Below are 72,089 nucleotides of genomic sequence, written 5' to 3'. Positions count from 1 at the left end.
CAGTTTACTAAATCATTTTCATTGAAATATTTATGCAAACAGGATATCCACAGTTGTTTTTGTTTAAATTAGGTAACCTATTTGCGGTTATTTGACTGTACATGAATATTAATCACGTAAGAATCTGTCAGTTAAAATGGTATCACAAGCTTCTTATCCTTGGATAAACAGGTTCTAAGATAGAAAGAGCATGGTGTTACAATGTTGGTGTTAATGTGACTTTATATAAATGAAAGCATATGTTCACATAGCTTGCACACTTGCATGCATGGACTGCATTACCAAAGATGACATTCTAGAAAAGATATTAGCAGTAGTCAATTAGAACTACATTCTTACTGCTGAGAACACACACTCAGTGGTATTGTCTCCTTGGCCTCCTGCTGGAATGTTTTTTCTTATCCAGTTTCAAAAAAATCATTTCTGAATTGTACCTTGGTTTTTGAGCCTCCCCTTCTCTCTGTCTTTTTTTTAATTTATTTTCTACCATACAAGATACATTGCATTAACTTTCCCTAATTGGATAGCTTCACATTTGTGTCAGCAAATGTGCTTGATAGATCCTAGATAACTTCAAATTATGTGTCAAACTGAAATAATAGTCACATGTCCAACATTTTGAAATAACACATTTTAGTCTCTTAGTTTTCAAGAGTAAGGCTGATTGTGACACTCAGCTAGGTCTTATTAACTAAGGTTAATAAGGCAGAAAACATGTCGATAGAATGTAAACCTAAATGGGGTAAATTTATTTTCATCTTTAAATGTTGAAAAGTCCAGTGTGTTGCAGATGTACGACCTCTAGGCCAGACTGCTCTTAAGTCCCACAGAAGGCTCAAAATGCTTTTTTGCAGTGACTAACCTGCCCCATTGCACCTGCCTTTTATTCTTTTTTGTTTTTGTTTTTAATTTTTTATTACTTTATAAATAATACCATTCAAAATTTCCACTTTGTCCCCTCTTCCAACTTCCCTCCTGCTCCCACACTCACACAGCCCCCTCCTTCTCCAGTCCTAAGAGAGGGCAGGTTACCCTGCACTGTGGGAAGACCAAGGTCCCCCCCCACACATCCAGGCTTAGGAAGGTGTACATCCAAATAGACTAGGATCCCAAAAAGCCAGTACATGCAGTAGAGACAAATCCCAGTGACATTATCATTGGCTTCTCAGTGTGCCCAAATTGTCAGCCGTATTCAGAGGTTCCAGTTTGATCCCATGCTCATTCAGTTTCAGTCCAACTGACTTTGTTGAGCTCCCATTAGCCCAGGTACACTGTCTCAGTGGGTGGACCAACCCCTCGTGGTCCTGACTTCCTTGCTCATATTCTCCTTCCATTTGCTCTTCAACTGGACTTTGAAAGCTAAGTCCAGTGCTCTGATGTGGGTCTCTGTCTCTATCTCCATCTGTCACTGGACGAAGGTTCTATGGTAATAATCAAGATATTCATCAGTGTAGCTATGGGACAAAGCCAGTTCAGGCACCCCTCTCCTCCACTACCCAGGCTCCTAGCTGGGGACATCCCCATGGACACCAGGACTCCTCTGGAGCCAAGTCTCTTGCCAACCCCAAAATGGCTCTCTTAATTATAATATCTTCTTCCCTGTTCCCATATCTGTCCTTCCTCCACCTCAACCTTCCTACTCCCCCAAGCTCTCCCCAACCCTTCCCTGCCTTTTATGCTTTAAAGTTTTTATTCCACCATGAATCTGAACTCTTGATCTGTACAGGAAGAAGAAGGATTATGCAGGGAGTCACAGCAAGCGCCTTTTGTCATCCTCTCTCCCCCTCTCTCACTCAAACACACGCATACACACACACACACAAACACACACACACACACACACACACACACACACACAGTCAAATATTCTACAAGAGAAGTCTGGACTCTCAACCACTGAAACCGCTCCCTCACAAGCTGCTAAACATTTATAATTTAAAAGGAACTATTTCTATCAAGTCTACATTAAGATAATTGAAAGGAACTCTGTAAAGGAGTATAATGTTTTGTTGTAAACAAATATTAAGATATTCAATATAACACAAAAGCACTACAGCATGTGACTATTTTTTAATTCTCAGAGAAATATGTAAAGTCTAAGTAAATGAGACAAGTTAATAATATGTCACTAACTTGAAATTCTAAATTCTGTGTATATAATTAACCATGAATGAGAAATTTTAAAAACTTAAGAGTTTAATTCTGCTTACATAGGTAGATGTAATTTGCACTATACATATAAATAAGGTTCTGAATCAGCAAGTACACACACACACACACACACACACACACATATATATATGCAATTTTTAGTCAGGTTATATTAGTTACATAAGTGAGCAACATTTTATTCTCAATGTAACAAATTTAAAAATATTTGCTTCATCAGGCAAAAAGATATTTATGTGTAATTTACTGGAATACTTTGCATGTGATATAAACATAAAACATTTTATGAGCCAATTTCCATTAAAGAAGTAAATAGGCCAGGATATGAATTTAGGTGCCATTTATACTCCTGTCATTCAATGACACATATAAATATAAGTAAGAATTCCATTTCAACATTGCAAAGACATATGGTGAACAGCAGGTAAGAAGTTCATTATTGTAAAGGAATGCAGCATGAAAGGTAAAGCAATATCTATTCAAGAATTTCAGCAAAAACAGACAAAAGCTTTTTAAAGCAATATTCTAAATTAATGTAACTGTATAAGCCAATGACATTACTGCTCCAAGGTGGGCAGGAGACTTTTATTGCAGATATGAGGGAGAGTAAGCCAGAGGCATCTGGAAGAGTTCAGAGCAGGAAGAACAAGTAGTAAACTGAACATGGCTGGCAGACTGGATGTGGTTATGAGAGGAGAGAGTGGGAGAGTAACAGAGGAAGAGAAAGAGAGAGAGGGGCAAGAGAGCACCCACAGTCAGAGTAGCAGTGCTAGAATTAGAATGACACCAGAGAAAAGAAACTACTAAGTTGTAGAAGTTCGGGGTAAGCATGTGATGAGAAGAGCAGAAAGAGCCAGGATACCCACATGGACTCTGAAATGTATACCAGGTACATATGATACCTAGGGAGCCTGGAGGTCAGCATGTGCTTCAGTAAGCTAAGAGTCACCAGATACTAACTTGTCGCTTTGGCAACTGATAAGGGAAATGAGGGGAAGTGATTTCCCAAGGTCCTAAGTGTTTGGTCTCAAACCCCTAAACAGACTAATTAAGATGCTTATGAACACATCAGAGCATAATCTACCTTTCCATCAGTCTCAACCTGAGGAGTCCTGGCTTCTTCGCACTTCTCATCCCCGAGAGCTTCCCTGATCTCTCCACCAGGGTCTGGGCTAGGCTGCCCTTCCTCAAGCTTCTCTTCCCAATTGACCCAGGACTTTGGGATGCACTGACATCTTGGTCTTTTGGTCTCCTGGCCTCTTTATTTCTGGCTCTCTCCTCTCCCCCACTCCATCTCCTCACATTAAGTTTGCTGGTCACATTCAGTTGGAACTCTCCCAGGTATCTCTGCCTCTTCCGGTATTTTTTCATATCTATATCTCTATCTTTATATCTATATCTATCTATCTATCTGTCATCTATCTATCTATATCTATCTATCTATCTATCTATCTATCTGTCATCTATCTATCTATATCTATCTATCTATCTATCAACTATCTATATATCTATATATAAAACTCTGAGCGCTTTAGGAACAGTTATGTACTCCTTTTACTTTTATTTTTTCATTCACTAAGGAATGCTGGCTTTTGCCTAACCTTTAGATTTTTGTCTTGACAATAACAAGAGTAATTAAAGGTTCACAATAAATCATGTCTATAGTTTCTTAACTCTAGATTTGTAAGTTTTGAATGAACTTACAGTGCTTGTCATCTGTTAAAATTTTAATATTCAAAAAATATACATGGACTTTTTTTCATTTAATTATTTCCTTTAATTGTTGGTATGTTTATTCTTTTTTTTTCTTTTGAAAAACATGATTTTTTTTTATTGAGAAAAGGAGAAAAAAAACAAGTTTCCCCCTCCTCCCAGCCTCCCATTTCCCTCCCACTCCTCCCACCCTTCTCCCCCTCCTCCCACCCTTCTCCCATTCCCCCCACTCTTCTCCCCCTCCCTCTCTAGTCTAAAGAGCAGTCAGGATTCCCTGCCCTGTGGTAAGTCCTAGGTCCTCCCCACTCCGTCCATTTCTAGGAAGGTGAACATCCAAACTGGCTAGGCTCCCACAAAGCCAGCACATTATGTAGGTTCAAAACCCCGTGCCATTGTCCTTGACCTCCCATCAGCCCTCATTGTTCGCCATGCTCAGAGAGTCCAGTTTTATCCCATGCTTCTTCAGTCACAGTCCAGCTGGCCTTGGTGAGCTCCCAATAGATCAGCTCCACTGTCTCAGTGTGTGGGTGCACCCCTCGTGGTCCCGACTTCTCTGCTCATGTTCTCCCTCCTTCTGCTTGGGACCTTGGGAGCTCAGTCCAGTGCTCCAGTGTGGGTCTCTGTCTCAATCTCCATCCATCACCACATGAAGGCTCCATGATGATATGCAAGACACTCGCCAGCACCGCCATAGGATAGGGTCATCCCAGGTTCCCCATCCTCAGCTGCCCAAGGAACCAACCGGGGACCCGGGCCTGGGCATCTGGGAGCCAATCTAGGTTCAAGTCTCCCGCCAACCCTAAGGTGGCTCCCCAAATAAGAATTGTGCTTCCGTGCTCCCCCATCCAACCCTCCTCCATCCCAATCCTCCCTCCTCCCCAAGTTCCCCCCATCCTCCCCCTCTCACCCCTCTCTCCCCATATCCCCCCATCCCCATCCAACCCAACCCCCAAGATCTCAATTTTCTCCCAGGCAATTTTCTCTACCTCCCACAGCCAAGAGGACAACTATATGTTTTTCCTTTGGTTCACCTTCTTACTTAGCTTCTTTGGGATCACCAATTGTAGACTCCGTGACCCTTGTTCATGGCCAGAAACCAATTATGAATGAGTACATCCCATATTCATCTTTTTGCATCTGGGTTACCTCACTCAGGATAGTGTTTTCTATTTCCATCCATTTGCATGCAAAATTTGAGAAGTCATTGTTCCTCACCGCAGCGTAGTAATCTAATTTGTAGATATTCCACACTTTCTTCATCCATTCTTCCATTGAAGGGCATCCAGGTTGTTTCCAGGTTCTGGCTATTACAAATAATACTGCAATGAACATAGTTGAACAAATGCTCCTGTCATATGATAGGGCATCTCCTGGGTATATTCCCAGGAGTGGTATTGCTGGGTCCAGGGGTAGGTTGATCCCAAATTTCCAGAGAAACCGAAACACTGCTTTCCAAAGTGGTTGCACAAGTTTGCATTCCCACCAGCAATGGATGAGCGTACCCCTTCCTCCACAGCCTCTCCAGCAAAGGCTATCATTGGAGTTTTTGATTTTAGCCATTCTGACAGGTGTAAGATGATATCTCAAAGTTGTTTTGATTTGCATTTCCCTGATCGCTAAGGATGTTGAGCATGACCTTAAGTGTCTTTTGGCCATTTGAACTTATTCTGTTGAGAATTCTCTGTTCAGTTCAGTGCCTCATTTCTTAACTGGGTCAATTAGCATTTTAAAGTCTAGTTTCCTGAGCTATCCATATATTTTGGAGATCAGACCTCTGTCTGTTGCGGGGTTGGCGAAGATCTTCTCCCAGTCTATAGGCCACCCCCTTGTCCCGGTGACAGTGTCCTTTGCTCCACAGAAGCTTCTCAGTTTTAGTAAGTCCCATTTATTCAATGTTGCCCTTAATGTCTGTGCTGTTGGGGTTACACATAGGAAGCAATCTCCTGTGCCCATCTGCTGTAGGGTACTTCCCACTTTCTCCTCCATCAGGCTCAATGTGTTCTGACCGATAGTGAGGTCTTCAATCCACTTGGACTTTAGTCTTGTGCATGGCGATAGACATGGGTCTACCTTCATTCCTCTACAGGTTGACATCCAGCTATGCCAGCACCATTTGTTGAAGATGCTTTCTTTCTTACATTGTATACTTTTGGCTCCCTTATCAAAAATGAGGTGTTCATAGGTTTGTGGGTTAAAATTCGGGTCTTCCACACAATTCCATTGGTTGAATTCTCCGCCCTTCTGCCAGCACCACACTGTCTTCATCACTGCAGCTCTGTAATAGTGTTTGAAGTCAGGGATGGTAATGCCTCCAGACAATCCTTTATTGTATAGGATTGTTTTGGCCATCCTGGGTTCTTTGCCTTTCCATATAAAGTTGATTATTGTCCTCTCAAGATCTGTGAAGAATTTTGATGGGACCTTGATGGGGATTGCACTGAATCCACAAATTGCCTTTGGTAGAACTGCCATTCTCACTATATTGATCGTCCCAATCCAAGAGCAAGGGAGGTCCCTCCATTTTCCGGTATACTCCTCAGTTTCTTTCTTCAATGCCCTAAAGTTCCTGTTAAATAGATCCTTCACTTCCTTGGTCAGAGTTACCCCAATATATTTTATGCTGTTTGTGGCTATCGTGAAAGGTGAAGCCTCTCTGATCTTCCTCTCTGCCTCCATATCCTTTGTGTACAAGAGGGCGACCGATTCCTTGGAGTTTATCTTGTATCCTGCCACATTACCAAAGGTGTTCATCAGCTGTAAAAGTTCTTTGGTGGAGTCTTGGGGGTTGCCCATGTACACCATCATATCATCTGCAAATAAGGAAAGTTTCACTTCTTCCCCTCCAACTCGAATCCCCTTGATCCCCTTATGTTGTCCCATTGCTATTGCTAGAACTTCAAGCACCATATTGAAGAGGCATGGCGAGAGTGGACAGCCTTGACGTGTTCCTGAGTTTAGTGGGATGGCTTTAAGTTTCTCTCCATTTAATTTGATGTTAGCTGTCAGCTTGCTGCATATAGCCTTTATTATATTTAGGCATGACCCTTGTATCCCTAAACTCTCCAAGACTTTTATCATAAAGGGATGTTGAATTTTGTCAAATGCTTTTTCAGCATCTAATGAAATGATCATATGGTTTTTTTCTTTCAGTTTATTTATATGATGGATTACATTGATAGATTTTCATATGTTGAACCAGCCCTGCATCTCAGGAATGAAGCCTACTTGATCATAATGGATAATTTCTCTAATGTGTTCTTGGATTCAGTTTGCCAGTATTTTGTTGAGGATTTTTGCATCGATGTTCATGAGTGAGATTGGTCTATAATTTTCTTTCTTGGTTGAGTCTTTGTGCAGTTTTGGTATCAGAGTAACTGTAGCTTCATAAAAGGAATTTGACAATGCCTCTTCTGTTTCTATATTGTGAAATACATTAAGGAGTATAGGTATTAGGTCTTCTTGGATGTTCTGGTAGAATTCCGCATTGAAACCATCTGGTCCTGGGTTTTTTTTTGGTAGGGAGGTTTTTGATAACCTCTTCTAATTCTTCGCGACTAACAGGTCTATTTAGATTGTTCACCTGGTCCTGGTTTAACTTTGGTATATGGTATTTATCTAAAAAAGTGTCCATTCCTTTACATTTTCCAGTTTTGTGGCATATAGGCTTTTGTAGTAAGATCTAATGATTCTCTGAATTTCCTCTGTGTCTGTGGTTATGGTCCCCTTTTCATTTCTGATCTTATTAATTTGCAAATTCTCTCTCTGCCGTTTGATTAGTTTGGATAGGGGTTTATCAATCTTATTGATTTTCTCCAGGAACCAGCTTTTTGTTTCATTGATTCTTTGTATTGTTTTCTGTGTTTCTATTTTGTTGATTTCAGCCCTCAGTGATGGAGGAAGGTCATTGGTTAAAAAAATAAAGAAACTGCTTGGCTGACCCTCATAGGTTAAAACATAGGTGGGAGGAGTAAACAGAACAGAACGCTGGGAGGAAGAGGAAGTGAGCTCAGACTCCACAGCTCTCCTCTTGGGAGCAGACGCCTCAGAGAGACGCCATGCTCCGCTCTCCTGGGCAGACGCATGTGATGAAGCTCCAACCCAGGATGTACGTAGGCTAGAATCTTCCCGGTAAGCGCACCTTGGGGTGCTACAAACATTATAAGAAATGGGCTAGTCCAGGTGCGAGACTTTGCAGCTTTTAATATTCTTTCCTTATTCTGTATGCTTTGTGTTTTGATAATTATATGGAGAGGGAATGTTTTTTTTTTTTTTTTGATCAAGCCTATTCGGTGTTCTGTATGCTTCTTGAACCTTCATAGGTATATCTTTCTTTAGGTTGGGAAAATTTTCTTCTATAATTTTATTAAATATATTTTCTGGATCATTGAGCTGCACTTCTTCTCCTTCTTCTACTCCTATTATTCTTAGGTTTGGTCTTTTTATTGTGTCCCATATTTCCTGAATATTTTGTGATGAGAGTTTGTTGGACTTGCTGTTTTCTTTGATCAGTGTGTTTATTTTCTCTATGGTGTCTTCAGAATCTGAGATTCTTTCTTCTAACTCTTGTATTCTGTTGGTTATGGTTGTTTCTGTAGACTTTGTTTATTTACTTAAATTTTCCATGTCCAGCCGGCCCTCTGTTTGTGTTTTCTTCTTTGTCTCCATTTCAGTTTTCCAGTCTTGAACTGTTTCCATTATCTGTTTTATTGTTTTTCCTTGGTTTTCTAGGGTATCATTCACTGATTTATTCAATTCTTCAAACTTTCTGTTATATTTCTCATCCATTTCTATAAGGGCGTTTTTTACATGCTGTTTAAGGGCGTCAATCACTTTCATGAAGTCAATCTTTTCTACTTTTTCTTGATTAAGGTGTTCATGTCCTCCCGTTGGGAGGTCACTGGTTTCTGGTGGCTTCATGTTGTTTTTCAGCTTGTTGGGCAAATTCTTGCCTTGGCGTCTGCCCATTTCTTCTTCCAAATGCTCCCTTATGGATCTTCTTTTACTGGATCAGGTCTCCTTGCCTACCCAACGCTGGCTCTCCCCAACATTGGCTCTCCTGGCACCGAGAGATCAGGTCTCCGTGTTGGTTGGGTAGCTCGCAAACAAAGCATCTATCCTGCTTGGTGCAGGCAGGCCATAGAAATAAAGGGACTCTTGATGGAAGAAGGTCATTGGCTAATAAAGGAACTACTTTGGCCCATTTTATTGGTTAGAGGATAGGTGGGAGGAGTAAACAGAACAGAACGCTGGGAGGAAGAGGAAGTGAGCTCAGTCTCGACAGCTCTCCTCTCGGGAGCAGACGCCTGAGAGAGACGCCATGCCCCGCTCCCGGGATGAAGCTCCGACCCAGGATGGACATAGGCTAGAATCTTCCTGGTAAGCCCACCTTGGGGTGCCATACACAGATGATTAGAAATGGGCTAAATTAATATGTGAGAATTAGCCTAGAAGAGAATGGGCCAAGCAGTGTTTAAATGAATACAGTTTGTGTGTTGTTATTTAGGGGCATAAGCTAAGCTAGCCGTGCGGGCAGCTGGGGTGCTGGGGACGCAGCCCCACCGCCCTTATTACTACAGACTCCAGCTCGCTTGGGTGCCCCGAGGATTCGGACCCAGTGTCCAGACAGGCTGGGCTGGGTGATGTTATGTGCCAAAAGAGGGCGGTGGGGCCGAAGTGGGGAGAGTTCTGGATGGAAGCTGGGTGGGCTAGGAAGAAAGAGGCGGTATGCAGGGAGTAGACGCCCTGCAGAGAGCTCAAGAAGCGGTATATTTATTCCTAAATGAATTAATTTAAATTTCAAAGAGAACAAATGGGTGTATGGGAAGCACTAGGAGGAAATGGAATGTAAGTGACAAATGATGTAATGATACTATAATGTCTCAATTTAAAAATATCAATAAATGCATTATATGCACAGTACAATTTTAAAACAGTATTAAAAGAAGGATAATTTTGGCTGGCATCTAGTCTTTCCTTAAATCTCCATGATTTTTCAACACTCACAAAGAGTAATTTTCTGATACTATAAGCAAGTTTAGATGTAGATTGGGAATCTATGGAACATGTGCACTTGGTGTAACATAAATCTTAATATCCAGTGTAATGCTAGCCTGTGATTTCTATTTATTTGGTAAGCCAATAAACATGAACATTTATATTATATTATCAAAGATTGTGGAAACAAAAATAAAGCCATAGTTATAAAATATGAGCATTATCAACCAATGGAAAAAGAAAATAGACATTAGAGTATGGTCCAAACTAAGCAAATGAAAGCTCTGATGTTTTTGAAATCAAGAGAAGTGAATTTACAGACACTGAAGTAGTAAAGATTCACTGTAAAAGTTTTAAAACTGAATTTAAAGCTTTGGAAGAAAAATATACTTTTAATAATTCTAGGATTGAATTCAGAACCATATGCCTGGTAAGTAACTTCTCTACCACTGGGTTACAGTTCCACCTCTTAGGAAAATACTGATAATTTTTTTGATGTGAATATAAATGTTTGATATCAACGGAAAACTATCATCTTTCTTCAGTTGAAGAAACCCTGGGGCTATGAAGATGGTTCAGTTGGTAAAGCCCTTGTCATGCATTCATAAGGACTTTAGTACAAATTGAGATCTTATGTGAAAACATGGTAGTATACATCTATAACTCTAGAGTTCCTATGGTAAAAAGAGAGGAAAAGACAAGACAGTACTTAGAAACTTGTTAACCGTAGAGCCAAGCTTACACAGACATGTAAGCTGTATTCCTGACTCAAACTAGGTAAAAGATGAGGACTAGTTAATCTCTGTGAGGTTCACACACATAGACACACACACACACACACACACACACACACACACACATGCATGGACAAACAGGAGTATGCATTAATACTAACAGGAGTATGTAATTAGGGTTACTTACACGAGCAAAGGTAACACAAATCTAACTGAGCCACAAAGAATCTACCACCACATGGGTTAGTGTGCACAAACTTGCAACCCTGGAAGACTTTGCACAATGTAATGGCTTCTATACATGTCTAAGTATCTCCTCTCAACAACTCTCCTGCTCAGTCTTACCTCCCAGGAATTGTATACTATGTCTGTATGCCATGAAGGAATCCTAATGAATCTTAAAAGTTTCAGCTTTCCCATACATGTAAAATTTGTTACCTTCCTGCATCCTATGAGACCCCCCAACTCTTTCCGACTAGAAATACCTATATAACAACAAAGATGTCTTCTGTGTGTGGGATGTATGTGTGTGTGGTGTCTGTCTGTGTCTAATGCTTTGTCTTTCTCTGTCTCTGTCTCTCTCTCAGAAACACAAACATATATCATAGGTGCATACACACATATAATAATATAATATACAATTTATATAAACTGTAATATTAACCTAAGTGAGGCATATTCATTTCTCACCAGTCAGGGTAAAAATGTCCTTTGTCTTGATATAAAGCCAAACTATAGTCCCTGAATCTTATGTGTGTTTGCTTTTACAAATGTTTTCCTCCTTCATTCTATTCTTTATCAGTTGCTATGCAACCTAAAGTATTTATCATAAGTTGAGTGTTGTGTGGACCACCAAGCCGTAAAATTGAAAATGGGTAGAAACATTCATCATCATATGAGAACAGCATAAGTCAACTTCAGCATTTCAGTGTGTAGGAATTGATGCTCATATAGACTAAAACTTTTCATGGGAAAGACATGAATTCTGTTAGGAAAGAAACCACTATTTGCATTTGAAAACAGGTCATTAAACTCATACTCTATTTCAACCAACTAAGGAAAATCAATAGCAGATTTTCACTATATGAGATTTTGGCAAATTTTGAAATTACAATTTATATTTATTTTTTTATTAAGGGGTAAGTAATGCATTTTAAAGGTTTGTTTGTATACTTAAATTTTAAATGGATTTTTCTCTTTACACAACAAACATAGGATTATAATCTTTCATCTCCAATGATTGTTTTCATAGCCTAAATATATTTAAAAGGGTATATTTAATAATTGATAAACATTTGTAGTGTATAATTATGAAACCAAACATACAGAAAAGGTAATTTGGGGGGAGAATAGCCCACATTTTAAGAATTTCTGTGATACAGTTGTTAGTTGAAAAACATTCCTGGAGTACCAGTGATATCTGATACTTAAAAATCTGGAAGACAAAGCTTATGAATAAGGAAAACACTGTTTGCAACTTAGGAAAATCCGTGGATAGATGCCTTAGCTAGATTTTAAAATATCTTCAAAGTTGTGCATATTATTATACAGTAAAGAATCTAGGGAAAGCTCATCTCTCAATGTCATGTGTGTAGGAACTGATGCTCATATAGACTAAAATTTTTCGTGGGAATGGCCTGAATTCTGTTAGGAAAGAAGCCACTATTTGCATTTGAAAACAAATCATTAAACTCATATCCACTTTCAACTAATTAAGGAAAATCAAATTTGAAAGCAGCCTTTTAGTATATACTTCAGGAGAGTAGCATGTGTTGGCCTGCCTTGCTTCCTACGTGTTTTGATGTTTTAATATATTAGTAGCATTAATAATTATTAAAAATTTTTAACTTTGTCCAATTTTCTTTTTCTTTTAACAAGCACTCTTTCTCAAGACATTTATTTTTTCCTTTTAAATCCTCCCTAAATTAACTTAATAGATTCTAAACACTTGTGTGTGTGTGTGTGTGTGTGTGTGTGTGTGTACTCATTTAAAGAAGTCATTAATTTGAGATGGAAAAATACTCAGGAAAATTTGGATTTGTGGCAGAGGTAGGAGTGATGTAGATTCACTGCTCACGAAGTTCTTCTGTTTGTTTGTTTTTAAGACAAAGTTTCCTGGGACTCACTCTGTAGGCTAGGCTGACTTAAATGCACAAAGATTTGGCTGCCTCTGCCTTGCAAGTGCTGGGATTAAATGCAGGCATGTATCCCCAATGTTCTGCTATGTCTGATATGTATGAATTTTTTTCTTTTTGTCATTCTGCATGTAAAATGGATTCTTTCAGGGAAAGAGATAGGTGTATAGGTGAGTAATAGGACAGGGCACAGACTGCTCTCACAATATGTTAATGGGGTAATATAAGATTAACTAAAAAAATCAGTAGCCTTCCTGTACTCAAAAGATAAAAGGGCTGAGAAAGAAATCAGAGAAACATCACCCTTCACAATAGACACAAATAGCATAAAACATCTCAGAGTAACTCTAACCGAACAAGTGGAAGACTTGTATGACAATAACTTTAAATATTTGAAGAAAGAAATTTAAGAAGACACCAGAAAGTGGAACAATCTCCCATGCTCTTGGATAGGTAAAATTAACATAGTAGAAATGCCAATCTTACCAAAAGCAATCTATATATTCAATGCAATGCCTTTCAAAATTCCAGCAAAATTCTTTACAGACCTTGAAAGAATGGTACTCAACTTATATGGAAAAGCAAAAAGCCCAGGATAGCCCAAACAATCCTGTACAATAAAAGAACTCCTGGAGGCATCACAATCCCTGACTTCAAACTCTACTACAGAACTACAGTACTGAAAACAGCCTTATACTTGCATAAAAACAGATAGGAAAACCAGTGGAACCAAATCAAGGATCCAGACATTATCCATACACCTTCAAACACCTGATTTTTGATAAAAAAGCAAAAAATATCAAATGAAAAAAAAAAGAAAGCAATTTAACAAAAGGTGCTGGCATAAATGGATATCCTCATGTAAAAGAATGAAAATAGATCCATATGTATCACCATGCATAAAACTCAAGTTCAAATGGATCAAATACCTCAACAGAAAGCCAACCACACCGAACCGTATAAAAGAGAAAGTGGGAAGTACACTTGATGCATTGGCACAGGAGACCACTTTCTAAATATAACACCAGACACTGAGAGAAACAAATAATAAATGGGACCTCTTGAAACGGAAAAGCTTCTGTTAAGAAAAGAACGTGGTCAACAAGACAAAATGACAGCCTACAAAATGGGAAAAAAATCTTCACTAATCCCACATCAGACAGTGGTCTGATCTCCAAAATATACAAAGAACTCAAGAAATTGGTCATCAAAAGAACACAGAATCCAATAAAAAAAAAATTGAGCACAGACCAAAAAAGAGAACTCTCAACAGAGGAATCTAAAATGCCTGAAAAACATTTAAGGAAATGTTCAACATCCCTAGTCATCAGAGAAATGCAAATCAAGGCAACTCTGAGATTCCATCTACACCTGTGAGAATAGCCAAGACCAAAAACACTGATAACAACTTATGCTAGAGAGGTTGAGGGGTAAAGGGAACACCCCTTATTGCTGATGGGAATGCAAGCTTGTACAGTAACTTCGGATGTCACTGTGGTGATTTCTCAGAAAATTAGAAAACAACCTTCCTCAAGACTAAGTAATATCACTTTTGGGTATATATCCAAAGGATGCTCAACTGTGAAACAAACACATGTGCTCAACTATGTTCATAGCAACATTGTTTGTCATAGCCAGAAACTAGAAACAACCTAACTGCCCTTCACCTGAAGAATGGATAAGGAAAATGTGGTACATTTACATAATTAAGTACTACACAGAAGGCAAAAATAATGACATCTTGAATTTTACAGGCAAATGGAAGGGGCTAGAAAACATCATTTTGAGTGAGGTAACCCAGATACAGAAAGACAATTATCATATGTACTCACTCATAAGTGGTTTTTAAACATAAAGCAAAGAAAACCAGCCCACAAATCACAGTCCCAGAGAACCTAGACAACAATGAGGAGCCTAAAAGAGACATACATAGATCCACTCTACATGGGAAGTAGAAAAAGACAAGATCTCCTGAGTAAATTGGGAGCATGGGGACCTTGAAAGATGGTTGAAGGGGAAGGGAAAGGTAGGGATGGGAGCACAGAAAAATGTAGAGCTCAATTAAAAAAAATACTTTAAAAATAGTTAAATTAAAAAAAACTTATTTGTCTTAAATTACTTTGAAATATAATGTGTATTCTTCAAGGATAACTTGGATACATTATTGCTATTTCTTAGAAAGGGTACCTTTTGTTTCCCTATTTCTTTGCATACTTTGCATTACTTTTGTCAAAGTAACCAATCTACCTAATCTTTGCAGCCTGGCATAGCAAATTAGGGGAAACCTGGTCTTTGTTAACTTCCCAAAGAACAAAGGCATAAATAAAGTATATTCAGATATTTTGTGACATGTATCTTATTTATACCTCTGTGGACCCCTGTATGCTTTAATACTTTCAACCATTTTTCTTTAAAATGATGTGATTTCTTAGATTTTCATCACAGTGCCAAGGGTCTTAGTTGTCTTCTAGAATTTTTCTACTTAAAAATGCTATACTACTTTCCAGTCACTCTGTCATTTCATGTGCAACACTTCCCTCTGCCTTCAAAAGTTTCTACTAGATTTCATTCCAAACGAGGACATCATTGTCTGTTTGAGTTCCATGTCAGATGAGCCTTAAGTCACAGAGAAGTTCAGATTGCTGCAAACATAGCCTTTCCTGATCCCTCAGAAAGGAAGAAATGATTAACAAATTAGAGTTATTCAGTCCAAGGTGAGGAAGAAAAGAGTGAAATGTCATAAATTTCCCTACCAAGTTACAAATGGGGTTTCTTTTATTTGGTATGACCTTTTGACTGTATATTTTTCATTGGTACCTATAGCTCTTATTTAAATTAATCTAGTTGAGATTTAACACTTCTGTGGGAATCAGTGTCTACATTGTATTTGTCCACACTCTTCCTAATGCTCTTCTCTGCAATAAGTTTTCCACAATGCTACTGATACTGCATTTTCTACACAGGTCACATTACATTATTTTTTTTTTTAAATTTGAAGCTAAGGCTATATTTAGATATATAATGAAAAATATTATTCTACAGTATAGAAAATATACACATGAGATTGAAAGGACATCTTGTGTGTTTCCTGAAACCCGATACAGACCCAGAATACCAAAAATGATCCAATGAAAACATTGAATTTTAATAGTCAATGGAAAAAATTTGCAAATTTTTACTCCATTTTTATGAATGGCATATTGCACACTGAGTCTAATGTTGAACCAGACATTAATGTTCCTAAATATGAAGAGAATATGAAACCGCATTGATCATTTTCATCTTTCAGTACAAAAAATCAACATATTGATGTACATAAATACTTTAAGATAAATATATCTGTGTCTTTTAATTTGATTGTTGTTAGCTACAAAAAGGTTTGGACTAGTTCAAACTCTCCTGGTCTTTCTCTATTAACTGGGCATGCCTGTGTATGCCTGTGCTTGGACACATACTCCTGTACACATTCAGTAATGGCAATATCAACAGCAACCACACAATGGAAACCAAAAATGGAGCTCTGTCACACAGACATCATCTCTTTTTTTTTAATTTATTTATTTATTTATTTATTTATTTTAATTTATTTATTTATTAAGGATTTCTGCCTCGTCCCCGCAACCGCTTCCCATTTCCCTCCCCCTCCCCCGATCAAGTCCCCCTCCCTCATCTGCTCGAAGAGCAATCAGGGTTCCCTGACCTGTGGAAGGCCAAGGACTGCCCACCTCTATCCAGGTCTCCTAAGGTGAGCATCCAAACTGCCTAGGCTCCCCCAAAGCCAGTACGTGCAGTAGGATCAAAAAACCACTGCGATTGTTCTTGAATTCTCAGTATTCCTCATTGTCCGCTATGTTCAGCTAGTCCGGATTTATCCCATGCTTTTTCAGACCTAGGCCAGCTGGCCTTGGTGAGTTCCCAATAGAACATCCCCATTGTCTTAGTGTGTGGGTGCACCCCTCGTGGTCCTGAGTTCCTTGCTTGTGCTCCGTCTCCTTCTGCTCCTGATTTGAGTGAGGTAAGCCAGACCCAAAAAGAGGAACATGGGATGTACTCACTCATATTTGGTTTCTAGCCATAAATAAAGGACATTGAGCTTATAATTCATGTTCCTAGAGAAGCTAAATAAGACGGTGAATCCAAAGACAAACACATAGGCAACCTCATGAATATTAACCTTCATCAGGCGATGAAAGGAGACAGAGACAGAGACCCACATGGGAGCACCGGACAGAAATCTCAAGGTCCAAATCAGACATCATATCTTAACATAGAAACATAGATGTATAGTAATTAATCTAATTTTGCAAGTGGAATACCCAGAGCAGCATGTCTTATAATAAAGATACAAAACTGGTATCTGTAGCACTAGAAGAGAGTGGTTCTCAACCCTCCTAACACTGTGACCCTTTAATACAGCTCCTCATGCCATGGTGACTCCAACCATAACAGTATTTGGTTGTTAGTTCATAATTATAGTTTTGCTACTCTTGTGATTTGTAGTGTAAATATCTGATATGCAGGATGTCTGATATGACCCCAAAGGGGTCACAGTCTAGAAGTTGAGAACCACTGTTCTAGATGGTATCTGCCTGCTCTTCAAGGAGTAAGTCATAAACAATGCCACACCAGTTTGGAATTATGATTAATAGGGTGGTATTTATTTAAAGGGGAAAAAACTTACAGAACCCGGCGGAGCAGGAAGTGAAGAGAGAGAGGAGAGGGAAGTGGCCGCTTTTTTAAAGGGAGAGAGACCACGCCGCAATGGGCTGGTATCTCAGTTGCGATAGGCTGGAGGAGTGGGAGGACCTCCCGTAACATGCTCTTGTTTCCTGTAGTCCACAAAACAGAACACTTCCCCAACAGGATGCTGCTCCACTGGAAGGTGTCTCATTGGAAGACAGATTAATAAATCAGAAAGGGGACTTTTGTATTCTCAATGGCCAGCACCATGAGCCAAAAATTTCACTAAGTATTAATGGTGGTTACTCTGGGTCAGAGTCATTGGAAGGCAGCTGAAATATGTTCATAGTCTTCATTTATTTTCACATAGAGGGAACCAAACACTGCTCATTCTCTGCTATCTGATTTGCCACACTGGAAGGATTCTTTGATAATATCAGTACCAGCATGTGATGATGTCATCATTTTAATCCTGGAACATTTACTGTGTTTATTCACTAGTAGAACATTGCTTATTTACCTAGGTGTAATTACTTTACTTGAAAATTTTCCTTCATTTTAAATGTCATGCCCACATGGGATTTTGACAAACTTACTTAGGAACAATAATATGGGATACAAAAATAGTGCCAATTCATTTCTCCCAACAGACCAGAAAAGGAACAAACTAATTAATCAAAAGAGTAGTGGTCTCAGGACAAATATAAGGGATATTTCAAAGAGTAGATGGTACCTGGTACAAGATCTCACCTTTTGTCTTTTTCGTCCTGAGGCCCAAGAAAAACAGAACAGTTCTGCCCAGACCAAATCATTAGCTTTGTAGCCAAAGCAGTACCATAACCTCAGATACCATGGAAAATAACATAATAAATCATTTGGATTGACAGAGAAAAGCTCCATTTTTTTAAAAAAATAAATATAACCTTAATTTTTTATTCATTTTCTTCTCTCAAGGCATTGAATTAAGAAAAAATAAAATATGTACTCTGTCTGAAAGAAAAATGTCCCCATACTGATCTCAACATTGTAGGTTTTTTTTCTTCTTTCAAATCTTGGGTCTAAAAGTTTCATAGTAAGGCATTACTTTCAAATATATTTACTAATAGTGAAGAGTTAAAAATTTCACACTTAAAAGTTGCCAAGTTCTGTCTTTTTTTATTATTTTTTTTTTAAAATACCAATCCAAATTCTCACTCCCTCTTTCCTCCCATTCCCTCCACACATCCTCCCACCCCATCCTCTTCTAATCCTAAGAGAAGGTAAGGCACTTTGCTTTGTGAAAAGTCCAAGGTCCTCCCTACTAAATCTTGGTTGAGTAAAGTATTCATCCAAAGAGAATAGGATCCCAAAAAGCCAGTACATGCAGTCGGGATAAATCCCAGCATTTACATTTTATTGGTCCACACTCTTTCTAATGCTATTCTCTGCAATAACTCTTCTACAATGCTACTGATACTGCATTTTCTAGACAGGTCACATTATACTATTTTTTAAATTTTATTATTTTATTTAAATAACATTTTCGCTTTGTTTTACATACCAACAATAGTTTCCCCTCCCTCCTTTCCTCTCAGACACCCAAACCCTTACTTCCCATGTTTCTTCCTCTTCTATTCCTCCTCCATCTACACTCAAAAAGGGGCATGGCATATCAGTTTAAGTCAGGAGCTTCTCCCATTTCTTTGAGGCTGGGCAAGATAGTCCAGCATGAGGAACAGGTTCCAAAAAATCAGCTAAGTTTTCATTCCTAGGAAAAAAGAGGCCAAGCCACACAACTTTCTCACACATGCAGAGGGCCTAGATGGGTTCCCATGGAGGTTCCTCAACTGTTGGTCTAGAGTCCATTAGATCCCACAAACTCAGGTCGGTTGCTTCTGTGGGTTCCCAGGGTCATGCTCCCCTGACTCATACACTCCATTCTCCCTTTCTTCAGCAAGACTCATGGAGCTCAGCCCAGTGTTTGGCTGTGAATCTATACACCTACTTCCATCAGATACTGAACAGAATATCTCTGATGACAATGAGGGTAGTCACCAATCTGATTCAGGTAGGCTCTCCACTATTGCTAGAAGTCTTAGCTGAGATTATCCTTGTGGATTCCTGTGGGTATCCTTGGTGGCAGGTTTTTCCCTAATCCCCAAATGAGGCCTGCCACCAAGAAGTCTTTTTCTTTTTTCTTATCTACTATATCCTGCCCCCATTCTGCCTCCATCACCCAGCCTGCCCAATCCATTCCCTGTAGTTCTCATTCCTACATTCCCCATCCTCCACACGCTGTTTGCCCAGGAGCTCTTTTCTGTTTTCCCACTCCAGAGAAATCCATTCATCTTTCCTTGGGCCCTCCTTTTCTCTAGCCTCTCTGGGGCTGTGGATTGTAGGCTAGTTACCCTATACATTACTTAGTATCCACTTATAATGTTTGTATTTCTGAATCTGGGTTACCTCACTCTGAATGATTTTGTCTAGTTCCGTCCATTTGTCTGAAAATTTCACGAGGTCATTGGTTTTTATAGTTTAGTGGTAATCCATTGTGTAAATGCACCACATTTTCCTTATCGATTCTTCAGTAGAGGGGCATCTGGGTTGCTTCCAGGTACTGGCAATTATGACTAATGCTGTTATGAACATAATCAAGCATGCATCCTTTTAGTATGCTTGTGCATCCTTTAGGTATAGGCACAAGATTGGTATAGTTGGGCCGTGAGGCAGATTGATTAAAGTTCTTGTCATACAGGTTTTTCACTTGTTTGGTTGGTGTTACTCAAAGATATTTTATATTATTTATGGTTATTATAAAGGGTTACATTTCTCTGATTTCTTTCTCAGCCTGTTACTGACATTTTTGAGTTAATTTTGTATTCTACCATACTGCTGAAGGTGTTTATCAGCTTTAGGAGTACTCTATTGGAAGTTTTCTGGTCACTTATGCATACTATTATATCATCTGCAAAGAGCCAAAGATTTCCTTTCCAATTTGTATTCCCTTGATCTCCTTCTGTTGTCTTATTGCTCTAGCTAGAATATGAGTACTATATTCAATAGATATGGAGAGAGTGGACAGCCTTATCTTATTCCTTATTTTAATGGAATCACTTTCAGTTTCTCCCCATTTAATTTTATGTTAGCTTCTCAAATTTTGCATGCAAATGGATGGAAATAGAAAATACTATCTTGAGTGAGGTAACCCAGACCCAAAAAGATGAACATGGGATGTACTCACTCATAATTGATTTCTAGCCATAAATAAAGGTCAGTGAGTCTATAATTTGATATCCTAAAGAAGCTAAATAAGAAGGTGAACCCAAAGAAAAACATATAGCTATCCTCCTGGTTAGGGGAAAGAGACAAGATTGCCAGGCAAAAAATCGGGATCTTAAGGGTGGGGTGGGAGGGGGGTAAGGGGAGATAGGGAGAGAAATGTGAGAAGGGTAGGATGGGGAGAACTTGGGGCAACGGGGTGATTGGGATAAAGGAAGGTTGGATCGGGGAGCAGGGAAGCACATATCTTAATTAAGGGAGCCATCTTAGGGTTGGGAAGAGACTTGGACTTAGAGGGGCTTCCAGGTGCCCAAGGCGAGGTCCCCAGTTAGTTCCTGGGGCAGCTGAAGATAGGGAACCTGAAATGATCCTATTCTATAGCCATACTGACGAATATTTTGCATATCACCATAGAGCCTTCATCTGGCGATGGATGGAGATAGAGACAGAGACCCACACTGGAGCACTGGACTGAGCTCCCAAAGTCCCAATGAGGAAGAGAAGGAGGGAGAAGATGAGCAAGGAAGTCAGGACCAAGAGGGGTGCACCCACCGACGGAGACAGGGGGGCTGATCTATTGGGAGCTCACCAAGGCCAGCTGGACTGTGACTAAAAAAGCAGGGGATGAAACCGGACTCTCTGAATATGGCGGACAATGAGGGCTGCTGAGAAGCCAAGGACAATGGCACTGGGTTTTGTTCCTACTACATGTTCTGGCTTTATGGGAGCCTAGCCAGTTTGGATGTTCACCTTCCTAGACCAGGACGGAGGGGGAAGGACTTTGGACTTTCCACAGGGCAGGGAACCCTGACTGCTCTTCAGACTTGAGAGGGAGGGGGAGAGGAATGGGGGGAAGGGGAGAGGAGTGGGGGGAAGGGGAGAGGGTGGGGGAAGGGGGGAGGAGTGGAGGGAGGGGGGAGGAGGCAGAAATATTTTTTCTCATTAAAAATATAAATAAAAAATAAAAATAAATAAAAATTAAAAAAAAAGACTTCAGACAAAAACTGGGAAGGGGTGATTTCAATAGATGTCATGAAGGAATTTGTTAAAGCTCCATACCCTTTCATGATAAACACAGAGAAATGAGGGTTATAATATTTTGAAAAGTATATACATATATATGTATGTATACAAATATATTTCTACATACTATATATAATATATACATGCTATACTTATTTTTGTGTACAAAAGTTAATTTTTATGAAAATACTTTAATAATATATTCTCTCTTCATCTGCTGTTTTTGCATATGTTTTACATAAATATTCTCTTGAAGTATCTCCTTTCATATTTATTTCATAGACATAGCTGGAATAAGCTGTCTTAATTTGTTACACACTGTAAACATTTGATATAACTTTCAATATTTTTAATATGACCTTGCCCACTACCATTTTTGGACACTGTATAAGGATTTGTAGGCATAAGGAAAAAAACAAACCATTTCTTTTTAATGAATAAATTTTTCTGCCACACTTGATTCTTTGTCCAGATTTCAAATTTTAATTCAATTCTGTGTTCACTTCCTGGAATACAGTAGATTCCAGAGGTTAAAGGCTCAGCTTATTTATTTATTTATTTATTTATTTATTTATTTATTTATTAAAAACTTCTTTTCTTATTTTACATGCCAAATCCATTTAGTACTCCTCAAAGATGTTAAGGCTTCCCATGAGGAATCAACAAAGTCTAGAACATTGCTTTGAGGAGAATGAAGGCCCTCCCCACTATATCTAGGTGATATAAGGTATCCCTCCAAATATAATGGGTTCCACAAAGCCAGAACAAGCAGTAAGGATAAATCCTGGTTCTACTGCCAGTGGCCACACAGTCTGTCTCAGCCATATAACTGTCACCCACATTCAATTAAAAGGGCCTAGTTTGGTCCTATACTGTTTCCCTTACAGTCAAACCAGAGTTGGTGGGCTCCCATTAGCTCAGGTAAGCTGTTTTAGTTGCTATCTCCATCATGTGAATGTGAAAAGAACTTCACCAACCCCACATAATTCGGAGAACTGACCTCTAAAATATATAAAGAACTCAAGAAATTAGACATCAAAAGATCAAATAATCCAATTAAAAATTAGAAACAGTTCTAAACAGATTCTCAACAGAAGAATGTCAAATGGTTGAAAGACACTTAAGGAAATTTTCAGCATCCTTAACCATCAGGGAAACACAAATCAAAATGACACTGATATAACATCTTACACCTGTGAGGATGGCTAAGATCAAAAACACCAATGATAGATTATGCTGGAGAGGATGTGGAGTAAGGGGACACATCTCTATTGCTGGTGAAAATGCAAACTTGTATAACAACTCTGGAAATCATAATTGTGGTTATCAGAAAATTGAAAATGAACTTACTGCAAGACCCAGCAATGCTACTCTTGGGCATATACCCAAATGATGCTCAATCATACTACAAGGACATTTGTTCAGCTTTGGTCATAGCAGCATTATTTGTAACAGCCAGAATCCCTAAATAACCTAGATGCCCCTCAACCAAAGAATGGATAAAGGAAATGTTGTACATTTACACAATGTAGTACTACTCAACAGTGAAAGAAAGCAATGACATCTTGAAATTTGCATACAATGGATAGAGCTAGAAGAAAAACATCCTGAATAAGGTCACCCAGACCCAGAAATATGAGCACTCATTTTTCTCATAAGTGAATCTCTCATAAGTGAATACTAACTGTGAAACAAATGATAAGGAGCTAAGATCCCCGAGAAGCTAAATACCCAGTCTTATGGAGTGGCTTCCATGTTCCATCCTTGCAGGATATTGATCCTTAGGCCTTTGAAATGGTTGCAAGTTGAAGGCCTTCATGAGCCTCAGGTTAAGTAAGTTGCTATAACAGCTTGAAGAGCCCAGGGAATGCTTAATTTTGCTAGCTTGTTATAATGAAAGTTATGTATATCTGAATGGATAGATTAAGAACTGAGTAGGGTGGTGTACAGAGTAGTAATGAGTAGGGGAATTCTGCCCCTGTGAAGGAATCCTGAGCTACATCCTGCCATGTATCAGCCAATATGTGACAGCCAGTTTGGAAATTCATTTTACCTGTTTTCTCTGGGTCCTTCTGGTGGCTTCTCCTTCCAAAACATGTTTGAGTAAAAGATCTATGATGAACAAATCATTCTCAGCCTCTGTCTGAGAGATTTCCCATGTGCTAATCCTTTGTTAAAGTGATGCTTTCAAGTTTAAGCTGTTTAGTTAACTTATCTATCAGTGATCTTTTTAAGTAAGACAAAAGTAAAAACCAAACAAACTCTAACAATACCAAAAAAATAAAAACACTCTTTTAAGACTTATAAGTTCTTCTGTCAGGGATAAGGAACAAAGATTTAATGTAGTCAACTATCACCTACTTCTTGAAGGTTTTCCAGGGTTCCAGAAGTTCTGTGTCAGGGGAGAGAGGTTGAGGTTGCATATAAATGTCTTATTACATCAATCTTCAATCAAATACTATACTGTCAAGATAAATAATATCCATTGAGGATAATTAGCCACATGCCTTTCAGTTGTTACTATTTTCACATGTGTTACTATTTTCACATGTTGAATGTCTCAGTGTATGTTTTCACATACACTGATTTATTTTTTCACATACACATAGATTTATTTTTTCTCTCTAACACATTGAGTAAACAGAAGCCGAACTTATTTTGTCCTTTATTTGATAATCCTTTCATATATTTAAGTTTTACAGATTTTTCCAATGCTATTTATACTGACATGATGCATCCTAATATTAATATGTTTCGATTTTTATATCACCTTTGTATATTAAATTTAGTGTTTTGCCAATATTTTCGAGGTCAGCTTCCAAATTGTGGTGTGCTACATTGTGATGAACTCTTAACAGTTTATTAATTATTTCTTCTTTGTGGAATGTTTAGATGTGCCCGATGTTTACTTTTCTACTTTTAATTGTATCTACATGATTCCATTATTTATAACTGCTTATGTTAACACTTCTAAGATTTTATGATTAGTGTATCTCTACCTTCATTTGTTATATGTTTTTATATTGTTTATAGATATCACACTTCCTTCATCTGTATAAATACTGTATGTATTTTGTCAAAACCTTTATTCTATATAGTAGCATTTTTATGTAATGAAAGCAAAGCTCTTTGTTTAAGTGATTGTCTTTTTGAAATTCTTAACCTTTTCATTTTTAGATATTTATTGTATATGGAGACAATTCTGTGCATACATTTGGTAACTATCATGCTTCTCTGTTTTTTCCATCTAATGTCTTTTCCATCTGCCTTGACCCATTGTACTGTACAGGTCAGGACAAGGTCAAATATTGAAGGTTCAAGTACACAGATGTCTTAACTTCACTCTTAACTTCATCGTTATCTCTGATTAATCTTTTCCTGCTCTATGCCAGCCACAACCTGCTACTTGCTGTAGATTATTTTCTGGGCATTCTACAATTTATGATGGGATTTAATTGCATTTTCCTTTAAATTTTGAATTTCTGTATACATCTCTAGCCCTTTGACTAGAGATTAGTATAACATGGTGTTTTAGCCGTTTTTGTTTTGGTCTAGAAAAATGCCCAGGGTTTCAACGTAGTAGGAGAACTTTACAGTTTAGAGGGTAATTTCTAATTGTGGGGAGTATTGAAGTTTACCTAAAATTTGAAGTTGGTTTCCCTTAAGGATGACATGTTTGCTACAGCTATTTTTTTTTTATCTTGAAAGAATTTTCATCACCGAGGATAAAAGCATATGGGTGTATGTGAGGCTGTTTCCAAAAACACCTAATTGAGGAGCAAGGTAATAAGCACCTAATATAAGCATCTCCAGTCCTTGGGTTTGTTTTACAGAGAGAGGAGGGGGGGAAAGGGAGGGAGACAGGGAAGGAGAGAAAAAAGAAGGAAGGAAGGAAGGAAGGAAGGAAGGAAGGAAGGAAGGAAGGAAGGGTGGACTTAGGAAACAATGTGCCTAGTGCCAGATGCCTGACACATCAGCCATACCTTCCCTGCCATGATAGACTACACTCTCAAACCGTGAGCCTAAGCCAACCCATCCTTCCTTAAGTTGCTTTGTCAGTTTTTTTGCTTGTTTGTTTGTCACAGCAGTAAGAAAAGTATCTAACACAAGATGTAGAGACGTGTTCCTAACCAAACAATATCAGCATTTCAAGTGATTAGAAACAAAACCATATTTAGCACATTGACTCTCATGGTGAACTCAATAGTTATTGTCATAGAGGATGTAAACAAACACTGTAACCCTTCAAGTCAAAGGCAAAAATATTCTTTACTATCTGAAAGAATTTGTTCAAATTATTGATTGTAATTGACCACGTAAACATAGGTATTTGTCCAATAAATGCAGTAACAACATATAGAGAATAAGTTGCTTTAACATAAACAGTTTTTCACATATTAAATATTATCTAGTATGCAAACTGCATGAGTCTAACATTATTACTTTGCCAGGATCATTATAATAAAATAGCACAGATATCATGGCATAAAAAGCATTTTTTTTTCTAGAAGTTCTTAAGGATGCAGATTAAGATGCTAGCTGAGTTGAACTTCATAAGACATGTCTTCATGGTTTTTCAGACAGAAACTTCTGATTTTTTTTCCACATGAAATTATTTGTTTGAGAGGCTCTCCTAGCCCTGCAAGGAATTCCTTATATGGGCAATGTTCCTGTTGTACTAGGACACTACTCTCAATATGTCATTTAACCTTGGTTATCTGTTACCTTCTATAAACACAAGTTGAGACTTTAATTTACAACTTAAAGGAGTTATAAAAAGTTTTCAATTAACATGAGAAAATTCTTCATGAGTGGTTTCTGGAGAAAACAGTTTAATTGCTTTGGTTATCTTATATATAGTTCAATAAGATAGTTAGCTACACTACACAGTGAGCTTGCTTTTGTTAAATAGTGAGACAAAACAACAACAGTCGACCTGAATTATTTGACTCTAAAATAGAAGTGAATTATTTAAAATTGGGTTTCAGCATAGGGTGTCAGTTGTATTAACTTTTGGGGTTATAGCAAAGAGCCACAATCTGCATTCATAGAGTATATTCACTTTAGAAATTTCATCCAATGAGAAGTCATCAATGAGATCTTGCAGAGAACTGAAAGGGTCATTTCTAGAAGAACATTTGCATCAACTTACGCCAACTGTAATTCAAAGCAATATCTTAAGGAAGAAAGGAAAAAACCATATAAGCCCAAATACATCGATAACATAAATTTGGATAAGGAATTTAAAACAATATGCTTTGATATCTTCACAGTTTCAGCCATAAGAAATAAATGAGAAAGGAAGAAAGAAACCCTCCCAATCCAGCTCATTTTCTATCCAGAAATATATAAAATGTACTGGGGACTATGACAGAGTATTTATATTTAACAGAGTATAAGTTTCTTCTCTCATAAAATAATTTTCTTTGCATGTATTGATTCACTAGCATCATATTGAGTAGAGACATGTTTTGTTGGGTGTTTTCAGAATCTAACAGATTTTCTGAAAGTTGAAATGCTAGGAGCAGAAAAGTTATTTTTATTTTATTTTTCATTGCAAGGCAGTTCTGATGAAACTCAAAATTTCCACTTGTCATCTATTAAAAGTTTGTCTTCTGAAACATTTTTCTCCGATGAAGAAAAGAAGCAAGTTAGGTTTGAAGCTTTGTTAGTAAGGAGAAATAAAGATTATTGACTTTTAACTCAATATAGTGAAGGAAAACTTTTAAAAATTGAACAAAATCTGCTAATATAATACAATAATGTGAAAAATATTGAGGGAGTAGGGGAACTTTGTGTTGTAGCACTTTGTTTATGTATGATTAGTATCTTCATACATTTAAATGATATTGATGTAGCCTAACCACTCCCTCAGAGGAGGGGGTTAGAAAACATAGTATCAACAACATAGACATTAGATGTCAGGTAAAGGCAAAGAGAAGACTCCTTTAATTAGCAATAGGGAGAACTTTATATGCCCTTTTCACAGCACTCAGGCTGCATTCCAATCTAGTGACATTGTATGGTTGCCCCCCATTGAGTAGGCATGATCAGGAGCTCTGACAGCACCGGCTCCCAGACAGGAAGCATTGCATGCTCACTCCTCTTTGACTGGGCATGATCAGGAACTCAGACAGTTCCAAGCAATCTCCCCCCCCCCCCCCCCCGCCACACACACACACACACATTGGCTCATCTCTTGACCTTGTAAGCCTTATCTTCCTTTATTTCCACCCTCTTTTATTTATTACGTGGGTACTCAGCAGGAACCAGAATCTTTGCTCAAGCCTTGATGATCCCACCTCAGGAGAGCCAGTAACTGGATTGTGCCTGTCTTAGACTGTCCTGGGGCAAAAGCTCTTATCCGTCTTTGACTACTAGCCTTCAAAGAGCATTCATTACTGGAGAGCTGCCAGTGTAGTGGGACTAGGCAGTAGGCTTTTGAATTTTTGATTTCCAGCTAAGAAAGGTGTCCAGATCCAGCTCAGCTTTGAGCAGACTGCACCAGTCACACAAAGTTTGTAATTGTATTGCCCATTGAGTGAGGACCTATTTAAAGTAAGGTGAATCTGAACCAGACTCATAAGCCACCTTCTGTATAAGGGAGAGATGAGCTATGGAGGTGGAATCCATGGCTGATTAGCAGCATTATTTAGTGGCTCCCTTGGAGGAGGGGGTGAGAATGTGTAGCATCAAGAAAACAGACACAGGGAGTCAGCAATAAGGGCAAACAATAAGCTGGTTTATTCAGCAACTTAGAGAGCCTTGTACCCCCTCCTCCAAGCACCCAAGTTGTGTCCTGATCTGGTGACAATGTGTGGTCACCACTCATTAGCAAGTCACAATCAGGACCCACTGACAACAGCTGTTAGGCCCTCAGGCAGACTCCATGTTGGCTCATCTTGTGTCCTCGTAGTCCTTAGTTTCCTGCAGCTATGTAAAATATAAACACTCCACTATAAATAAAAACATTAAGTCAGTTATTTAGATTCCCTTGTGTAAAGGGTTATTTTATATAACAATGTCTCAGCATGTCAGGAATGCGAATATATTCAGGAGAGGTTAAGTTCATTGAATAGAATGCCAAATTGATTTCCAAAAGTCCTGAGTCTGCTCATTTCACGTTAAACAGATTTTAATCTCATCAATGGATTTACTAGCTTTATAGTGTGTTTTAAATGTTTTTATTATTTGAGAAAGAAAAATGTTTCCATCAAGAAGTTATGTGCATAATTGCCTTTTACTTTGCCCATATCAAGATTAAGTTATCTATATCAGAATATGTGACTCCAGAAAGCATGAAGACAACAACAGTGTTCATCTCTTGTGACTAAGGCCCTATTTTGATGCACCAGCATTCATACTACAGTCAACTATAAAGTCCTCCCTTCTTCAGTGTTATTCCCTAACTTTCCTATTTTAAGGGCTTGAGCTTTTCCTATGGCCCTTTATTCATAGGAGGCACTATTATTAATTCTGTTTCATTATTCTTGTTAAGTAATCACAGGAGCAAATGTAATCATGAAGAGTTCTTGACAGATGGTGGTTATTAAATTGGCATTAATCATAATAAATAACAATGAATTCCTCATTAGTATATATCAGATGCTATGCTAACAATACATGGTTTAGGTAACTTTATAATACTACAACTGTATTAATTACTAATTTGCTTTCTGTGGCTGAGAAAAAGACACAAACTAAAAGCAACTTGAGGTAAAAGTTTTTGTTTCTGTTTTTTGCATCTTAGAGTCTGCCATGAAGTAAAGTCAAAGCAGAAACTAAAGATTATAACTGAGCAGCAAGTATAGAAGCAGAAGCCATGGGGAAAGGCTGTTTGCTGGATGGCTCCTCTTGACTCCTTTAGTTTATGTTCTTACATATGTCCGTATCACATGCCTATGATGTCTATAAACAACACCATCCAAAGTTGGTTAGATGCATTCCCCCCAGTGATCAAGAAAATTCTCCTTAAATCTGTGTAGGCAATATGATGATGCAATTTTATCAACTAAAGTCTCCTCTTCTTAAATGAGACTAGATTACCGCAAGTTGAAAACATACAAACAAAAAAGCAACCAACACAACAAGCCTATATAATCAAACAAGTTCTTTTGTTTCTTTTTTTTAATGCACTAAAACTTAAATCTAACATCCAAAGGTGACATCTCTTTTAAATGAAGAACTAGGCAGTATGTGGCTTCATGTCTTTTGAATGCTAGAGTTATGTTTTTAATGCTCTCATCTACTTTTGACAAGTGCTACATGTAATGAAGCCCTTATAAGTAAATGAATGAATAATAAATAAACAAGGATCAACATTAATAGTTTCTTTCAGCAAACACTTACAGTTTATAATAATAAGCATCAGGTTTAATAAAAAATCCATGTTTAGAGTTCTTTGAACTGCCACTAATATAAAAGAAAAGTATTTATGTTTTCCAAGAATTGTAACAGGTCAAAGTCTTATTTAAAATCGGCTTTTGTGAAATTTCTATAATTCCATAATTATATGTGAATAATTATGTTTGTTTCTGTGTTTATATGGATTTCCTGAGCTTTTTCTTTAGCTCTTTTCTTGTTTTGTCATTTTTCTTTTTGTTTGTTTTTGATCTATCTTATTTTATAATCATTTCTTATATGCCGATTTGCTTTCCAAGAGAGACACAAAGAATGTTTATCCAATGAGAGGTGAAGTCAAAAGGAACTGGAATAAGGAAGGGAAATTATATGGAAAAAAGTACTTTTTTTTTGATTTTTCGAGACAAATTCTGGTATACCCATATTTTTCTTTAATTGTTTGATTTTGTATTTTTATTTTAACAATTGAACCCCCTATTCATTTATACTACCTACTGTTAAGTAGATGGCCCTGAGCCCCAATTTGGTCTGAACTCCAACTCCGACTACACAAAGCAAAATTTCTGAAGAAGGAGACTAAATTTGTCTTTTGAAAATTAGTCAATATCTTCACATCTACTTTCTATATTCCTACTTGATGTACATCTAGTCTTTTCAAAGATTCAATAACATTCAAAACTTCTAGAAATATAAAAAGTGACACTCCAGCCAGGGAAGCAGATATGCTAACTGTCCATCTCCATCTCTCCCTTGGTTTCTCCAAATTCCATCCCCCAGTCTCATGCCAGCTCTGGAACAGAACATCTGCTACTGCCCCTTCCTCCCCCATGCACCATCTCCAGTGGATAACACAGATCTTTTCCTCAAAATTTATTGCTTTCTTCATTAGTTCCCATCGAAACCTGACCACATATTACTTTGTCCCAGCCTCCATAAACATCACCCGGGAACTCACTGGAAAGAAATGAGCCATTCTGTCAAGAGAATCAAGTAGGTTAATTTCAGATCTTTCCTTCTACGTCTATTCTTTCAAATCTAATCTACCTACCAGTCTCATCATCAGCTCCGTAGCAAGCCTTTTGCTGTGCCTTTATCTCACTCTCTACATTCATTTCCAGGGGACTAAATAAGCAAGTCTTAGTGGAATACCCTGGTTTTCTCAATCATGTAAACCACGTCCCCCTATCCCATGCATATTCATATGAGTGTCAACTCCAAATAAGCAGAAACACATTTTGTCTGGTACCAGCATTGGCAATATCAATCATGACTCCAAAAGAATGGGCTTGGGGTGGGTTGGGGGTAAGGGGAGATGGGGAGAGAAAAGTGAGAAGGGGAGGATGGGGGGAATTTGGGGAAACAGGTTGATTAGGATAAAGGAAGGCTGGATAGGGGAGCACGGAAGCACAATTCTTAGTTAAGGGAGCCACCTTAGGGATGGCAAGAGACTTGAACCTAGAGTGGCTCCCAGGAGCCCAAGGTGATGTCCCCCGTTAGTTCCTTGGGCAGATAAGTATAGGGAACCTGAAACGACCCTATCCTAGAGCAATACTGACGAATATCTTGCATATCACCATAGAACCTTCATCTGGAGATGGATGGAGATAGAGACAGAGACCCACACTGGAGCACTGGACTGAGCTCCCAAGGTCCCAATGAGGAGCAGAAGGAGGGAGAACATGAGCAAGGAAGTCAGGACCACGAGGGGTGCACCCACCAACTGAGACAGTTGGGCTGATCTATTAGGAGCTCACCAAGGCCAGCTGGACTATGACTGAAAAAGCATGGGATAAAACCGGACTCTCTGAACATGGCGAATAATGAGGGCTGCTGAGAAGCCAAGGACAATGGCACGGGGTTTTGATCCTACTTCATGTTCTGGCTGTGTGGGAGCCTAGCCAGTTTGGATGTTCACCTCCCTAGACATGGACCAAGGGGGGAGGACCTTGGACTTTCCACAGGGCAGGGAACCCTGACTGCTCTTTGGACTGGAGAGGGAGGGGGAGACGAGTAGGGGGAGAGGAAGAAGGGTGGGAGGAGGGGGAGGGAAATGGGAGGCTGGGAGGAGGGGGAAACTTTTTTTTTCCTTTTCTCATTAAAAAAAAAACAACAAAAAAAAAGAATCAAGCATATCTGTCAACAGGAAGAAAAAAAAAAGAATTTCTTACTAGGTGAAACACAATCAGTGTAAACTCCTAAGAATCAGAGAGAAAACAGAAACAGGAATAAAACATCTCTTCAATGAAGAAAAGACTAGAGATCAGTGCCCAAAATTAAAATCTTTGCAATCCCAGATGCCTCGATGCCAGTTTGAAAACACAATCAATAGAAGTCAGAACAATATGTTTCTACTAGAAACAAACAACTATATTACAGCAGATTCTGAATATATCAACATAATTGAAATACACACATACAAAAAACAGTAAAATATCTTTGATTAATATGTTATGTCCTCAAAAAGGAAACAAACAAATCCCTAAGAGAAATCTATTAAAATACAAAGAAATGGGAAAGTGGATAGAAATAAAAGAGTTCAAGACCTAAAAGTGGAAATAGAACCCATAAAGGAAACCCAATCTGAAGGAAATCTAAAAATGAAAAAATTAGGAGCTAGAACACTGAGGCAAACATTACAATGAAGAACACATAGCAATTGTTAACATCTTCACATTATTATTCACAAGAGTGCTCATATTAATAAAAGAAACACTGCTATGGTTTATATCACTTATTAACCCTCACAAACTAATAATGGTATCTTTAATACCCCAATATTTCCAATAGACATCAAGATAAAAACTAAACAGAAATGATGGATCTAAGCAAAGTTTTAAACCTAAATGATCCAAGAGACAATTGCAGAATATTTCACTCAAACACAAAAGAATGTACCTTCTTCTCAGCTTCTCAAAACTCAACAGATACAAGAAAACAGGCGATGAAAGGAGACAGAGACAGAGACCCTCACTGGAGCATGGGACAGAAATCTCAAGGTCCAAATCAGGCGCAGAAGGAGACGGAGCACGAGCAAGGAACTCAGGACCACGATGGGTGCACCCACACACTGAGACAATGGGGATGTTCTACTGGGAACTCACCAAGGCCAGCTGGCCTAGGTCTGAAAAAGCATGGGATAAATCCTGACTAGCTGAACATAGCGGACAATGAGGAATACTGAGAACTCAAGAACAATCGCAGTGGGTTTTTGATCCTACTGCACGTACTGGCTTTGGGGGAGCCTAGGCAGTTTGGATGCTCACCTTAGGAGACCTGGATAGAGGTGGGCGGTCCTTGGGCTTCCCACAGGTCAGGGAAGCCTGATTGCTCTTCGAGCAGATGAGGGAGGGGGACTTGATCGGGGGAGGGGGAGGGAAATGGGAAGCGGTTGCGGGGAGGAGGCAGAAATCCTTAATAAATAAATAAATTAAAAAAAAAAAGAAAACTGAAATAACATTCTGCATCCTGTCTGACCACGATGTATTAAAGCTGAATATCAACTAAAACAGAAGCAAAAGAAAACATAAATCATGGAAACTAAATAACGCTCCTGAGTGATCAGCGGATCAAAACAGAAATTTAAGAAAGAAATTAAAGACTTTCTAGAATTGAATAAAATACACAGCCTATCCAATCTTAAAGGAAACGATAAGACAATTCTAAAAGACAAATTCACAACACTAAGTGCCTATATAAAAAAAAAACTGGAGAGAACCCATGCTGATAAATTAGTATAATGCCTAAAAGATGTAGATCAAAAAGATAAAATCATATACAAAATGCCTAGAGAGCAAGAAATAATAAAGTTTAGGGATGAAATGTGTGTGTGTGTGTGTGTGTGTGTGTGTAAATGAAGATCTAAACTGAATTGCTAGGGCAATTGTTCCACAAAGTTGTGATATTAACCAACCAAAACTGATCTGATTTAAGGTCAACATGGTGAAATGGAATCCATACTAGACACTGATTAGGTGACCATGAGCCAGAGACTAAATAATCCAACAAACTATACTAAAACCAAATTCTTAAGAAAGAAAGGAGAGAAAGAAAGAAAGTAGGAAGGAAGGAAAGAAGGAAGGAAGGAAAAAAGAAAGAAAACACGTATGTATAAAACGAGTTCTAAATATATTCTGCTTTATTCATCAATCAGTGTCTTGTTCAGCCATCATCAGAAAAGCATATTCCTTCAAAAATTAAAAAAAAAAAAAAACCTTCCGAGACCTATAACTAAATATTACACAAAAGTGAAAAACTTCACTACACAAAGTTCTAAATGTGATGTTTTCACCAAATCCTTCCCCACAATGCTCAGGGAACCTAGCAGAAGAGAAGACAGAAAGAATGGAAAAGCCACAAAGAATGGAGACACCAAGAGAAAAAGGCCCTCTAAATCAACCAGAAGAAAGTTCATATGAACTCATGGAGACTGAAATAGCACACATATTGCTTGCACAGTTCTGCACTGGGTCCTCTCTGCACATACTATAGCTTCCAGTTTTGTGTTTTTATGAGATTTCTGAGTGTGAGAAGGAGTATGTCTCTAATTTTGTGCTTTCTCTTGGTCTCTTTACCTGGTCTTAATTTCTTTTTCTCAACTTTGATATGACGGGTTTTGGTTCATCTATTTTAATTTGTTATATTTTATTATTATCTCTTAGAAGCCTGTTCTATTTCCATGGGATACAGAAAGGGAGTGGAACTGCATGGGAAGGGAGCTGGGGAAGAACTGAGAGGACAGTAGAGGGGAGGAAAGCCATAATTAGGATATATTATATGTGAAACAAATCTACTTTCCAAAGAAGAAAAAAGTAAAAAGAAAAGAAAAAAGAAATACACAGTAATTTTATATTGCAAAACGTGAAATAATACTTTATTTCTCTGAGGAACACATGGATAAGGATTTATTTAGCTGTTATCCTGATGGTTCATTTTCTTTTACAATTTTATTTCTTTTATATTCCAGAAATGATGGTATCTGTTGGCTAAGTTTTTTGGCTTCTTTTGTTTCTGCTGTTGCTTCCTCTTTGTTAGAGGTGCCGAGACAGTCCTCTGCTGACTCTATTCTTTCTCTTGATAAGGTAGGTCTCCTGAGTTCAGAAATTAAAGCCATGGCACACCACACCCTGCCTTAAGCATAAACTACTGGGAATAAATATATTATAGAAATATATATTAAAAGCCATCATAGCTTAGTTATGCTTTCATATGCAAAGGCAACTCCACTATGAAGAACAATCAAATGAGACATGTAATTACTTTTTCTAAGGCTAAAGGTATGCCATTATTTTTACCTCTATTTATTCAAAATAGCATTAGTTAAATTTGAAATATAAGTGTTTCCATTCAAATAATAAAGAAACATAAAAATCAAATGCTAGTATTTTAATATCTTCTATTTCCAATTCCCACTCTAAATTCTAGATGTGAATAACAGTGTAACCAGAGACTGTTCATTCATATCCAGCTTTGCCTGTTGGTTCCACCCAGTCCAACATGGCAGAGGTACATTCACTTCATCTACAAGTCATGTCCAGAACTCCAGTTCCAGGGATGCCGTGGGTCTTTGTAGCCACACTATTAAGCAACTTGCCACTTGCTGCTCACAAACCCCATAAGTGCTCTGTATTGGGACCTCCAAAAGAGCAAGAACTATTCAAGCTGCCCGCATGAACCAGAAAGCTGTATCTTAAAAGTTTTGTACAGTTTTTGTCGCTAACACTGAATCACCAAGTCTTCTTTTAAAATAGTAGCACCTCTGCTAGCTGCCAGCAAATAGAGTCTGAAACAAAAAGCTCCAAATGACTTCTGTTTTTGTGGATCTAGAAGCTCTCTCTTAAAGCTTCCTTAGGCTTTATGTAGATGCACATGGCCAGATGTTTGGGTGCCATTTGTAAGCAGAAACTGTAATTTTGTTTCCCATCCATGCAGACACAAATAATTACACAGAAACTGTCTTATTTACAACATTTCTTGGCCAACACCTTAGGCACATTCTTGCCTAGTTCTTATGTCTTTAATTAAACCATTTCTACTAATGTGTGTATCAGCACAAGGCTGTGACTTACCACTAAGGTTACAGCTTCTGCCTGACTCCACCCACAATCTCTATATAAGTTCAGATTTCCTATCAGGCTTTATTCTGCCCAGCCATTGGCCAAATCAGCTTCTTTATTAACCAATGGTAATAAAACTTATTCACAGAATACAGAGGGGAATCCACATCATAACAGAAATCCAAAGAACCCAAGACAGGCAAGAGTAGATGAATTTCTAGACTATAGCTGCCAGAAAGGGGAAAAAAATGTCATAGAGTTGTTGTGATGTAACTTTTACTAAACTCTGAAGTTTCAGTAAATTTTAAGCAATTAGAAGAAAATATTTTAAGACAATACAGCCACAAATTGTCATGTTTTATGGAAGCAACCAATAATACAGATATTATAACATTTTAACTTTCACAAATTCCAGTTGACATTCACTTAGGAAATAGTGTTGTCTCATACTATGTTGTTAAATTAACAATCTACACCAAGCAACCAGATTAGTTTTCTTTGAAAAATTAAAATTATCTGTTTTTTATGCTTAGTTTGGTGAGTCATAGCTCTAAGGCAGAGACTATACAACTTACTCTAATTATGGATGTGATAGGGGATGAAAACATAGGGGCATTTTATCTTCTGAGAAACTGTGTAGTAGGAAGCTGCTAGTTCATTTTCTGACTTGAAATAATCACACAGAAACTTCTTTATTTGCAATACTGTTTGGCCATGCTAAGCATATTGTTAGCTAGCTCTTAAATCATAAAACAACCCAGTTCTATTAATCTGCATAGCACCAGGTGACCGGCATGGTTCTGAAACATCTGTCTTTGGAGGTGACAACATGTCTTCTTTTTAACTCAGCCTATTTTCTCCATATATCTCTTTCAACATGACTTTACTCTGTTAAGCCATTGGCCAAAAGTAGCTTCTTTATTAACCAATGGCAAAATACCATATTCACAGTATACATCACCTCCCACATCATACTTGTAAAGATTTGATGTTTAAAGACAGTTGTAAATTCTAGAGAAAATTAAAAGATTATACTAATTAATACAATAAAGGAAACTTTTAAAAAATGTCTTAGAAAATGTTTTATAGAACTTCTAAATTTCACCTAACAGGAAAAACCTAAATGCCACATAGATATATGAGATAATTGATGTGTGCACATTTGCACAGAGGTGCATCTCCTAATATGTTTGTTTTGTGTTTTGTTTTTCTTTTTCAATAGCTTTTTCATTAGGGTGAGGGAATTGATCACTAGATTCTTTCTGATTATTTTTTTGGGTTTTTTTTTTTTTTTTTTTTTTTTTTTTTTTTGGTTTTCACAACAGGGTTTCTCTGTAGCTTTGGAGCTGGTTCCAGGACAGGATCAGTAGATTTTTTTAAACTATTTTTTTATTGAGAAAAGGAAAAAAAAAACAAATTTCCTCCTCCTCCCAGCCTCCCATTTCCCTCCCCCTCCTCCCACCCTTCTCCCCCTCCCCCCACTCCTCTCCCCCTCCCTCTCCAGCCCAAAGAGCAGTCAGGGTTCCCTGCCCTGTGGTAAGTCCTAGGTCCTCCCCCCTCCGTCCATTTCTAGGAAGGTGAACATCCAAACTGGCTAGGCTCCCACAAAGCCAGCACATTACGTAGGTTCAAAACCCCGTGCCATTGTCCTTGGGTTCTCATCAGCCCTCATTGTTCGCCATGCTCAGAGAGTCCAGTTTTATCCCATGCTTTTTCAGTCATAGTCCAGCTGGCCTTGGTGAGCTCCCAATAGATCAGCTCCACTGTCTCAGTGGATGGGTGCTCCCCTCGTGGTCCTGACTTCTTTGCTCATGTTCTCCCTCCTTCTGCTCCTCATTGGGACCTTGGGAGCTCAGTCCAGTGCTCCAGTGTGGGTCTCTGTCTCTATCTTCATCCATCACCAGATGAAGGTTCTATGGTGATATGCAAGATATTCGTCAGTATTGCTCTAGGATAGGGTCATTTCAGGTTCCCTATCCTCAGCTGCCCAAGGAACTAACTGGGGACCTCGCCTTGGGCATCTGGGAGCCACTCTAGGTTCAAGTTTCTTGCCATCCCTAAGGTGGCTCCCTTAACTAAGAATTGTGCTTCCGTGCTCCCCTATCCAATCTTCCTTTATCCCAATCCTCCTTTTTCCCCAAGTTCCCCCCATTCTCCCCTTCTCCCTTTTCTCTCCCCATCTTCCCTTACCCCCATCCCACCCCACCCCCAAGATCTCAATTTTCTCCCCGGTAATTTTGTCTACTTCCCATAGCCAAGAGGACAACTATATGCTTTTCCTTTGGTTCACTTTCTTACTTAGCTTCTTTGGGATCACCAATTGTAGACTCCGTGACCCTTGTTTATGGCTAGAAACCAGATTTTTAATGGAGGAAAGTCTACGCCACTCACAGATCAGATCAAGCACAAAAGTCCACAGCTGTGAGGAGAAAAGGCCACGATCTTGCTGCTCCAGCACCGTGGAGATGTCCTCACGAAGAATAAACACTGCATTAAATGTCTAAGGTTAGATCACTCTGTCTCTCAAGTTTTGATTATTGCCTTCACATTAAGAAGTGAGGGTTTTGTTGTTTTCTTATTCAGTCAATGAAATAAAATCTTAAATCATTCAAAACTCAAATTTAAATTACATTACATTGTCAACTAACAATTTCCAATGGGCTATCTATAAGTTGCAATTTTAAATTTTATGTGAGAATATGAATCATCACTCTAAAGTAGATGTTTCAGAAAATGTGGAGCACAGATAGACAGTCACTCTCAAGGGAAGAAATTGAACAAATTTAATCTTCTTGCTATTAAAAAAGGATTTTTAGACTGTCTTAAAATCCAAAGAGGAGCACATAAGATTAACAAAGAATTTGAAACATTAAAAATGGGAAAATGCATTGGAACCGTGTCCTCCTTTAGTTCTTAAATCATTCCAAATCTATGTTTTTAGGATTTTCCTATTAGTGTAACAAAGACTGGCCTGAAATGAATGTAATTTAGAAAAGCATCTGCAGGCTTCTTTTCTGCATTTCCTGGCATGGGCCTTTAAAACACAAACAGTTCACAGAGCTGTAAAGGCAAGACCACAGTGTGCTCATCTCTAAGTTCTAAGATTCTGTCCTAGCTAGGCTTATTATTTGCTGCAATGAAATAACATGACTTAAACAACTTGGGAAAGAAAGGATTCATTTGGCTTCCACTGCCATATTGATGTTCTCACTGAAGGAAGTCAGAACAGGAACTCAAACAGACAGAATTTTGGAACTGATGCAGAGACCATGGAGGGTGCTGCTTAGTGGCTTTTCCCCAATAGCTTGCACAGCCTACTTTCTTTTTTTTGTTAAATATATTTTTTATTGTTTTTATTGAGTTAAACATTTTCACCCCTCCACTCCTTTCCGCCCTCCCTTCTACTGTCTTCTGTGACCCACATGCTCCCAATTTATCCCAGAGATCTTGTCTTTTTCTCCTTCCTATGAAGATCCATGTATGTCTTTTTTTGTTGTTGTTGATTTTTATTGACCTCTACATTTTTCTGTGCTCCCCCTTTTGCCTCTCCCCTCTCCTTCAACCCTTTCCCAAGGTCCACACACTCCCAGTTTATTAAGGAGATCATGTCTTTTTTCTACCACCTATGTAGATTAGATCTATGTACATCTTTCTCTTAGGGTCCTTATTGTTTTCTAGGTTCTCTGGGATTGTGATCTGTGGGTTGGTTTTCTTTGCTTTATGTTTAAAACCACCTATGAGTGAGTATATATGATAATTGTCTTTCTGAGTCTGGGTTATCTCAATCAAAAGAATGCTTTCTAGTTCCATCGATTTGCCTGCAAAATTCAAGGTCTCATTTTATTTTTTGCTTCTGTGTAGTACTCCACTGCATAAATGTACTACATTTTCCTTATACATTCTTCTGTCAAGAGACATTTAAGTTGTTCCCAGGTCTGGCTATTACAAACAATGTTGCTATGAACATAGTTGAGTGATGTGGGAGGGTCTTCTGTTTTGAGTTGATTTCATTGGTTAATAAAGAAATTGCCTTGGCCCTTGATAAGACAGAAAATTAGGTAGGCAGAGTAAACAGAACAGAATGCTGGGAGGAAGTGAGGCAATCGCCGTGCCTCTCCTCTCTGAGCCAGATGCGATGAAGCTCTGGCCCAAGATGGACCTTATTAGAAATGGGTTAGTCAAGATATGAGAGTTAGCCAAAAAGAGGCTAGATATAATGGGCCAGGCAGTGTTTAAAAGAATACAGTTTCTGTGTTATTATTTGGGGGCATTAGTTAGCCAGGCGGCTGGGAGGCAGGCAGGAACGAAGCCCGTAGCTCCTTCTACAGTTGAGCACATGTCCTTGTGGCACAATTGAGCATCCTTTGGATATATATCCAAAAGTAATATTACTGGGTCTTGAGGAAGGTTGTTTCTGAAATTTCTGAGAAATTACCACACTGACATCTAAAGGGGTTGTGCCAGCTTGCATTACAACCAGCAATGCAGGAGTGTTCCTTTTACCCCACAACCTCTCCAGCATAAGTTGTCATCAGTGTTTTTGATCTTGGCCATTCTTATAGGTGTGAGATGGAATCTCAGAATTGTTTTGATTTACATTTCTCTGATGACTAAGGATGTTGACCATTTCCTTAAGTTTAGATTCCTCTGTTCAGAGTTCTCTGTTTAAGTCTGTCCTCCATTTTTATTGGATTATTTGTTCTTTTGATGACAAATTTCTTGAGTTCTTTGTATATTTTGGAGACCTCTATATGATGTGAGGATAGTGAAGATATTTTTCCATTCTCTAGGCTGCCATTTTATCTTTTTAACTGTGTCTTTTGCTTTACAGAAGTTTTTCATTTCAGGAAGTTCCATTTATTAATTGTTTCTCTCAGTGTCTTTTGAAGTCTGTGAAAAATTTTGGTGGCTATTTAATTTTGAATCTGTAGATTGCTTTTGGTAAGATTGCCATTTTTACTATGTTAACCCAAGAGCATGGAAGATCTTTCCACTTTCTGGTGTCTTCTTCAATTTCTTTCTTCAAAGATTTAAAGATCTTGTCATATAAGTCTTCCACTTGTTTGGTTAGAGTTACTCTGAGATATTTCGTGATATTTGTGGCTATTGTTAAGGGTGATGTTTCTCTGATTTCTTTCTCAGCCATTTTATCATCTGTGTATAGGAGGGCTACTGATTTTATTTTTAGTTTATCTTATATCCTGCTACATTATTGAAAGTGTTTATGAGTTATAGAAGTTTCTTGGCAGAAGTTTTGGGGTTGTTTATGTAAACTATTATATCATCAGCAAATAGTGAAAGTTTGACTTCTTTTCCAATTTGTATCCCCTTAATCTCCTTTTGGTATGTTATTGCTCTAGCTAGGACCTCAAAAACTATATTGAAAAGAATTAGAGAAAGTGGAAAACCTTGTCTTGTTCCTGATTTCAGTGGAATCGCTGGGAGTTTCTCTCCATTTAGTTTGATTTTTGGCTGTTGGCTTGCTGTATATTGCCTTATTATGTTTTTGTATGTTCCTTGTATCCCTGTTCTCTCCAAAACCTTTATCATGAAGGGATGTTGTATATTGTTGAAAGCTTTTTCAGCATCTAATGAAATTATCATGTGGTTTTTGTTTTTCACTGCATTTACATGTCAGATTTTCATATGTTGAGCCATCCCTGCATCTCTGGGATGAAGGCAACTTGATCATGGTGGATGATGGTTCTGATGTGTTCTTGGATTCGATTTGCCAGTATTTTATTTAGTATTTTTGCATAAATGTTCATGTGAGATTGGTCTGTAATTCTCTTTCTTAGTAATGTCTTTCCGTGGTTTGCATATCAGGGTAAGTGTAATCACATAAAATGAGTTTGGGAAAGTTTCTTTGTGTGAAATAATTTGAGGGTATTGGTATTAGTTCTTCTTTGAAAATATTGTTGAATTCTGAACTGAAACCATCTGGTCGAGGGATTTTTTTTGGATGAGAGACTTTTGATGACTGTTTCTATTTCTTCAGCAGTTATGGGTCTGTTTAATTTGCTTATCTGGTCTTGATTTAATTTTAGTGATAGTTATCCATAGAGCTGTCCATTTCCTTTAAGTTTTCCAATTTTGTAGAGTACAGGTTTTCGAAATATGACCCGATGATTCTCTATTTCCTCCATGTCTGTTGTTATGTTCCCCTTTTCATTTCTGATTTTGTTAGTTTGTGTATTTTCTTTCTGCCTTTTGGTTAGTTTAAATAAAGTTTTGTCTATTTTGTTGATTTTCTTGAAAAACCAACTCTTTCTTTCATTGATTATTTGTATTTTTTTTGTTTCTGTTTTGTTGATTTCAGCTCTCAATTTGATTATTTCCTGTCGTCTAGTTCTCTTCGGTGAGTTTGGTTCTTTTTGTTCAAAAGTTTTCAAATGTTCTATTAATTCACTAGTGTGAGATTTTTCCAGGTTCTTTATACAGGCATTCAGTGCTATGAAGTTTCCTCTTAACACTGCTTTCATTGTTTTCCAGAAATTTGGGTATGTTGTGTGGTCATTTTCATTGAACGTTAGGAAGTCTTCAATTTCTCCCTCTTTTCTTCCTTGATCCATTGATTATTCAGGTGAGCACTGACAAATTTCTATGTGTTTGTGAGCTTTCTATAATTAGTATTGCTGTTGACTTCCAGTTTTAAACCATGGTGATGTGATAAGATACATGGGATTATTATTTTTTCTGTATTTGTTGAGGTTTGCTTTGTTACTGAGTATGTGGTCAGTTTTTGAGAAGGTTCCATTTCCATGAGGTGCTGAGAAGAAAGTATATTCTTTTATGTTTCGGTGTGATATTATATATATATATATATGTGTGTGTGTGTGTGTGTGTGTGTGTGTGTGTGTGTGTTAAATCCATTGAATCATCTCATTTGTTAATTCCCTTATTTCTCTGTTCACTTTTTGTCTGATTGAGACGTCTAGTGGTGAGAGCAGAGTGTGAGTGTTGAAGTCTCCCCTTATTAGTGTGTGTGTGGTTTAATGTATGACTTAACCTTTAAAAGTGTTTATTTTACATACTAGGGTGCCCTTTTATTTGGGTTGGAAAAGTTTCCTTCTATGATTTTGTTAAATATATTTTCTGTGCTTTTTAATTGAACTTCTTCTCCTTCTTCTATACCTATTATTCTTAGATTTGGCCTTTTTATGGTGTCCCATATTTCCTGGATATTTTTGGTTAAGCTTTTGTTAGATTTAATGTTTTCTTTGACTAATGAGTCTATTTCCTCTATTGTATCTTCAGTGCTTGAGATTCTCTCTTCCATCTTTTGTATTCTGCTGTTTATGCTTGTGCGTGTGGTTCCTAATCATTCTCTCATGATTTCTGTTTCTATAATTCTCTTGGCTTGTGTTTTATTTATTTCTCTATTTCAGTTTTCAAGTCTTGAATAGTTTCTAGCATATGTTTGATGGCTTTTTCTTAGTTTTCTTTAAGGAATTTGCTGATGTCTTCCAATTTTTGTTTGTCTTTTCTTCCATTTCTTTGAAGGAATTTCTCATTTCCTCTTTAAGAGTTTCAAACATTCCCCTGAACCAAATTTTAGGTCATTTTCTTCTGCTTTATCTGTATTTGGTTGTTCAAGTCTTGCTGTTTTAGGGTCTTAAGGTTTTACTGGTGCTGTGTTGCTCTTTGTGGTGGTGTGTGTGTGTTCTTACCTTCTCTACTCATCTTTTCCTCTAATGGCTGTGGTCATGGCTGTCTGTGATTCTGTTGATTAATCTTCTAAGTGCCAGTGAATCCAAGGCTCAGATGGTTGTTTCTCACAGTACAGTCAGTGCCACAGTTATAGTTACCCCATTGGTCACTCCATGATCTTGGAGGTAGCTCAGTGCTCCTTGGCTTTGCTCCACTCCTGTGGAGTTTGCTGTCTCAGACTTGCTCTGGCCTAGGTTTTTGGCTCAGACCTGTTTCTGTAAATGTCCCTGGTCTGGATCCATTCCTGCAGAGGTCCCTGACATGGGTTTCATCCTGTAAAGAATTCTGGCTTCGGTCTATTCCCACAGAGTTTCCAGGCTTCGGTGCACCCAGATGGGCAGAGGATCTGGCTCAGGCTTAATCCCTCAGAGGTCCCAGACTCACTCTCATACCCACAGAGCTTTCCAGTTTCTGCCTATTCCCTTTGATGTCCCAGACCATTGTCTAGACCCATAGATCATGTCTCAGACCTCCCTCTGATTCCCCAGACTCAGGCCTGGACCCTGCAGAGCTCTCTGGTTCCTGCCTACTCCCTTGAAGGTCCCAGATTCATGCCCAGACTCTTAGAGGTCCTGGCTCATGCCTAGTTCCTTGGAAGTCCTAGATTCATTCTCTGACGCACAGTGATCCTGGCTTAGTCCAGATTCACCTCCAGACATGCAGAGGTCTCTGCCTATGGCTCACCTGCTCAGCAGTTGTTCCCTTGTATCTGTTCCTCTGGAGGTCACTGTCTCAGGTTTGCTCTGGCCCAGGCTGCTGGCTCAGTCCTGATTCACAAATGTCCCTGGACTGGATCTGCTCCCATTCCCATGGAGCTCACCTTCTCAGGCCCACTCTGGCCCCATGTATGTCTTTCTTAGGATCCTCTTTGTTGTCTAGGTTATCTAGGCTGGTTTTCCTCTGCTTTATGTCTAAAAGTCACTTCTAAGTGAGTACATATTATATGTCTTTCTGGGTCTGGGTTATCTCACTCAATATGTTTTCTTTTCTAGATCTAGAACCACCAACACAGGGATGGCTCAAACCACCATGAACTGGGCCCTCCCCCATGAATCACTAATTTAAAAAATCTTCTGCAAACTTGTCAATAGTCTAATGTTTTGTTTCTCAAATGAAGCTTCCTTCTCCCAAATGAGTTTAGATTGTGTCAAGTTGACATAAAACTAACAAGAATGTAAGTCTGGAAAACTTTTGAGAACATAGAAAATTAAACATTTTATAATATGGCAGTTTGGCTGTACGATCTGGTACTTTAGGATTTTAAGTTTCTGTTCAAATAGACAAGAGTCAGAAAAGGGATCTACTCTACTTCCTCAACCAAAGCTCTCCCTCCAGCACCATCGATTCATGGTTGAAGTATTTATTCATGTGTATATGTACAATCTGTGTATGCATGTATAGTGTGATGTAAGTGCATGTTTTGTGTGTATACATGTGCCTAGGTATGCATGTGGAGGCCAGAAGTAGACATCAAGTATCTTTCTCCATCACTCTCCACCTGGCTTTTTGCAACAGTGTATCTCCCTGAACCTGAAGTTCAACAACTCAAGTACAGACACAGCCATGGAGCTTGGGTCTTTATATGGCTACTCACTATCAAATTCAGGTCCTCATGCTGTGTGGTAGAAGCTTTCCTTGGTGAGCTGGTTCACCATGCACAATGTTTGCAAACCATCAATTCTTACACAAGGGTAAGCCAGCTGAGCACATCCCAAGGGCATGCATGTCCAAGAAAGAAGGAAACACAATAATTCCTCCTAAGTTGCTGGTTGCACTACTTGCCTTAATGGTTTCCATGATAAATACTCTGGCAAAGCAATTTAGAGGGGGAGGAGTGTATTTTGCTCATAATTCTAAATAGTTATAATTCATTGTTGAAGAAAAGTTAGAACAACATGTCCTTGGGCAAGCCAGTCATGGTCTTATCCAATATTCAAGAGTGGAAAGTAAAATGATTATAAGTGCATGTTTATTCACATTTCCCTTTCACTACTCTTACAGAACCCAGCGTCCAACACCTATATTTAGAGTGGACCTTACAAACTCAAGTGATATTATCAGGATAAATCCTCAAATGGGCACTCAGTTCAACCTAATCTAGACTATACCTTGTTTCACTCCCTTCTCAGAGGATTCTAGATTTCATTAAATCGGCAAAAGGAAAATAACCATCCCAGTTGTCTGCCCAGCATCAATCTGTCAAAGTCAAAAATGCTCATCCTTTACCACTCAATCAATAGTCCTGGGCTTAGATATTATTTGAGAGTTAAAAGGGGATGAAAACAGAAAACAGAGGAGATCCTTCTAGGAAGATACAGGGATTTTTGGTGTGAACTAAAATCTGAAATCTTCCCTTTGAGCCCTATCTAATAAATTCTTTTGTCCTTGGAAAATGGATACTGCCAAAAGATAAAGTGTCCATGAACAGAGTGGATGCACTCTGTCCCAGGGAGGCTCAAACAGCTCTAGTAATAAAGCAAAGGACAGTGAATGGGCTTTGAAAGATGGCTGAAGTTCGACAGAAGAGAAAGTAAAGAGATAGAAAGTCAAGGCATAATGACAAGAAGTTCTGTCCTATGACACACAGACAAGTCTACTTTCCTCTTTCTTTCTCTATTTCTCTCTTTCCCATTTCTTTCCTTGTCTCCTCTCATTCTTTCTCTTGGTTTAGAAATACCAGCTCCTTTATAGAAAATGAAAAAGAATGGAAGAAAAAAAATCTCCTACCAATCATTTCCTTTTCAGTCAGAGATGTAAAACGTGACAATCATGAACTCATAAACAAATCTCTGAAATCATATGTAAGTAGCTTGTTCTATAATTGAAAGCAATAAATTCTCTAGTCAAAAAGCAGAAAATCTTAAAAGTTCTATTCTTTTCCATCCTTTATTAAAGAATTATTGAATACCTTCCAAGAATCAGACATGTTTAAAATATCTTACCACTGAATATAAGTAATTAAGTAATGGCATGAAAATGTCAGTCTTCTAACAGGATTGGCTGTATAGGAAAGTCCCATTTACAAATCTTCATTCACACCTGAGGTGCAAGAATGGCACTATCAGTTATCACATTTACAGAATTAGAACAAACTTGTCCAACGTCCTATACAGCTCACGAGAGCTTTAAGTGTGATTATTGGAAATCTGAACTCCAGTGTCTGGAATTAATCATCATAAACTCTTAGTATATATTTACATATAAATAGGAGTGAAATATAGGACTTTTATATTAATTAAAGAATTTTATAATATTTTAAAGTAATAAAAATATGCCAGGGGTCAAAAAATAGAGGGTTGAGAGAAAGGAAGAGGGAGAAAACACACATACACACACAAACACACACACACACACACACAGAGTCAATCTCATTGTGTGACCCATTTGCATGATGATAAATTGACAGGCCTAGCCTGCAGTTGCCTCAGGCATATTACAAACCATTTCACTGATGTAAAGTGGAGTTCACATAGATTTATATTTGCAGTATTTTCAAGACTATAGAGGTTTTTTCTTTATCTCCAGTGCCTCAATTTTAGATTCCTTTAAAAATATTCCAAAAATGAATAATCTTGAAAATAGAATTAAAATTAAGAGAAGCTGGGCGGTGGTGGCGCACGCCTTTAGTCCCAGCACTTGGGAGGCAGAGGCAGGCGGATCTCTGTGAGTTCGAGGCCAGCCTGGTCTACAAGAGCTAGTGCCAGGACAGAGAGAAACCCTGTCTCGAAAAAAATAAATAAATAACATTAAGAGAAAAAACTATTAGGAGATACTAGTGTGTTGTCCATGGAACTATCATCTTCCATTTAGTCTGAGGAGACAGCTTTGTTCTTCACTGTGTTCTTCACCCTAACCAGATAGCATTGTTTTCAGTACTGACACAGTTATGGTTTGTCTTTCTTTGAAATCTGCAGGAATAATAAGCCAGGCAATTTCTTCTCTCCTAACAAGTAGCACAAAATGAGTTTACAAATGTAATTCTAATGGAAATATTGTGGTTCTCAGGTTTTACTGATAGAAGGTAGTTTTCAAACCTCAGAATTAAATTGCTTTATGTCAGAATTTATTAGAGCCATTTAAAATAAAACCTCAACTTGAGGACACATTTCAAATATAATTTTAAAGGGTTTTACTTTAAGTCAAAACAAAGAGGAAATTGTTAAGATTATAAATCAAAAGAGTTTTGACTTTGGAACAATTATTGAAAATCACCATTTAAAATAGAGATTGGGAAGAGAAATTATCAGGCTATCTATGATAATCTAAAATAAATTTCATTAAATAATTCATTCCTACAAAACAGGCTAGAAGAAAAAAGAAACCAGCTTTACTAAAACATTATATTATTGCATATTTAGTCATTGATACTTAGTATATGTGATAATTGGCAGCTTTCATATATATTATATTATCATATATGTTATATATTATACTAATATAATACATTATAGTAATATTTCACAGATTATAAATTCATTTCTTTTATGAAAGTGTCACCAATATAATATACACTTTCTTCTGTGGTTCACTGATGTTCAATCAACGGCACTTTGACATGTGTGTGATTAAGAGCCTTCAATACTCTGAATTGCATTCCCACTAAAATATCAAAAATAAAAATTTTAAAAACTTTGTTTTGGGGCAAGAAAATCATTAGAAATGATACCTCTTAAGGATAAAAGTAATGTACAGAACTGAATATAGAAATATTAAGGGAAATACACGCATAGCTTAAGTCACAATGTTCTATGCTATTCTATTCAGTAAGAATTCTTTCTAATTGTATTGCTTGGCTATGATTCAGGTATCTGAGATTCTGTCAGTGAGAAAAAAAGCATCTCTACCACTAATGCACAGATGTGTTCATGCAGAGAGCTAGTTCCACGGCTCTTATCAATGCATAACAGATGGAAAAAATTCCAACTCATTCTCATCCTTTGGGAAAAGTTGTCAAATGAAGAATAAATATTAAAAATTTAGCTTTCTTAAAGTCAATAATAACCATTTGACAAATGCACTCAGAACTATTGCATAAAAATAAGAATAACACTGAAAAGATATGGAAGAATATTTTAAATATACCAGAGCATACATAGTTTCTAGATCATAAAATAATCTATTTTCTAAATATATTTACAGTTTAATATAAAATCACTGTTTTTTAAAAAATATATGAAAGCAGTCTCTATTTCATATAGTTGACAATTCCTCACAAAGAAGTCTGTCTTGAAATTACATAAAATTATTTCTTTAGTCAGAAAAAGTTTCAACTAAAAAAAAACGCTACATTTTCACAGACAGAGAGAGAATGTTGCAAACATTAAAAGTAATCTGATGTAAGTAAAATATTTACACATACAGACGCACATTAACGTGCAGTGTGCTTCCATTTAGAAGAACTATTAGAAGAGAGGAAACCTACACAAAGACAGAGATTCTGTAGTTGCCTAAGGAGACAGTTTAGATGATATGATTTAGTGTACAAACACATTAAGTAAAATTGTAATGTTTTATAGAAAAAAGAAAATGTTCATGTGAGCTTCAACTGAAATATTTCTTAGACACAAAAATGGTAAAATTTTCAAGGAAATAATTGACAAAATGTATTTCACCATGATCAAAACTCACCATTAAGAAATTGAAAAGGCACAGCACTGAGCATGAAAATATTATTTTCCTTATTGCTTATGAGAATTCACTAGACTCTATTATCTTAAATCAAGAAGAATATGGTTATTGTAGTCTGGATAGAAAATTCAAGGATGGCCGGGCGGTGGTGGCGCACGCCTTTAATCCTAGCACTTAGGAGGCAGAGGCAGGTGGATCTCTGTGAGTTCGAGACCAGCTTGGTCTACAAGAGCTAGTTCCAGGACAGGCTCCAAAACCACAGAGAAACCCTGTCTCGAAAAACCAAAAAAAAAAAAAAAAAAAGAAAAGAAAAGAAAATTCAAGGATGAAGAGTGCTTGCTGCTCTTGAAAAGGGTCAGGGTTTCGTTCCTAGCAACTGTATATGTTGGCTCACAATCACTCAAAGCTCTTGCTCCTTGTTTCTCTTTGTTCTTCTCCACAGGCACAGGCATATGTACATACAAGTGCACACATAATAAAAATTAAACATAGGGTTTTTAATGTATCAAAGAAACAAAATATAACTGTCAAAATGTATTATGATAGGAAGATTTAAGAAACTGGAAAATTTGTCTTCCCTAATATTAAGCATTTACTGATTCACTACTTGACTAATGAAAATTCAAGATCCTGTTTTTGTTAGTTTCTTAACTGACCATTTGTCCCAAAGAGTGAAATTATATTGTTTTACATTTGTGTTGATTGCTTGGTTATAAACAATTTTAAAAGGTATATACTATATACTGACATTGTCATCTTTATCACTCATAAATTGATGAAAAATACTCAAATGAAACCACATTAATTAGCATATAGGCAGATAAAAACTATAAAAAACAAGAAGAAAAAATATGCTTAATCCATAAGTACTGTCAATTTCTTGAGAAATAGAAAATAAATACATTTTACAGAATGGAACAGTAAATGAATCTGCATAAGAAATATAGCTCTGAATAGAATAAAAAATCGAATAGAAAGAATATTAGTGAATAATTAAGTGGGTTTCTGAGCTTTTTACTGACCATTCAAAGGCATGTTCATCAAGGTTAACATGTTGAGGATAGGCTGTAAACTTACTGAAACTAAATTTAAGAATCACTAGATTCAGGATGTAGCTTCCCTACAGCTGTCCATTCTGACAAGGAACTTTCTTATCACATGGTAAGTATATAGAAGTAATTACTATCTATCTATCTATCTATCTATCTATCTATCTATCATCATCTATTTAGTAATATATTTATATAATATATATGTGTATATAAATATATGTGTGTATATATAGATATATAGTAATATATATGTATATATAGCAAGAACAAAAAAAGCATCAAAGAGCATGAACATTATTATGTCTATCATCACCAAGGCAACTTATAGAAGGAAAGGTTTACTTAAGTCTTGGACCTTCAGAGGGTCCATGGCTGTCATGGCAGGAGCATGGCATTAGGCAAGTAGGCCTGGTAGTTGAGCAGTAGCTGAGAACTCACATTTGGATATACACACAGAAAGGAGAGAGCACACTGGAAATGACCCAAGTCTTTTGAAAACTCAAGCCTAAGGCCAGTGACAAACCTCTTTCAATAAGATCACACCTTCTAATCCTTTCCAAGCAGTTCAAACAATTGAGGAACAAATATTCAAATACATGAGCCTTGAGGCATTCACATTCAAACCACTATGATTCTTAAATGGAAAATATTTATAATACTTCAGAGGTTGCCTCAAACAATATCAACACATACTGAGAAACTGAAATACAAAAGAAACTCTTATTTAAGCTATGAAAGAATGTTCCTGCTAAATATGGAGTCCCTCTTCAATTTTGAAAATCAGCACACCATCAGAAATCACTGCAACACCTACTCCATGTCACCTACTGCCTCAAGTCTTTTAAACTCATAGAAAGATGAAAATTCAATATAAAATTTGGACTAGAAAATTTATCTTGATAGTGCTGAAAACTTTCTTGCATACCACATAATTTATAGAAAACAGTCAGAAACCCTGTAGCAGTCAGACAGGTTAAATGAAAGGCATAAGGCTGAGAACAAATTGGACAAATAAAAGCTAGAATTTGAGGAAGAACTAGGAAAGGGCACATAGTACTGTTTTCCAATTTTAGACATAAAAGGGACACTCTAAGCTGACTTCAATGTCTAGGAGACAAACTGAAAATGTATTCAAACATGGCTGTTATTACTACTGGTGAAGAAATTTTGTCACTTAGACAAGAGCAAATACCACTTGAATAATACAAAAAGTAGATTCCAAAAACAAATATAAAGGTTTATTTCTACTACTCCTCAGAAATTAAGAGTTTTTGCTTTATTTAATATGAAAACATCTACTCCCCCTTTCTCCTTTTCTGGCAAAGAAAATAGAAAATAATAGTTCTCATAACAACAATACATTATTTAATAACATTGCATCTTGTATACCCATAATAATGTACACATGTCCAATATTTTAAAAATGTATATATAACATAGTTTATGCTCTCCTAGTACTACATCAAATTCTTGAATTGTGTGAATTTCCATATTCTTTCCAAGATCAAGACTAATTTACTAAAAGTGTTCTCCGTATAACTGTCTTTCTCATAGTAGAATCTACTGTTATAAATGTTATTCCTATTCAATATTACCCTATTAGCTTTCTAGACCATCTATAATTCCGACACCAAGTTTTGTCTTTGTTAAAGATATCCTTCAGATAGATTAGTCTCCCAGTTCCATTCCAGGTATACTATCTTAAGGCTCAACTCATAAAATTGTTCCTTGAATTAAAAACATAAATTGTTTCATATTTCTAACATCCTTGAAATATTTAATATATTATATTCATTTGCTGGCAGTGCCCTTTACATCATTATTTGACATACTAGCATCTTAAAAATGTGTATCTTAAATTGATAGAACAATAAATTTTTGTGTCATGGCATCTGTAACAATTAATTTAAAAACAGAGCTTAAACAATACTTCAGTCAACAAATATACTTAGGGATAAGCACATCATGGATTGATATCTAGAGTTAACTGTGTTATGCCCATTCTAATGCTAATTAATAAAATACCAACAATGATAAAGACAAAATCAGATGGAAATTGTAAATAAAAATTCATAAGCATACACACCTAAGAAGTCAATAAATAGGAGAGTGTGGACACAATTTTTTTATCTCCCTAGCCAAATGGCTCAGTAGACAAAACTAGCTGTCTGAAGATCTGAATTTCATCTCTTGAACCCACGTTAGAAGAAAAGAAGTGACTATAATAAATTGTTCTCTGAACTCCACTTTAAAAAGGCTATCTTGTCAAACCATATACACACTATACACACATAAATTAGTGAATATAATTGCATAGATCATATAAAAGTCATAATTTGATAGCCGTCATTCTTCTTATGTATGATACATTACCATTTTCCAATTGTCTACAGCATTCATTGTGTCTCAGGTTTAACACAAATATCAAAGTGTTCTGTTTTTCTAAGTATCTATTTAATAACCACAGTGACAGGAACAGTCATAGTGTCAGAGCTGAATCAAAGGTTGATATAAGAGTACAATTAGATGAAAGGAGTTTAGTAATCTATAAGACATTTTCAAACCTTCTTCACACTGACAAAACATTGTTCTTTACCCTCACACACAAACTGTTATCTGTTGTTCTAGAGTCCAAACAACAGGTATTCAAGTTCACTCTGTTGTGTATATAAACTGCTTACATGAGGCATATGAAATCAAGACTTTGAACAGATTGTCAGTGTCTAAGTGGTCTTGCAATATCTGAAACTAAAACAAGACACTTTTGTGTTTTAATCAGAATACTAGTCAATTGACTTTATGGAACAATTTTCACACACTAAATATACATTGACTTTACTATTTTATGTTCTTTTTTCTGATATCATGCTCCCACAAGAATTCAATCCCCTATTTTACAAAAATGCCTTTGTCATTGTTAATATTTTTTTCTGTTGGATTTTAATTTATTATTTTGTAATTGACAAACTCTATTCATATTGCGTAGTCCTACATGTTCCTTTTTATATTTGTTATATATTTATTAGTATTAGTATTAATATTATTGTGGGGTATATACAGGTGCCAAGACATGCATATAGACGTTAAAGGCAAATATTAGGCGCACGTCAATACGATTTTTGAACCATCTTGTCAACCTACAGGTGCCCCTTTAATGTACAACTCCCTCTGAAAGAACATTGGTTGTGTTGCTTGATAGTTGGGTATGATATTGCTGGCATGAAGCTTCCAGGCCTTTAAGGCAATATTTATTAGAAATGTATTGTATACTTGATTAAAATGCACCAAAATCTAGGCAATAATGGAAACTGGAATAAGGAGGTGACAGACTCAATCCCCTGAGATTTGGTTGTCCTCTCCAACAACACAGAATTCTAGGAAGTTAAATTCTGTTGCATAAGCATTCAAGCTTAAGACGGGTTTTAATTCAGACTTTGTCTTTCTAGATTTTGGTGGCATTAGATTGATGGATAACTTCTTTTTCTCTCTTTTATTATCTCTTCAATTTTTGTTTCCTTTTTCTTTTTTCACATCTTGACTTTTTTTTCTCTTTCCTTTTCACTTTCCATTTCCCCCTTCTCTTTCTTTCTCCCTCTGTGTATATGAAATATATGGACATGCAGGTCATATTTTTCTTGCTTCAGCCTCCCAAGGGATGAAAATGCAGATATTCTCCATCACACCCAGCTCTGGATAAGAAAAAGAGGAAGGAAGAGAATACAAGGGGAATAGGGAGAAAGGGGGCAAACTAGAAAAGAAATCAATTTCATATGGATCATTACGGCATTCAGTGGAGAAAGGTTACATGTGAGGAGTAAGGATATTGAGGTGGGGGATAAAGGAATGTTTCATGGACACAGGAATATTAGAATTTTAGGATCTGGATGTGACAAGAAAGAAAAGTGGTGTGTTTAATGGTATATGGAAACTCTTCACATCAGTGAATCTGGATGATGTGGAAACAACAGAAAAGAACAGGGTTATTTGGTCTAGGGTGTGGAGTTTACAAACATTTGAAGCACTTAATGCTGGCACAGCAAAAAAAAATAACATAGTAAGTCGAGCTCACATTTAGGAAGCCATAGTCGTATGTCCTACTACTGAAATGGGTAGCAGCTATCTTAGGAAAAGTGAGTTTTATGAAATCTAACAAACTTGAAGTCTTAAGACATAGCATTTCTCTTCATTCCAGGGAGCAGTCCTGCGTCAGTAGGGAAATGAGGAAGAAGGTGACCAAGACATGACCACATTCCATCCAGCCTCCTGGAGCAGAGACACAAGCTTTCATCATGCTCTGTCTTTATTCAGGGTGTGATTTCCTCTACCCTCTGTGCCTGCTTTCAGCTACAGGCAGTCACAGTTTCACCCAGTTTGTTTCTTCGAAAAGTCTCTCAGCACATTACATAAGACTAACAAGTACAAGGTACCCAAAAATAATCTTGAAAAAGAAGGTGAGACCGACATGGACCAGGGCACACTTAGTATTTTAGCACATAACAGAAAAAAAAATTGGAAAAGTTTAGAAGTTGTAGCTAAAAGCATCCATTTGTGCAAACTAAAAACAATATTTTAAAGAATTTCTGAGTTATGATAGGAAACAACCATGGTAGAGGCTAGCCTCACTAGTAGCTTGCAGAGTTTGTATGGCTCATTTTGACCAGGATTCAAAAAGCAAGGATGAAAGGCAGGTTTGACATGAATAACCTGGGCAAATGGACTGACTAATTTAAGTCTACAGTATTTTTTTTTAGTTACATATGTGCTTGCAACACTCAAAGAAAAGAAGACAAAAGCACCACATCAAGTTTGCATTTTTGTAATTCCTAGAATATACAGATTTGTCAGTTTCTGTTGCATGTGATTATCTTTTGGTTCCTTTTTCTGGCCCAAGGTTGTCTTCTCCTTTGCTTCAGTACCCCCATTCATTATCTGTGTTTTTCTCCTGCTCAGGAAGCCCACCAACTACCCTCAGATCCTACAGAGCACATTCAAAGTTCACCAGGAAAGAAAGACAGTGCCTACTATTACAGGAGTCCATGAACCTGAGTGACCACCACAGGTACCCAAAGGTCTTTGTTGTGGTCAAATTTACTTTCAGTCTTGACCATTTGAAAGATCCAATGACCTAGGAAAAATTATTGAGACAGACTTAGATCACATTTGACAAATGTGAAGTAATCCTTTTCAATATAGAAGGAAAAACATTAGGCAAAGCATTGCACTGTATCTACCAAAAGAATCATCTTAGCAAGACCAAACAAGTACAATAACATGTTGATCAATCCCATGACATAAATGGATGTAGACATCAGCATATTCTTGTATAAGTGTAATATCTAGTGTCCAGATTTTTTGGGCTTTTATTCTTCTTAAATCATTGATACTTTTCACCATAAGCTTTCCACAATATTGGAAGTTTCTTTTCCTTTTTCTTTTTTTTTCCAACAGAGATTCAGAGAGTTTAATGTAAATATAGTTGCTATGGTCAGTTAAGATGGCAGCCTGACTTTCAAATTTAAAACTGAGAGATGTGTTCTATACTTTTTCTCCTAGGTTTTGCGATCTGTTAATTATGTGTGGTAGTGCAGAAAGCATGGTGGAAATACACAGTAACTAAAGCCTGTCTGTACTAGTTACTTCTCTTTGTTTGCAGAAGTTTCTGTCCAGCCCAGTAACACAATAAATAAACAGAAACTATTATTTGCAATATTGTTTGGCCAATATTTCAAGCATATTTCTAGCTAACCCATTCCCATTAATCTGTGTTTCACTACATGGCTGTGGTTTACCTAATGAAGTTCCATTCCCCAGACTGTGTCTGGTGGGGCTACATAGCGTCTACCTGATTCCACCTATTCTCTCTTTCTCTCTTTCCCTCTTTCTCTCTCTCTCTCTCTCTCTCTCTCTCTCTCTCTCTCTCTCTCTCTCCCTGGTTTTGCTCTGTTAAGCTATTGGCTGAAAGCAGGATCTTTATTAATAAATGGCAATAAAACATATTCACAGCATACATCACCTCCTACATCATCTCTTTGCTCTTATAAAACATCATATCCATGACAATTTAAGAAAGAACTTGTTTTGGCTTACATTTGCATGACAGCAAATGTTGGATATCACTGGAATCAGAAAGTTGAGAGCTCACACCTCCAAACCATAGGCATAAAGTAGAGGAATTAACCTAGAAATGACATGAAACTTTTAACTTTCAATGTCATTGATACACTCACTTCAAAAATGCAGCCTTTCTTAAACCTACTCAAATATGCTAATGACTAGAAACCAGATATCCCAAAGCATGAATCTGTAGGTAACATGATCATTTAAACCACCACGTCATTATTGTTTGTTTGTTTGTTTGTTTTTTGTTCCTATGATAATACACTATAAACAAAGGCAACTTGGAGAAAAGAGATCTTATTTTCTATAAAACTCCCAGATTACCGTGTGTCACTGAGTGAAGTATGAAAATGAACACACAAAAGGAAACTGGAGGCAAGAATTGAAGCAGAGACCACAGATCCATGCTGCTTATTGGTTTGCTTCCCCTACATTTTTCAACTAGCATTCTTTACAGCCAGGCCTACCTTCCCAGGGATGGCATGCCTACAATGTGCTCAACCCTCCAATATTAGTCAGCAATAAGAAACATGCCTCCATAATCATGTCCATAGATCAGCCAAATGGAGACAAATCCAAAGAGGCTCACCTCTTCCCAGATGACTCCAGTTTTTGTTATTGACAAAACTCAAACAGCACTTTGACAACTCTTGTAAAGTTATTTCCTTTCTGTCTTTACTTATGAGAAACTAAATTTTGAAATGTAATACTAAATATTTTATAGGCTCAGGAAATATCCTCCTCTCTTCAGGTTTACTACATCTGTTGAGAAAATCACTCCCAGCACTTTAGCTAGAACAGTTACATAAAATAGCCAAGACTGAAGAGAAAACTACGAAAGCATAAGACTCCTATAGAGAGGGAGGAAAAGACAGACAAAGATCAATGATGGCAATCCAGGGTATGATTGAATAATTCACCCGGCCAGGCAGAATCCTTTGACATTTCATTTATCATGTTACTATATAAATAACCCCTTTTTCTTTCTTTTTGACAAAAAAAAAATCCCATATTGCCTCTTCTTTGAACTGAATTTCCCCTGTTGGTCGTACCCTTGTAGGAGAGTTCTAGACATGCCTGAAGGAAGCTTTACATATAGGATTGGGCTAATGCTTACAACCTCTAGAACTATGTTCATACGCCCAACTTCCTGACACTCAGACTTTAAGTTCCATGAAATGAGCAGACACGTTTATTGATTTATTTTTTTAAAATTTATTTATTTATTAAGGATTTCTGCCTCCTCCCCGCCACCGCCTCCCATTTCCCTCCCCCTCCCAAGATCAAGTCCCTCTCCCTCATCAGCTTGACATGTACCCAAGGAGCAAATTGGGTTCACATCTCGATTCTCTACTTCCTAGAAGTATTCTTGGAAACACACATACACACCTGTCTACCTTTTGTATCATTTTGGGAAATGTATAAAATAATGATAATAGTTACCTTATGAATTTCCAATGCCACATTTCTTAAAAGGTCATTACTGAAAAATCATTCATTGCTAAAGGATTTAAGCAGGCCTGTGTATGGCAAATACAGGCCCAAGAATGGCAAACATGGCAACCAATGTTGCCCATTTTCCTCTTTCTCTCTCCCTTGCTGAAAACCATTAGATTACATTCCCAAAGCTAGTTACCAAGGGCCATTCTCCTGTTTAGTCACTGACTCATTTCTGAGACAAAACACCAAAGTCCAATAATCCAAATTCATTTTTTCATTATTTGTCTAATATGTCTAATCAGGATTTATCAACTCACTCTAGCACAGACCCCATTTTTCTTCTTAAAAACCCACTCATAAGCCAGGAGGTGATGGCACATGCCTTAAATCTTAATACTTGGAAGGCAGAAGCAGGTGGATCTCTATCAAGGCCAGTCTAGGCTACAAAGGGAGTACCAGGACGGCCAAAGCTGTTACAAAGAGAAACCAAATACATAAGTAAAAAAAAAAAAAAAAAAGGCAAAACTCACTCCTGCAGAAACATCTGTTCATCTGTTGTTTCTTGCTTGCTGCCACTGTTGCCTTTGCAGCACAAATCTCCATTGTGCCTAGAGCATGATGTCTGAAAGTGTCCTCTATCAAATCTGAGGGGCCACCTCTCTTACAATTACACTTTTTTTTCATTTTCTTTGTTATTCATTCATACAATGCATATGGACCACAGACTCCTCTTCCTTCTCTCATCCCAGGCTCCCCACCTCCACTCTTCTCCAGATCCACTGCTCCTCCAAATCCCTTCAAAAAATGAACAGGCGCCCCCGTAATATCCACCAAATATGGATGCAACAGGACTATACTTAAACCCTCATATCAAGACTGGACAAGGCAACCCAGTAGGAGTGAAAGGGTCCCACAAGCAAACAAAAAAATAAGGTACACTCCCACTTATACTGCTAGAAGTCCTGCAAAAACCTCACAGAAAAAAAAAACAGCAAAAAAAAAACAAAAACAAAAACACAGCTTGTTTGCAGAGGGCCTAGCACAGATCAACACAGACTCCGTGATTTCTGCTTACGTCCTGTAAGCCTAGTATGTGTAAGCAAGAAACTGGTCATTGTATATCCATTATTATCCATCTTTGATTGTAGCACAATTCATCAAATCCCAGAGACAGAACCTAGGCTTCAACCTGAAGATCAGAAAAGCCAACAATTAACCACTGGCTCTTACCACTACCTCAGTCAGAAATGGCATCTTGCTTCCAGGAATCACAGAATGAGAATGTTCTGTGACCTGTATCCTTCAGTCTTATGTTCCTCTCTAGGGCTGGGATTAAAGCATGTACCACGAGGATTAAGGGCATGCACTGCCCGGTTTCTATGGTGTAGTGATAAGAGCGGCGGGGCTGCATCCCCAGCACCCCGGCTGCCCACATGGCTAGCTTATGCTCCGAAATAACAACACACAAATTGTATTCATTTAAACACTGGTTGGCCCTTTAGCACTAGCCCTTACTGGCTAATTCTGATATACCAATCAACCCATCTCTAATAATCTGTGAGCACCGGTCTTATTGGGAAGATTCTAGCCTACGTCCATCCTGGGTCGGAGCTTCATTGCGTGTGTCTGCCCGGGAGCGGGGCATGGCATCTCTCTGAGGCATCTGCTCCCGAAAGGAGAGCTGTGGAGTCTGAGCTCACTTCCTCTTCCTCCCAGCATTCTGTTCTGTTTACTCCTCCCACCTATCTTCTAACCAATGAGGGCCTAGCAGTTTCTTTTTATTTAACCAATGGCCTTCCTCCATCATTTCCCCTTTTTCGGTTTAAACAAAAAACAAACACCAAAAAAAAAAAAGGCTTTAACTTTAACATAGCAAAATTACATATAACAAAACAGTTATCAAGTAAAAATTACAATAATCTTTATCATAACTAAGGAAAACTATAACTATAACTAACTATTCTTAACTCCATCAAAGACTCCAGAAAGATACAATATTACCTAAGTAAACAAAAAGTAAGCAACTTTTAAAACTCTAGAAATGACAGAGACATCTCACTGCCTGGACAGTCACCCAAAGTTTCTCTGTACCATTGGGGCATCCATCTTCGGCCTACAGGCCCATAGTTTCCAGCAGATATTTCCACAAAGCAGGACATTTCAAAGGCAGTCACTATCTGCTTGTCCTAAAGAATGTCTTGGAGACTCTTTCATGAATCAGGAACCCCGAAAGATCATCTCACCTTTAGGCAAGTTCAGTAGTCCTCTTTCTGCGGGTTCTGTGTGTCCAGTTTATGCAATAGTTCAGGCAAGAACAGTTTCTTGCCCAAATGGCTATCAAACTCCATAAGGATCCTCTTTGATGCCCATCTTCTTCTTGAAGTAGATTGGTGCTGCCAGGAGCAGAGTGTCTCATTGTCATGAAAAGTCCTAAGTTATTAAAACATTTAAAATGCCATATTCTATACTCTTTGAAAGATATGAAGAATGCCTATCTAAAATATATCTATGCACATCTAGAAAATCTTAACTAACATGACTACAAACTTGACTATTATGATTATTTATTAACAATCTATATTTCTAATTATACATTACATTTTTAAATGAACTACACAATCACAGTACCTTAATCAATAGCAGAAATATGCATATACATATAACAAAATTGACCTTAAATCTCTATCAATAAAGCAAAATCTATACTAATACAAATTATTCATATCTATATCATATCCCCCTTTAAATGTTAAAGAACGTTTATAAACATTTTTTGGGAATATGGGTGAGTTATTTCTCTCCAAACTGCTTCCTGCTGAATGGGGGCGTCGTTAATTAGGTCTTTCATGGTATAACCTGTGTGCTAGTTTCATCTCAGTTGGCAGTTGAGCGAAGCAATTTTCTGAAGATGTTCACTGCAACACTTTAGGAGGGCGTGGTCCATCAAGCCAAATCGGAATAGAAGAAATGAACAGGGTCTCATCCTCTGTGAAAACAAATTAAGAAACTCCTTTCCAAAGCATTATGTCCTTAGATCCAAATTTCAAAGTCAAGGCATCAAAATATCTATGTTGGATTAGTTCAGCAGCATTTATAAATAAATATCTTTTAGCATCTGTTGCTCCTTCCTCAGCATTTAAATAATTTAAAGAGAGCATAATAGCATACAGTATCAAAATTCTCTGTGTATTTTCCATCTTTGTGCAGCTTTGTTTTAACCTCTATTTTGTTTATTTTTACTTTTCACTCTTTGCTTTTTGAGACAGGTTCTCTGTATCTTTGACCTGAAGTAACTCTGTAGACCAGGCTGTCTTTGAACTCTCAGAGATCCGCCTGTCTCTGCCTCCCAGGCATTCGGGATTAAAGGTGTACACTACTACACCTTGAACTCATAGAGATCTGTTTGTCTCTGCCTTCTAGGCACTGGGATTAAAGGCTTGTGCTACCACACCTTGAAGTCACAGAGGTCAATCTCCCTCTGCCTTCCAAGTGTTGGGATTAAAGGTGTGTACTACCACACACAACAACGCTCTTCCTTTTTTTTTTTTTACTTTAAGAACTTCAACTTTTAGTCTGCATATATTTTTAACACATTGTAAACCATTTAAAATTTTTCTTTGTCTTTGAATCTCTCTTTACTGTATATTTCTCTTTTTCTGACCACATGAGTCTTTAATTTACCAAGCAATATCAGTAGGATTAAAGGCGTGGCTTTGCCGGCTAGATATAGCCCATTCCTTAGCTTTCCAGCCTCATGGCTGAGGTACTGGCTGTAGCCATGTTTACTGCCACAACTCTATGGCATTTCAAGGTCCCTGCCAGCAAGCAAGCTTCAGCAGCCTATGCTTGCAAACCGCATGAACCGCCTGCGTAAAAGAGTCAGAGTTTGCCCTGGCAGGACAGCCCAGAAAGCTGGCATTTTTAAATGGCGCAGCTTTTATCCTGCTACGGTTGAAAACCGAAAAGCATGCGTTCAGCTTTTCGTCAACACTGTTTAAGTGTTTCATGGCAGGACCTCTTAAAAGAGCTGCAAGCTTTGCAGCTAAAGCTGAGTCAGGAAGTCTCTCTTAGATGAGAGTGCTTGCTTGCCTCTAACAAGCAGAGCAGACCCGAGAACACAGCGAGTCTAGTTGCCATCAAACAAATCGTAGCACTTTACTCCAAGTGCTCTATTCAAAAGCTCTGTCTCCTGCAGGAGCCAGACAGAAATGGCAATGGCGGCACAGCCCCAGGAAGTCGAGCTTTAAAATGACACAGCGTTTTTTCTGCTACTGTTGCCGAATCAGGAAATCTCTCTACAGCACGACACCAACAAACAGCAAAAATCTGTGTTAAACTCTCTTTCCCTTATTTTTAAGTCTTCTCAGGTTTTTTAAGTGGGTTTAGTCCATCACGTCGGGCGCCATTTGTAGTGATAATTTGTACAGCACCAATTACTCAAGGTTACAAATTAAAATTTGTAAAGTGACCTGACCATCATTTGTTCTGAATGAAAAGATTTGCCCAGAATTCTACAAAGCAGACTGTACTTTCTTTAACTTACAATGATTTGGAGAAGTCTGCACACACTTCGCAAATCTGACGAAAGAAATATTCATTTCTCTGTTATCTGTGAGTGTATATAATTTTACTTTTATTGTACATTTGGTTTCTATTTTATTTTTAACTCTGTATTTTGTCTTGTGCTTGTGTATGTAAGTGCGTGTGTGTGTGCACGTGCGTGTGTGCGTGCGTGTGTGTGTGCGTGTGCGTGCGTGTGTGCATACACTTGTATGCATGAACATGCCACAGTGTATACGTGGAACTCAGAGATTCTGTTGAAACAGAATGATTTTCATTTGCTTCTAAATTTATTTATATTCCACAACAGCCATGTTATATGCCTCTATTTCTCAGCAGCAATATTTAACTTGTGTCAACTCTTTCTCTCTTCCTGATATATGGTTCTGGGTATAGAACTTTGATTTTAAGACTTGCCTGAAAATAATACCACCTTCTAAGCCACCTCACTGGCCTTCTCTTTGGCTTTCTGGTATGAACACATGATGGAGCTTCTCTGAATGTAAGTTAATTTATTGGCATTGTTCTGAATCTTGTCTACATATAGGAGGAGTTGCTGGAAAGTCTTCATTCTAAAATTATCTAGGTGAGATAAAATACTGTGCTTTTGTTGACAATGTACCTATCAGAAGTGTGGGTTCATTTACCTACAAACCTCAATTTGTTTTCCCCAAATGATGGGTATATCTTTGAAGTTAATGATTTTTTTCAATTTCTTTTTATTTCCTTGTTTTCTTCAGTAAGCATAGCATATATAAGTTTATTTTATAATTTTTTAATTGTCATTAAATTTGGCCAGCACATCTATATATTTTTATAAAAGCATAATTATATACATTGTATAGAATATTTCTTAAATAAACAGCTTGACCATTTGTCAAAAAAATTTATTATGCTTATTCATTTAATTTGCATATGCATCTGCTGCATGCCACAGAGTATGAGTGGAAATTAAGAGAAAATGGATGAGTCTCTGTTCTCTTCTCATCATATACACCTTGGAGATTAAACTCAGGTAATCAGGCCTGGTAGAAAGTGTTGTATTTGCTTATCCACCTTGTTTGCTTTGGTCATTTTGAAATGCATGATCTACATTTGTATCAATATGTAGAATATTACTATCATTCCAGAAAAACCTGTTGTTCCTCTTCACAGCCAAACACCACCCTCCCACCAGGAAAAACAAACAAGCAAAAAAAAAAAAAAACAGTCATCTCAGTACTAGCAACATAGATTGCCTTATGTTTCAAAGAACATCATATAAATTGAATATCATAATAAATTCTTTATGTAATGGGATTCTATGTAATGTTTAAAACAATCCATTTCTCCTATGTGAATCAGGTATTTTGGTAAATTGAGCAGTGATATTTTATTATATGCTTATGCTATATTGTCTGATTTACAAGTTTTTTATAAAATTTGGAACCCAGGTATTTACCCTTTATTGTGAAGAAAATTACTCTGCAAATTAATATTCAAAGCTAAATATTTTGGCTGATATTTCCATTTTAAAAATAATAAATACCTAGTTATAAAAAGTCTAACTCACATTGCTGAATGTTTTTTTTTTTTTTTTTTAGTAGGACAACAACTTTCCTGAGCATTATGTTTAACCCAAGGACTGTGGAAGACAGACACTCATGACCCATTGAGACAGTGACTCCTGAGTTCTTTGTCTAATGTCAAATTCATACATGGACTTTACATGGTAAGCAAAACAGAATACATGCTCTTTTATGGAAAAGTGCCAATAATCCCCAGTGCGTAAAGGATCCCTAAAGGATAACATCCCATTGGACTTTATTGTCTGGGATATTTACAGAACATGTCATAGGTTGGGACAAGGACTGAGGTCATTGTTTTGAGATTGGTTAGTTCTGCAGGCTGCTATATTTTAGCCAATGAAAGGTGAACACAATTTTCATGGGTCCTGTACAACGAAAGATGTGGTCTTGTGTTGATCATGTTCCCCTTGCAGTTAGAGGTGATAAAATAAATTGTAATTTTCACTTCCAGCACCTCCACTTTCTTCCCACCAACAAAAAGAAAGCTTCCTCTTCAGCAAATGAGGTATGTACCTAATAATTTAAGAAATTCCCAAAATATATTCAAAGTGTTTGAGTTGTTAATATATGCATATATAATTTGAAATTTAAGAAAGAAAGTCAACATCTTATCTTTTCTAATTTCATAATCAAAATGTTTTACAATGATCATCTGATCATGTTTCACTCAGCAAAATTATTTTAGTTTTGTCATTTCATTTAGTTTGTTTCTGTTTTATGGAGTGTTTTTCTAAGCTTATCACATACTTTACCCTCTGGTATCATTTCATTGCCTCTTTAATTTTTGCATTTGAATATCAGTCTGTGTATGTCTGCTGGCAGGATCACCTCTCATGTTTATCTGTAAAACATCAGTGTATGATTTCTAAGGTTGAAAATTATTGATCCAGTGTGCTTTGTTTTTTTGGGATCAACACCATGACCATAAGCAAACTGAAGAGGAAATAGTCTATTTGGCTTACACTTCAGGTTACAATATATTATAAGGTAAGTCAAGACAGGAACCTGGAGGCAAGAGCTATGAAGGAAAATTGCCTGCTGGTTCACTTGCTCACTCATACTCACCTATATTTATTTTTTAACGATATCTATTTATTTCATTTTATTTTAATCAACTGGAATGTACCTGGGTGTGTTTCTGTGTGTCTTATTTGTGTGTACAGGAGTTTAAAGAGGCCAGAAAAGTGGGATGAATACCCTAGAACTGTAGTTACAGCCAGTTGGAAGTTGTTATGCGGGTGCTGGGAACTAAGCTAAGGCTCTGTAGCAGCAGTAAGTACTACTAACAGTTAAACCATCTCAACAACCCTCACCTAACTTTGTATACAGCCAAGGCCCACCTACCTAGATATGGTGACGTTCACAGTTGGTTCAGCTTTCCCAAACCAATCATCAATGAAGACACTGTCTCATAGACATAGTATATTGTGAATCTAAAAAGGGAATTTCCTCACTTGAGGCTCCTGTTTCCCAGATATTCTACACTATGTCAACTTGGCAAGAAAGGAACCAGTATAATAGTATCTCTAGATATTAAATTTTGTGTGTTCTTACACTTTTTAAAATATGAGCAACATGTACAAAGTGCATTTAGTTAAGGAGAAAGTATGATACATATGTATAAATGTATATGTGAATATGCATGTGTGTGTAATGCACAAGGTGATTATTATTGACATAAACTAATTTAACATATTTATCACTTGTGATAAGAAAATTATGATGTGTAGGTTATTAAAAAAATTTCAAATAACAAGCACAATATTATTAACTGGTTGCTTTCTCTTGAGTTTGTAGGATGTTACACTTTACAGCTTTTTTTTTTTTTTTTTTTTTTTTGCTGATGAGACAGAGACATCAGACTAATTGCATTGCCTTGAAGAGGGTTCTTCTTTTTCTTCTGGCTGCTCAGAAGATACTCTTAATTTTGTGTTTCACAGGTTCAGTGCTGAATGTCTTCATTGGATTCCTCTCTGCTAATCTAAGAACACTTAGAGAACTTCTAGAATCTTGGATGGTGGTTGATATACTACTCATTGGTTCCTATGAATTTTCCAGGGACTCTGGAAAAGCAGAAAGGCAACACCAACTTTACTTTCAAATATTCTTTAAGGTGTTCACTTATCTACAATATTAGTCATAAAATGCTTCTATTCTTCATTTCTCTTTTAAAAGTTATTACATGATTCACCATTGAAATTGAAAACTCATCTATGTATAAAATATAATAGATGAGTATGTTACGCATATTGGTTTTTGAAAATGCTCTTTGTGTGCTTAATTCTGTTTATTTTCATGGTTTTTTTCCTTGCTTTTGCTTTTATGTGTTTCATTCCTCAAATTTATTTAGTATAGTTGTATGTTATGCTCTTAGCTTCATTATTACAAGATTCAAAAATGGATATCATTTTGCCTTGTGAAATTCTTTTGGGTATCATTTTTGAGGCCTGGTTCAATATATGCAATGTCACATTTTATTGTGAGCTGTATGTTCTTATTGAAATTGTGTGGAGGAAAAATTTACGTCTTTATTTGATACTATGTACTGACAGGATTCTGTTGCGGGAGGTCCTCCCACTCCTCCAGCCTATCACCACTGAGGTACCAGCCCACTGGGGCGTGGTTTCTCTCCCTTTAAAAAAGCGGCCACTTCCCTCTTCTCTCTCTCTTCACTTCCTGCTCCGCCTGCGACTAGACTCCTTTCCTGGTTGCGAAGAGGGCTGTTGCCTGGGACAGTGATCTGTAAGTTTTTTCCCCTTTAAATAAATACCACCCTAATAATCATAACCCCGAATTGGTGTGGCATTGTTTGTGACTTACGCCTTCATTTTGGCGCCCAACGTTTGGTTTTAGAACCTCTCCTTTCCCCACTCGCAGCCGCGAGTTCGGCTTGGTGGCCCCAAGTTCGGCTTGGCGGCTGCGGGCTTGGCGGGTGCGGGCTTGGCGGGTGCAAGTTCAGCTTGGCGGCCGCGGGCTTGGCGGGCTCTAGTTCGGCTTGGCGGGAGCCCCTCCTTCCTCAGCCGCCAGAGGCCTTGGACTCCCCACGTGGATTTAAACTCCACAAGCCCGCGCAGTCTCTGGCCACCTGGTTTGCTCTTTTCTGAGTCATTTTTAAATCTCCCTTGCAAGTACAGCTCTCAAGTGGCACAAACCAGAGCACGTGGTTGCTGAAAGCTGCAACCCCTCAGGGTGACTTGTTCCGTCTCAGGAATTGATTTAATTAGATTTATTTTGTTGAGAAACTTGCATTTTCCAGTTTTTAACATCTACTAAGGCACTGAAACAGGACCATGTTTTCACCGCGACTCTGCAACAGTGCCACCTGCTGGATAATAGGTAATATTGCAGTTTTTGTTTCTAACGCAAATTTTACTGCTTTGTTTTCACTAATACAATGGATTAGTAAATTTATATTTACTAATACAATGAATTACATCATACAAGGTTTATATTATTATGGGGATACCTTAATTTGCTTGTTACTAGCCTTCAGTTTTCTTTTCCATATTCTATCATTAAGGAAGAATATGGCACTCCTAAGAACGATTGAATCTTTACGTACTAATAATGAACAGAAGAATATGGCACTCCTAAGAATGATAGAATCTTTACGAACTAATAATGAACAACTAATTGACAGGATTAAAATTATTGAAAATCAGAGGTTATCTGAACAAGTGGATACTATGACAGACAAAATTGATTCCATATCCAAGGGTATTAGAAAGTTACCTGAAAGGGTTCAGGCTGTTGAATTTGACGTTCAGACTTTATCACAAAGTTTTGATAAGGTAACAGACAGAATGTACCTCCAAGATGGGAATCTACATGATATACAAGAAAAGTTTAAGGAGGACATGTTATCTTTGAAGGAAAAAATTAAAGCTTTGGAATCACAGGTGCAGAATGGGGACCAAAAAATTGATACCTCAGTGAAATCACTGGAAATATATACAGGTCAGGAGATTCAGGATTTAAGAGAGACAATGATAAAAAGATTTGAAAAGATTGGGGAAATTATTGCAGCTGGTGAACAGAGGAAGGAGGCACAAGGACAGGATACAAGGCCTCCACCAGCTATTAGAACTGGCTTACCCAGGGTTCTAGCGACATACCCTATACTTAATTCTGAAAAAGCATCAACTTCTAAAGGCTCAAAGGGAGTCAGAGAAGCTAGATGGACGCCAATAGCAATGAATGATCTGAAAGAAATTAAGCAAGCTGTTGTTAATTTTGGCTTGCACAATGCATATGTAAAGGAAATGATAAGGACTTGGGCTTCTAATGCTAGAGCTACTCCCCATGATTTCCATCAGTTAGTGTCTGCAGTTTTAGATAATGGACCTTCCTTGATGTTTGGAATTTATTTCAGAGAAGAATCCAAACATATGGAACAGCAAGGAAGAGCAAAAGGTATTGAGGTTTCCCAAGATCAAATTCTTGGTGCAGGAGAATATGCTGATCCACAGGTCCAAGCTCTTTATGACGATGAAGTACTGTGTCTATGTCACCAAGCAGCTTTAAATGCTTGGAATAGGATACAAGATCCAGCAAAAAGGGTTGAATCATATACCAGAATTAGGCAGGGACAGAGAGAACCCTTTATTGACTTTTTGCAAAGATTAATTAAGGCTCTGGACATAGGGGTAACAGACCCAGAAGCTAGACGAATACTTCTTGAATCTCTAGCTTTTGAGAATGCAAACATAGAATGCAAAAAGATAATTGGGCCTTTAAAGTCTAGATCAGCACCTATGGATGAATGGATTCAGCATACGATGAATGTTGAGACATTTAGCTATAATGATGAATCTTGGGTAGGAGAAGCGATTCCCAAAGCAATGAGGAGACATCAAACTGCCAGGTGTTTTAATTGTGGTAAATTAGGACATTTGCAAAGGAATTGCAGGCAAAGAATTTCTAGGAATAATATCTCTTCTGGGAATGACAAAAATAGGAGACCTCGGCCTTCAGGTATATGTAGGAGATGCGGTAAAGGCAGGCATTGGTCCAACGAATGTAGGTCAACAACAGACAGACGGGGCAATCCGATATCATCGGGAAACTCCTTGAGGGGCCTCTCGCAGGCCCCCAAGCCAACAGTGGCCCAGTCATTCCCAGTCACAGTGGAGAACGTGCCTCACCAAGAAAATTAAAAGCTCCAATTTCTGCTGTAAAAAGTAATACTGGTCTAAATGAAAAATTACTTGTGGAGGATGAGTCAAAAAACCCAATAGGACAGAGTAAACGTATATTTTGGCAGACTTCTATTAATGATCAAAGACCAAAGCTAAGAGTCTGTATAAATGGCACTTTTATTGAAGGCTTATTAGACACAGGTGCGGATGTAAGTATCATTACCCCAGAATCTTGGCATCTGAATTGGCCTCTTCAAGAGGTAGATGTTCAGTTCCTGGGAATTGGAACCCTATCTCGTGTAAAACAAAGCACAAGATGGGTTGAATGCATAGGGCCCGAAGGGCAAATAGGAAGACTAAGGCCATATATAGCCAATATTGCCATGAATTTATGGGGCCGTGACCTGCTACAGCAATGGAATACCCAGATTAACATTCCTGTATTTCCAGGAACTCATAATTCTGGGAAGGATATGATGAGGTATTATGGAAAAAGGTCACCAGCCATTCAGGCTGTACAAGAACATACAGCAAATACCAAACCTTTAGAGGTACCAACGGCCCTACCTTTAAAATGGCTAACTGAGAAGCCAATATGGACCAAACAATGGCCTCTAGCTGAAGATAAACTACAGGCATTGGAACAGCTGGTGCAAGAGCAACTAGATGCTCACCATATTGAAGAATCAACCAGCCCTTGGAATTCTCCTGTGTTTGTTGTAAAAAAGAAATCTGGTAAATGGAGAATGGTGACAGATCTAAGAGCTGTCAACAAAGTAATTCAACCTATGGGCCCACTACAATCTGGAATTCCTTTGCCTTCTCTGTTACCAAAAGGATGGCCTCTTATAGTTATTGATTTGAAAGATTGTTTTTTCACTATACCGTTACAAGAAAAGGATAGAGAAAAATTTGCCTTCACAGTGCCTACTTATAATAATTCTCAGCCTAATAGGAGATATCAATGGACTGTCCTCCCACAGGGTATGCTCAATAGTCCTACACTGTGCCAATATTTTGTAAGTAAGCCATTGGAAATAATTCGTAAACAATTCCCCAAGTCCATCAATTATCATTACATGGATGACATCTTATTATCTGATTCAAATAAAGATACTTTAGAAAGGATGTTTGAAGAAGTAAAGAAAGTCTTGCCTAGGTGGGGATTACAAATTGCCCCTGAAAAGATTCAAAGAGGAAATTCTATTAATTACCTAGGTTACAGAATAGGGTTAGAGAAAATTAAAACGCAAAAGGCACAAATTAGGAGAGACCGCTTAAAGACTCTTAATGACTTCCAAAGATTGTTAGGAGACATTTCCAGTCTACGACCAGCTGTTGGGATAACACCTGATCTAATAGTTCATTTAAACAAAACCTTAGATGGTGATAAAGATTTGAATAGTCCAAGAGAACTGACAGCTGAAGCAGAAAAGGAACTGACAATGATTGAGGAAAAATTACAGGAGGCACATGTGGATAGGGTGAACCCAAATCTTAGCTGCATCCTAGTCATATTGCCTTCCAGAATTTCTCCTACAGGGATTCTAATGCAGAGGGAAGATATTATTTTAGAGTGGATATTTATACCTAATAAACCAAGTAAAAAATTAAAAACTTATGTGGAAAAGGTCTCTGAATTAATTATAAAAGGTAAGCTGAGACTTCGTCAACTAGCAGGTATAGACCCAGCAGAAATTATAGTGCCTTTTACTACTGAAGAAATAAAAAAGTTATGGGAAGACAATGAACCGTGGCAAAGAGCTTGTGCTAACTTTTTGGGAGAAATTAATAGCAACTATCCCAAAAGTGATAGACTTAATCTCATAAAAAGAACTTCTTGGATTATTCCTAGAATTGTACGTGATGCTCCAATAACTGGAGCCCGTACGTTCTATACTGATGCAAATAAATCAGGGAAAGCAGGTTACAAGTCAGATGAATTGAGTAAGGTGGAACAAAGCCCTTATAATTCTGTCCAGAAGGCAGAATTATATGCCATTCTTATGGTGCTAAGGGATTTTAAAGAACCTCTTAATATAGTTACAGATTCACAATATGCAGAAAGAGTTATCTTGCATATTGAAACCGCTGAATTTATACCAGATGACACAGAGTTGACTTCATTGTTTATCCAGGTACAAGACATAATCAGGAACAGGCTTTGTCCGATGTACATAACACACATCCGGTCCCATACAGGTCTGCCTGGTCCTCTAGCCCAAGGCAATGCTGAGATTGATCAATTATTGATTGGAAGTGTGTTGCAGGCCTCGGAATTTCATAAGAAGCATCATGTCAATAGTAAAGGCCTAAAGAAAGAATTTTCCATTACTTGGCAACAAGCTAAGGACATTATAAAGAGATGTCCTACTTGTTCTTTCTATAATCAAACACCGTTGCCTGCAGGGAGTAACCCAAAGGGTACTAAGAGAAATGAAATCTGGCAGATGGATGTGTTCCACTTTATGGAATTTGGTAAATTAAAATATGTACACCACACCATAGACACGTATTCAGGTTTTCAATGGGCTACAGCCCTGAGCTCAGAAAAGGCTGATTCAGTAATCACACATTTATTGGAAGTTATGGCCATCATGGGTATACCTGCACAAATAAAGACAGATAATGGTCCAGCATATGTATCTAAGAAAATGAAACGCTTTTTTGATTATTATAATATAAAACACATTACAGGTATACCAAATAATCCTACAGGTCAGGCAGTTATAGAAAGATCAAATCGTACTATAAAG

This window comes from Microtus oregoni, unplaced genomic scaffold, assembly GCF_018167655.1.
Source record: "Microtus oregoni isolate MIOR12 unplaced genomic scaffold, Mior012 000008F_ref0000371, whole genome shotgun sequence".
NCBI lineage: Eukaryota > Metazoa > Chordata > Mammalia > Rodentia > Cricetidae > Microtus > Microtus oregoni.
The sequence above is the reverse complement of the archived record's forward strand: the minus strand, read 5'-3'. Positions refer to the sequence as shown.